Source organism: Callospermophilus lateralis, chromosome 4 (assembly GCF_048772815.1).
Source record: "Callospermophilus lateralis isolate mCalLat2 chromosome 4, mCalLat2.hap1, whole genome shotgun sequence".
NCBI lineage: Eukaryota > Metazoa > Chordata > Mammalia > Rodentia > Sciuridae > Callospermophilus > Callospermophilus lateralis.
Window position 1 is genome coordinate 12,805,027 of NC_135308.1, and position 71,563 is coordinate 12,876,589.

At 48.4% G+C, this 71,563-nt stretch overlaps 1 protein-coding gene across 3 annotated transcripts; it reads right to left on the reverse strand.

Annotated features, from left to right (window-relative positions):
- Positions 1–8,522: 8,522 nt before the first annotated feature.
- Slc25a37 (solute carrier family 25 member 37) lies at positions 8,523–46,531 on the reverse strand. 3 transcript variants are annotated; one of them, XM_076853575.1, is made up of 4 exons: positions 46,206–46,531; positions 16,362–16,590; positions 14,396–14,452; positions 8,523–12,064 (listed from the first exon to the last, which is right to left on the reverse strand). In XM_076853575.1, exons 1-4 carry the CDS (start codon positions 46,416–46,418, stop codon positions 11,544–11,546), a joined length of 1,020 nt encoding a protein of 339 aa, XP_076709690.1. In that variant the 5' UTR covers positions 46,419–46,531; the 3' UTR covers positions 8,523–11,543. The 3 variants fall into 3 exon arrangements, with proteins under 3 accessions (XP_076709690.1, XP_076709691.1, XP_076709692.1); XM_076853576.1 differs by lacking the exon at positions 46,206–46,531 and adding an exon at positions 37,125–37,277; XM_076853577.1 differs by lacking the exon at positions 46,206–46,531 and having other exon boundaries at positions 15,958–16,455.
- Between the last annotated feature and the right edge of the window lie 25,032 nt (positions 46,532–71,563).

The following is a 71,563-nucleotide window of genomic DNA, read 5'->3' on the forward strand; positions in this document are numbered from 1 at the left end:
CTCATCAAACTAAGAATACAAGGTAGGTTCTTTAACTTGATAAAGAAAATACTCAAAATAAAAATTACAGCTAACATCATGCATAATTTTGGAAAACCAAAAGCTTTCCTGATAAGATCAAGAGAAAGGCAAGCGCGTCCCCCTTTCTCTACTCCTTTTAGCATTGCACTGGAAGGACTCAGCTAATGCAACAAGATGAGAGAAGGAAACAAAAGCTACAGTGGGAAGAAAGACAAGACTGTTTTCATTTACAGAGGACATGTAAAAAAAAATCCATAGATTTTTGTCTATGTGAAAAAATCCAAAAGAACTGAAAAAACATACTCAAAAAGACCGTCCTGGAACTAATAGCAAGGTTGCAGGATATAAGGCTAACATACAGAACTCAATCATCTTTCTATAAACCAGCAAAGAACAAGTGGAATTTGAAATTAAATACATGAGGCAATTTACATTAATTACATTTAGTTCATCCAAAATAAAATATTTAAATAAATAAAATACTTAGGTATAAGTCTATCAAAATACATATAAGATCTTGAGAAAAACCACAAAACTCTGAGTAAATAAATCAAAAAAGAACTAAGGGAAAAATTTAATGGAAAAAAAATTAATAGAAAGCTATTCTATGTTCATGGATAAGAAGATCTAACATTGTCAAGATGTCAATTTATTTCCCACTTGAACTATAGAGTCAATGCAATCTCCCCCAAAATCCTAACAAATTATTTTGTTGATATGAACAAACTGACCCTTAAGTTTATTTGGAGTGAGAAAAGGTATAGAATATCCAACTCAATATTAAAGGGAAAAAATAAAGAGGACTGATATTACCTGACTCCAAGACTTACCATAAAGCAACAATAATCAGGACAGTGTGGTACTGGTAGAAGAAACAACAAATAGAATCAATGGAACAGAATAGAGGGTCCCACCATAGACCTATATAAATTAGTCAATTGATCATTGACACAGGAGCAAGGCAATACAATGGAAGAAAGATGATCTTTACAACAAATAATGGAACAACTGGACATACACACATACACACACACACAAAAAAAAAAAAAACCAAGAATCTAGCACAGACCTTACACCCTTTACAAAAATTAACCCAAAGTGGATCTAAGTCCTTAATGTAATATGCAAATTATAAAACAGTAAGAAAATAACATAGAAGAAAATCTAAATGACCTTGGGTTTGGAAATAACATTTTAAATGTGACACCAAAGATACGATCCAAGTAAAAAAAAAAAATAAGTTGGACTTCATTAAAGTTAGAATTTCTGCTGTGCAGAAGACATTGTCAAGAGATTGAACAGACAAAGCCACAAACGATTAAAACTCAACAAGATGAAAGTGAACAATTTTAAAATGGACTAGCACTTAAGAGACACCAAGAAGATCTACAGATGGCAATAGACACGTGGAAAAAATGCTTTGCCTCATATGTCCTCAGGGAAATGCCAATTAAAACAACAGTGAGATACCACTACACGCCTCTTAGAATGGCCGATGTCCAGAATGCTGACGACATCGAATGCTTGTGAGGCTGTGAGGCAACAAGAATTCTCATCCATTGCTGGTGGTGATGAAAATAAATGGTGCACACTTTGGAAGATATTTTTCCAGTTTTTTACAAAACTAAACATACTCTCACCATCAAATCCAGCAATTGCACTCCCCGGTATTTACCAAAGAAATTAAAAACTTGTATCTACACAAACAGCTGTACACAAATGTTTTCAGCAGCTTTATTTATAATCACTAGAACTCAGAAGCAACCAAGGTATACTTCAGTAGGCAAATGGAGAAACTGTGATTACATCCAGACCCGGGAATGTTACACAGCTCTAGAAAGGAATGAGTCATCAGGCTACAAAAAGACATAGAGGCATCATCAATGAAAGAAGCCAATCTGAAAAGGCTGTCTGCTGTAAGATTCCAATTATATAGTATTCTGGAAAGATAAAACTATGGAGAAAAAAAAATCATCAGTGGTTGCTAGGGGTTGAGGGTTTGGAGGAAGAATAGATGGAGCATAGAGAATTTTTAGGACAGTGTTAGATATTCTGTGCAATACTATGACAGTGGATACCCGCAATTAACAAGTGGAATTTGAAATTAAATACATGAGGCAAATTACATGAACCCTCAGAATGTACACCAAGAGCGAACACTAATGTAAACCATGCAATCTAGGTGACAATGATGTGTCGGTGTAGGTTCATTGATTGTAGTCAGTGTGCCAGTCTTTTGGGGAATTTTGATAATGGGGGAGGCTACGCACATATGGGGACAGGAGTTGATGGGAAATCTCTGTGCCTTCCTCTCAATTTTGCTATGAACAAAACTGCTCCAAAAGAGAAAAGTATATATATTGTAAAGTTTAGACGTGTGGATCTGTGTTAGCTTAGCATTGCTGTGACCAAAATATCTGACTTAACAACAGAAAAAAAGTCTCTTGGGGGCTGATGGTTTCAGAGGTCCCAGTCCATAGATGGCCAGCTCCACTGCTCTGGGCCTGAGGCAAGGCAGAAGATCATGGCAGGAGGGTGTGGTGGAGGGAAGCTGCTCTACTGAGGGCAGCCAGCAAGCAGGGGCTGGGGAGGAAGAGGCCACAGGGAAGATGCACCCTTCCAGGGCAGCCCCCAGTGGCGCACCTCCTCCAGCCACCCCCACCTCCCTCCCTCCCCACAGTTACCATTCAAACTAGACGGACTGACTGGGTGGTAACTAGATGAACCTGACCAGGTTACAGTTCTCTCAATCCAGTCATTTCACATTCCTGCACTAGCAGGAGATCTGGGAGGACACCTCATATCCGACCACAGTAAGGTTCTATGTTAAAAAGTTGCCATGGAGAAAAGAAATTGCGTCTTCCTTTAATAACAGACTATGTGAAAATGAGAGCATGACATTCCTCAAGCTGCACAAACCGAGCTTGGCCCGCCCTGCTCTGGCGCTGTTCTTGAGGGCCTTAAGTGCACAGGACAGCAATGGTTCCCATTCTGAATTCAGGCAGCAGCACAGGCAAATTAATGAATTATAATTGCACACAGGAGTGGAGCAATTAGGAACATATGAAAGAGGAGGCTCTGAAATACATCCACCACCTTCCTATGCCAAGTACATGGATTTTTCTATTTGTAGAATAGTCTGAGAAGGAGTGAAGCAAAATGATAATGTGTGATTCTTTATGGCAGGTAGGCTAAAAAGGCCTGCAGGACTTTCCTTCTAATCTCATATAGAAAGCATATAATCACACTGTGATTGCAGACTTAGGCGGGATCCAGCCTGCATTATCTGGACATTATCACAGCCTGTGGCAGCTGGAAGAGCTAATACCTGTCATCTGGCCCAACCCTTTCATTTTGTAGATAAGGAAACTGTAGCCCAGAGAGGTTAAATGATATACCCAAGGTCATTCAGGACCGCCCAGTCAGTGACCTCCAGGACTAGCTCCCAGGCCTCTGGACCTAGTGACCCATCCCATGTGCTCAGTGGTTAAAATGGGCCACAGCATATCAATTTCCTCATTTTATCAAAAAACGAAAAAGTCTTCCTGAATTGGAATTCACTAGCAGGTAACTGCATGGTTTTCAAAATTGGGTTTTAGAAACTTGCTGATCTTATAGAGGCAAGGTGGAAATTCAAGATAGTATCAATCAGCAAACATTGTGATCTAAATCAACCATCAAAATAATCTCTTCACAACAGGAAGTTGGATCAGCGAGGCATGACAGGAGGACCCAGGAACCCTCCGCCACAGGGTGCTGTGCACCCCCGTGCTTCACGAGAACACCAGGAGCCTAGGAATCCCGTGTTCTATTTAGTGTGAAGGAAGTTTTCCTACCAGCTCCAGGTCTGGTTCACTCTTCATCTGAAGATCATTCATTTCCTCCTGGCTGCTCTCCTATGAGACTGCCTCTCAGTACCAGTGATCATGACACCCTGATTGTGCCATTTATCCACATTTCATGATGCCATCGGCCTGGGGGGACCCAGACTGTTTGTCCTCAGACCCTTGGCCCTGCCTGAAGATGGCCAAATGATCACAAGGTTTTGTGGTTACAAACGCTGAACATAGATAAGATCGCTAGAACTGTTACATAATAAGAAGGACTACAGGAAATTTCTCACACTCAGGCACTACCAGTTTCCAGGCTGCTGCTGTTTTTCTTGGACCAAGACCATTGAAGCAGGAGCTCCGCCTGCAGTCCTTGGGTATTTCTGCTGTCACCAAGTGTTTGCAGAAAGCAACACCCTTGGAAACCTCAGGAAGCCCAGAGCTGTGGCAGAGGAGTGGTGGATAACCATAATCATTTTTATTAAAATTTGCACGATTTTATTTCAAACTTTACACAGGTACAGGCAGAGAAAGGGAGAGGATATGCCGCAATTTCTCAGCTGGTGACTCTAGACTCTGATCATGATTTTTGGGATAGGAATTTATCACCTGGAGCCCAAGCTAAAGGGATCCACCAAGGGAGTATTTTTCCCTCGCCAGCAAGCCGCTGTGATCTGCTTCCACACACCCACATACAGGTGAGAACACCCTGGCACCACTTTCTACTTCTTCATTAACGGTGTCTCCCCTCATGAGGGCCAGAGTGACAGGGACAGGGAACCCAGGTGTCCACATTCCTTTCTGCAGCTCTGGGCTTCACCAGGTTTCCGTGGCTGCTGAGCCTCTTCAATCTGGTGTCCTGACTACAGCAGAAAAACACAGGGTCTCCACGGCAACACCCAGGCTTCAACTGTCCTGGGTTGAAGACTGAATGTCATCAGTGTGGTCTCGATGGACACTTTTTCTTCTCACAGAGGAGTTTCCAATGACCGTGGACATAGGCTGAGCTGGCCCTGGTGTCCTCTCAGCTGCAGGGCTGATGGCTCTTCCCAGAGGTACCACTCACTATGGAAAGTGACACCTTGTGACCACCATAGGTAAATAAGGAAACAGTGAAGGAGCCATCTTTTTTTTTTTTTTTAATATTTTTTAGTTATACATGGGCACAATATCTTTATTTATTTTTTATGTGGTACTGAGGATCGAACCCAGGGTCTCACACTTGAGAGGCGAGTGCTCTACCGCTGAGCCACAACCCCAGCCCCTGAAGGAGCCATCGTAAAGGAGCCATGCCAACAGGAACCTGGAATTCCAGAGTATTCTATCCACGGCTCACAAGAGCGAGCTCAGGTGTTCCCCAGGGCAACGTTACCTTTGGGAGTCAAGGCTAGAGGAACAGGCAAGCTTGGACGTATTCTCAAATTTGGTAAATGCATGAAGTCCAGATTTTAAACATGAAATCTGGCTGAAGACACTGATGAAACTTCTTCCTTTCTGTGAAGTTCCAGGAGAGCTTGGGTGTTCTAGAAGTCGTTTAACTTCTTGATAGATACCAAGTTTATTTTCCAGCTGTCCACTTTCAAGCCTGATATGTGCCTTCATGAGGACTTGTCCACTTTCTGCCTTTGCGTGACTCCTAGAATCTCCTGTTACGTTAGGAGGGTGCAGGAGGAAGGCCACTGAACTTGATGATGGTGGGATTAAAAAGGGAATTAAAAAAAGAGAGAGAGAGAGAGAGAAAGAAAGCCAAGGAAAGGGGGAGAAAACACAAACCAGGGACAGAACACAGCATCCAGGAGAGACAACCTAGGACTTTTAAAAACAGCTCGAGTTTCTTTGACTTTCCACCCATGCCGATGGAACTGATACCACCGTCTCCATTAAGCCTCGGCCCCTGGCTTCCTTCACCATTCTCTGGCCTCTCTCTTCACTATTAGGTGGAAGCATTCCACAAGGTTCTTTCTCTCTCCTGGGACTCTCACCTGTGCTCTGGCTTTACCCATTACACTCCAGAGAGAACGGCTAACCCTTAGGTCAGCCCCTGACTTGACTTTTCTTCTGAGCACCAACATGACTTTCCTTTTAGGTACATGCACCTGCACATCCCACAGGGTTTCAGGAATTTTCTAAATACAATTAATGACTGTTGCTGTCATGCAGAGGGGGAGACGTTAGGCTGAGAAGGCTGAACCAAGTCGTCCCTTTCTTCACTGGGCAGACATTCTGGGTGGAAGGCAGCAAAACCGCAGAGAGGCCCCCACACAAGGGGAGGCTACAGAGAGCACATCTGGTGGGAGTCAGGAAGACGTGCCATCCTCAGGGTGGCCTTGAAGACAGGCCTTTGGTGGGCAGCCAGGGAAGATGGAGAGGAGGAAGGAGAGGGAGAAAGACATTCCAGTGAGAACAAAGGTCCAGAAGGAATGTGGCACCACCCACTCAGAAGACTCTGCACCTCTCCTGGTTTCTCTTCCCTTGTGCAGGAAGCTGGGCAGCACCGGGTGTAACAGAGCCTATTCTTAAACTCAGTAAGCAATCGGAGCCCTTGAAGGTTTTGAGCAAGTGGATAACATGGTAGGTCTCGGCCAGCAAGGAGAGGCACAGACTCTGGAACGTGGAGGACAAGTTTAAATCTGGGAGATCTCCTGCAGGCCATGGGGCACTTAGATGTGGTGCTTAGGAGAAGTGTGGGGGTGCTACGTGCCCACATCTGAAAACCATCTCCCCAGAGGTGGGCAGATTAGCACCTAGAGGTTGTGGAGAGACAGGGGCAAAACCTTTCCAAGCAGAGGAAGCAGCTGAAGCTAGCGGGGGACAGAGAAGGTAGTCACAAAGGCAAGGATTGGAAGAAGGGCAGGGAATTGGAAGCCAAGTGTGAAGCAGCCCTCCAGCCTTGAGAACGTGGGGCGGGGAGAGGAAGGAGACTGGTGCAGGGCATGAGATGGGCACCTGTCACCACCTGCTGGTCCTCCTACCAGGTCTTCCTCCCTCTCAAATGTGGATTCCAAGTCTACCCTCTCCTCTGTCCAGCCTCTCCCATTTGAACGGGTCTCCCTTGGTGTCTCCTAGTCATTCTTCAGGACAACCTCACCGTGACACCAAAGCAACCACCTCAGTCTCCCCTGGTGCTCCTCCCCCACTGGGCCCTGTGCACCTCCGCTGGGTGACTTTTTCCAATCATGGTATACTCTCATGAAAGACCCTGGATGACTCCCCATAATCGACGACTAAAAGGTCAGGCTTCTTATAAAGGCAGGCAAGGCTCTTACGCACTTGCAGCTTCCTGTGAAAGTATCTCCCGCAAAACTCTTAGGGCTGCAAACCAAGCTGTATTCCTCAAACTGCACTGATTACTCTTAAGCCACTCCCTATATTGAGCCTTAGACCAGAGACACTGCTTTCTTCCCCCATAAACAATAATCCTCCACCTTGGTTCCCTCCTACCGGTGTCTCTCCCTCTTCTACAACACTGCGGTTATTATATTCTTCCCAAGGTGCTACTACTATTAAGGCCACTCCTATGGGCCAGAGGGAGGGTGGCTAATCTACCAATGGCTCTGGGGACTCAAGACAGTAGGGAGAGCGCACCTTTATTCGTAGATTTTCTAAGGCTGGAATTGAGTTTGAAGACTCTGAAGAGGGCTCCAGAGAGGAGGTGGCAGGCCGGGAACTAAGAGGGCAGCAGGAAGCAGGCTCCCAGGCTGAAGATGAGCTGCCACATCTGCTTCCCAGCAGACCTTCACTGAACACCTGGGCACACCAAGCACTATGCTACGCGGTGTGGCTACTCTTAGAGAAGCAATGGCCTTGATTAGTGGGTGCGCACCTGTTTCTGTGGTGTAAATATCCTCACTGTTGTCAATTTCAAGTCACCCATGTGACATTACCCAACGTGAAGCTGGGAAGAAATGCACACCGTCAGCACCAAAGAGCTGAGGCAGGGGCAGCTCCAGCCCCCAGCTAATGGGGATAAAGGAGAGACCTGGAGGACAAGGGGACCTAAAGGAGCCTGGGCCAACAGGCAGGATGGTGCTGTTTGAACTTCACTGCCAACTTGCGGGGAAGGGGCCAAGAAGTGACTGTAAAGAAAATCCATGTAGGCGTCAGACAACCCCTCACCTCCTGCTTGACTAGCACCTCCACCAAGGGCTTCAGTGGCTATGCTGACAGGAGGTCTCTGACCTTGACTGTTGACTTTTTTCAAAGGGGCTCCCCAACTCCTACCTCTAGTTTATATTTTCCAGCTTAAACTGTGATCTTTGGGGAATATGGCCCCTGGTTACTCTCAGGGACTTCTCCAATCAGAGGGTCCTTACAATCTTTGCAGAGGGGTGCGTGAGAGAGGAAATGAGAAGCCATAGCATGCTCTAGGCAACACAGGCAGCTTGCCACACTCAGGCTCCCTCAAGGAAAGCCACCACCCTCCCAAGATGGGGAGTGAGGTGAGCAGGAAACTCCCAGCTGCTGCCCTGCTGGGACACCCCAAGTGCCCTGGTGCTGGCCAGTTGGGGCCCTGCTTCCAATCTGGGAAGAGGGCAGTTCCCATCCAACCTGGTGATGCCCGTCCTTCGTGAGTCAGATGGAACATGCACAAGCTCTGCCCACACCATCTCTCCTGGCCGCCCACCTCTGTCACCTCGCTATTCCCACCACAGAGCCCACAACACTTCCAGGATCAAGGCTTTATTTTCTGTAGTTCCAGTGATACAACTGTAGCAGCATATCGGCAACATTCCCACGCATGAGTGCACACTTCTCCAGTTCTTTGAAGAGTTGGGGGCAACTGTGAAGCAGAGACCATCTTGACTGCCAGAGACACTTAAGTAACACCTTGTCCCCTCTTATCACATACACATACACCATGCATCTTGCAAGTAGGAAGCAGTAGTACATTTCCATTTCATAGACACAACCATCCTTAAATAAAAAATAAAATCTCAAGGCATAACAATGTGTGGAGATGCAGCTTTAGGGGCCAATGGGGTGGGGGGTGGAGGTTAGACCGAGCCATCAAGCATCAGAAAACCAAGAAACAGAATAGCTAGATTCAATCCAAAAAAAAAAAAAAAAAAGTTCTGGATGGATGATTCTCCCATTTGGGAAAAAAAAAAAATGTTTTATTCTAAAACTCTGATGTACAAGTGATTGAACCTCCAATCATGGTCTGGGCAACAGCTAATGCACGGCACACACACACACACACACACACACACACACACACAGTTAAAGTATGAGTACTGCACACTTTGCCAGGCTGCGACGTCACTCCAAAGATGCTCGTGACCAAGAATATGCCGTGAGGAAGGTGGTCACTGGGAGGGGGCAGCATTCTCCTATTTCATACTTTTACTATGTCAATCACAGTCAGCACATGGGCTACAGTCTGCATGGGCAAAAATAATAACAACTTTCAAGCTTAGGGTAAGAGGGAAAAATTAATTGCTACAAAATTAACAAACACTTTTATCTGTTTAGTGCTTCAGGACTTGAAAAGGCATCTACTCACTCCATGACGACCTGGTGGGGCAGGTGGGATAGGAGACTAACCTCTGACAACCCCCATCCACCATTACAGTGAGGGGAGGGCCAGGACAAGAGCCTTGGACCACCAACCCACAGAGAGTCAAGTCCCAGTCCTGCCTCCCCACCTACATCCCCTAAACAAAGAGGCTCTCTGGGAAGTCAAGAGCTTCTGTTGTCAATGTATCACTGAGAACAAAATCCTATAGGAAGTACTTTGCAGCAAGGTGGTGTACTGAGTGGATGAAAGGGGTGGTCTCAAGCATTTGTTAAGGATTTGATTTAAATTCTACTTTAGGATCTACCATCTGATTTCCTCCTCCACCTGCAGCACTGAGCACTACTTCACACTAACCCAAGGCAGCCCCAGAGGAAGCCCACATGGAAGGTCACCAAAGTGGCTGTCTCTCCTCCTTGATCTGAAAAAGGAAGTCAATTCTTGTATTATACAACTTCTCATAGCTACTGGGACAAAACCTACACCCAGAGGCACTATGTGCATGGTCCCAAGGTGACGCTTCTCCAAGTGCAACCTGATTCCGACAGTCACGCCATCCAAAGGAGCCCAGGCAGAGCCTTCTCGGCGAGAGGCACCGCACTGGCTATTGGCAGAGCAGCAGGTGAAGACCTGGTCCACCAAAATGAAGACATACATGCTTCCTGCTCACTTGTAGTCAGGCTGAAGAGCGCTAAAGAGAACTGCGAGGCCATCCAAGTCTTCCCATGAGAGTGGTCTGGAAGCATGTGGATTGCTGTGGCCAGAGGAAAGAGGCTTGTATTTTCTCTTAGCAACAATCTGACTCCATTTCAGAAAACAAGGTAGCAGGGCCTGGTGTTCTCAGGTGCCAGGAACCAGTCCATGCTGAGAATGGATCTGGGAAAATCCTTTAGCTTGCGCGTGAGGGTCCAGGTCAGGGTTCAGCAGTAGGGTCCCTTATGGATGGCCGGTCTTGTCACTGTGCATTGAGAGGCTATGACAGGGGAATTGGTGGTTGGAACAGGGCAGGTGGGTGAACAAGGGCCAGAGATATGCTGCCTCTGTTTTTTTTTTAAACAGATTAGGAGGAGACTTGGTCAAAACACATATAGACCAAGTGACCTGATGTGCCTGAGAAAAATGGCTGACATAGAAATAAGTCTGGGATAAACGTAGGATTTGTCCCAATGACCTGCTCAACCTAGCCAAATGCTGGCTTGTCAAGGGCTTCTAAGTGCTGACCCAGGGAGGCAGAGCCACACCACTCACAAGGGAGGACCAGTCTCAGCAGGTTTAAGACTAGTCAACCTAATGCTACTGAAGCCACCAACCTGCAGTGTGAGCAGCCCACCGCCCCATATGTGTGCGTGTTTGTACACAGCGGGAGAAAACGTGCCAGGGCCTGGAATTTTTAGGAAAAACAAAGAAAAAGGCACATGAAGGTGACTGATTAGGTTTAAAAAAAAAAAAAACTGCAAGTAATATATCATTATTTTGATATTTTTTTAACGTACCTTTTTTCCCCCAGTAAAAGAGAAATTCAAAATATTAACTTAATATTTATTATTTTACATTCAAGTGAAACTTCTATCTGAGGGTGCTACACAGTTTCAGGCCGCACTCAGCCATTTATTACTTTGGTGCCTCTGAACTGAGCAGGATGGAAGAATTCAGCACTTTTTTTTTTTAAAAAAAACAACACAATCATCCCAGCTGCAACACTATTTATGGACACGCACAAGCACACACACAAATTCAAAAACTTCTACGTAGAAAAATAAAGGATAAACATTATCCACCTATTTTAGACTGTAATGGAACCTTTATATACATAAACTCTTCCTTTAATGTGACTGGTCACTGCGCTTCCTCTTCCCTGCTGTGTGATCTAAGGATCTACGGAGGAGACTGTCACAGTGAAGCAGAAAAGTTACATTCCTTTCGGGGCAGGAGGAGAAAGTCTTTTCTCGCTCCCCTTCCAAAAGTCCTTCCCAACCACTGCCTCCTGGGATGTCCCCAAGGATGTCCCCATGGACAGCCATCAGGTCAGTGGGTGTCCGGTCCTCCCCTACTTCTAAGGGCCTGCCGGGAGCACCCTGCAAGAAAGGACCTGGGTGTGAGGGCGAGGGGACTGAGGCAGGCAGGAGAAGCCTTCTGAGAACAAAAGATTCTGGAACCACTTCCCACAGCCTGTTCCTTTAGTACGGAGTTCGAGTCTCCAGCTGGCGCTTGGTGAGGAAGTACTTGAAGAACTCGTAGACGGACCAGGAGATGGCAGTGGAGGGGATCTGGTAGATGACGCGGGCCTGGATGCCTTTGAAGTAGCCTGCCAGCCCGTTGAGCTGGTACACCGTCCGGAAGGCATTGACCATGCCCGACAGCCGGCCGCTGACATTGGCCAGGGAGAGTGCCATGTTCTCCTGCGTGTTGAGGAGGGTCTTACAGACGTCCAGGGGGGTTGTGGCGGCCGCAGCCAGGGCCCCGGCCAGCCCTCCTGAGATGATGTGCGACTGTGGGTTGTAGTCCCGGCGAGGGTTGACCTGCTCCTGCAGGAACTCGTAGGTGATAAAGTGGATGGACTGGAAGGGAATGTTCATGGTCAGCTGCGTGGTATAACTTCGGTAGAAGGCCCCCAACCCCTCGGTCCTCCACACGGTCCGGATGCAGCTGAGGGCTGACTGGTGCTGCGAGTTGTACATCTGCAAGCGCTGTTTCACCACTGTGTTGAGGCAGGGCGGGCCAGACGGGCAGCAGTGGACAGGTGGTTGGTTTGGCCCCACCCCACGTCGGAGTGAAATGGGAAGCCAAGCCAATAAAGAGAAACAAGCATATTAGACTTACTGGCAATAAGTAGGAAGAACGAGCACTCACAGCCCAGCCCGAGAAGCCACAGAGGGTGAATCCTGGTGTATCACTTTATCTCCAGGACCCAGGGCCAGGAAGACTAGTTCCTTAAGTGTCTCCTGCCAGAATCTTGAGTAAGGTGGTCCCCAACCCAGGCAGCTGCTTTAGGCCAGATGAGCCAAGATGAGCTGCCAGGTCCTGGCTTCCAGTACCTTCTGCACCCACCACAGATCTAAAGCCTTCCCCAAGCTCACTCCAGGGTCATGGTGCACTTGGGACAACACTGGAATTACATCTGCCCAAGTTCAGTGACAATCTCCAGGGCAGACCCTGGCTTTATTAATACAAAATAATTAGTGGGTCACAGGCCAAGAGTGAACGAGGCCGTGCTCCCAGGACTTCAGAGTTTTAACAATGTCCTCCCACTGTCAAATGAACACACACGACTCGCTTCACTTTAAAAGAAATAAAGACCCGAAATCAACAGCAATGACGAGGGAAAGGGCAAGAGTTGAGCCTCACTTTTTTCTCCTTTAGAAAGGAAAAATCCTCCCTTAGTTAACACAGGCTGACTGGTTATTGGCCAGGTTCCTTCATGAATCGTCTTAAAATTTTTTTAAAAGGACGCATAAGACATACAGTTGGCCCTCCACACTATCTAGATTAACATCTGCAGACTCAACCAACTGCGTACCAAAACATTCAAGGAAAAAAACTGTACTGAACACGTACCAACTGTTTTCCTGTCATTATTCCCTAAACCATACAGTACTACAACGATCGACAGAGCGTCTACATTGTATTAAGTCTTATAAGTGATTCTAGAGATGATTTACATGTGGGAGGACACTCGCGAATACTCCACCATTTTATATAAAGGACTTCAGCATCTGTGGATTCTGGTGTCCAGCCAGCACCAGTGAACACCAAGGAGTGACTGTAGTAGTATTTATCTATTTGAAGATTTGGAGTGGCCTCTAAACTACTTCCTGCCAGCCCAAGAAGACCTCTTTCTTGACCTCAGAGGATCTGCCTTGAACAAATTACAGGATAAGCCACAAGGACAGGTAAATAGACTTAAGGATATTCCACCTCTGGAGAAAGTGTGTGAGAGATAAACTGGACAGAGGCCACCTTTCGAGCTCTCTGCTTTCCAAATACACGTGAGACCAGTGCCTGTCACTCAGCATGCCTCCTGCTTGCTCACCCAGGAGGGAACCAGCATCATTCCTCCCACACCTGTTGCCCTCAGCAGGGTTGAGAGACTCCTGCCCCACCTCCCACTGTGACCCAGCCTAGCCCTAGGTAGGAACAAGCCCCTGTCTGCTAAGACGTGAGAAGCAGCTGAGAGCAAATGAGAAATTCCTTCAAAGACAAAAAAACAAACTCATCACCTAAGACTCCAATTGCTAAACTTCTCTCTCAATTCTCCCTGCTGGCAAGGGATCATTCTCAGGTGTGCAGTAGGGGGGGGGAGATCCGTATGTCACTTGAGGCCACCACCAAGTAGGGAATGACCCAGCTGAAGACACAGCCAGTATCAGGCCCCAAACTTCCTCACTTTTTTGACTGCAGTTGGCTGAGGACATAGGGATATATAAAGAGCTAACAGAACTCACGTCTGCATGGCTGTTTACTTTAGAATACTCCAAAACCCAAATGAAAAAAAATAGAGCCCCAACAAAATGGCTGACTGCTAATTTTTGAAGCAGAAGCAACGGATACACAGAGATTCATAATACCATTCCCTCTACAGTCACCCATGCCTGAAATCTTCCATCATCAATTCAAATTCTTCAAAAAGCAAATTGGACAAAAGGCCTAATAGATGCCCCCCTAAAATTTGTCTAGGTTAACAGGAGCCAGGTGGGTGTGAGCATGCACCTTTGCACACACTGGTAGCCACACATGCATGTGTGGAGTCACTGGGGCACTTATTCCAATAGACGCTCAGTCCCTTCCAAGGGGCTGGCTTCAGTGGGCCTGAGGTAGGTCCCGAGAATCATCATTTCTAATACCTCCCGGGTGGCTGCGGGTCTGGGGACCACACCTCCAGTATTTCCACAGCAGGAAGACCACAGAGCTCCAACACTCCTGCTCCTTCTTGAAGTCTGATGTGCACTCTCTACACCCCCGTTCCCACCCACCTGTTCTCCTGCCCTCTGTACATCCCCTACGGTCCCTCTGTGGAACCATGGAACATTACCTTCTGCCGGATTCATTACCGCATCGTGGAGCAGGGTGGCCATACTCCCAGCTATCCCTGCAAAACAAACTCCAGAAAATTACACTCTGGCACCAAGTGTTCCCAGGAAGTCCCTGGAACCTAAGTCAGAGGACCCTGGCACGCTAAGGAGCGAAATTTGCTGACTCCACTCAGTGAGCACTGAGGCTTCACACCCTGAGCCAATACCAAGGTAACTGGCAATTTCCGATTACTTGGAAATGCTGAGTACAATGGGGAAGGGTGACATAGGCAGAGGTTCCCCCTTGTGAATCTTGCAGAAACCTCATTCCTTTTCTTGTCCTCAACCCTGGGAAAAGGCTAGACCTGCTCACGTTGTCGGTGTTCAGAAGCCACACCTCACAGTTTTCTCCACTGTCTGATTTTCAGTTTCTCTTGTCCCTCGCCTCCGTCTGCATTCTAGCTGACTGTACCCTCAAGCTAAGGTCATCAAAGGGGATAATATGTCTATGGTTGAGGGGGGAAGACAGCAGAAGAGAAATCACTGTGGAAAATTTTTTAGAGATGCCCAGGTATTTTTAGGCAAATGAGTAAGAGAAGAAGTTAGGAAGACTGGCATCTAACAGAGTTCCAGGGTCTCCTGAATGACCAACCCTACCTGAGGGTCTCCTCTGGTCAGGCTTCAAGAACCAGGAATTTCAAAAGTCTAGACTCATGCCTGGTATTTTGCTTTTGGCTTTGCATTTCTTCCCTCTGTGGGGTCACTGCCCAGTAATTAAAATTACCACTGGAAGCTGAGGGGCTGAGGGACGGACAGCAGGCTCCCTCCTCAGAAATGCACATAACAAGCCCCTTCCCCTGCGTACACACTTCTAATTATCCCCCAGAAAAGCAAAATGCGACCACAGCGTAAACCATGATGCTTTGGGGACAGCACAGGGCAGACGTGGGTCTTACCAAACCTCCCTCAAGGAGCTAAACCATTCCATAAGGCACCTAGGGTCAAAGGAGGGCCCAGTGTCCTGGGCTCAGGGGAGAACCAGGGCGTGGCTCTTAGTGACCTTCTCAACAAATGCAATGGAGGGTCAGTCATTTACAAGCCAAAGAAATGATTGCAAACCGACCAGTGCCCTTATTTCCAAGGCTTGCTGATGGGAGGAATGCATTTTGGGTCTCTAAGAACAAAAAGAAGGAGGGGAAAAAAACCACATTATTACTGGCCCTGTCTCACTCTCTACTGCTGAAAAATGAACTGTCAAAACAAGTACACTTTAAATTGATGTTCACAGTGCCCCTTCTACACCCAAGCAAAAAAAAACAATGGAAGGTGACACCACGCGACAGGAGCAGGAGTCTGTCGAGCGGCACAGTACCGCGTGCCCTGCATAAGAGCTGCCCGCCACCACGTCACCCCACCCCGCCTGTCTCCCTCGGATCAACCACGCAAAACCATCTCGCTCGCAGAGATGCGACTCGGACACACGGAAGGGTGGGGGCAGAAGTCCCCAAGTCTCCCGAAGCTCAGAGTGGGAAAGGCCCTCCGCAGGGGCACAAGTCCTTTGTCAGCCATAAAACTTCTTGACCTTTTAAAGCTTAGTTAGATCTTGGCGCTGTGGAGACCTGCAGTACCAGTTTTTAAACAGTCTCAAAGGAGCTGTCCACATAACATTTGTTTTTTTGGATCCAGCATTCAAAGGTTTTGTTTCTATTCGGGTTTTTTTTTTCCTAGGTCTGATCATTAATTGTTTTTGGAAAAAAAAAAAAAAGCCAAAAAGAGCCCACAACAACAAAAACCGAAACACACTGCCACCGGCTTCCCCCGGCTTCAGAGCGCGAAGGAGCGGACGGGACAGCGGCTCCCTAGAGTCCTGTGCTGCGCCAGCCGCTGGAGACGAAGGCTGCTGGGTCCCGGGAGGAAGGCCCGGAGGAAGGCCCCGGGGAGCATGTTCAGTAGAGAGCTAACTCCACACAAATGCTTTCAAAATACCATTGGCTAGGTGGCTGTTTCCTTGGTGGTTGAAAACATCATTTAAAGTCCTTTTCATGTTTTCATAGCAGGCAAAATACATGGCGTGGGCCGGCCCTGCGCCCGTCATCATCACATTGAGGCCCCGCAGGGGCCTCCAAAAGCCTTCCGTCTGCATGATTTTCTTGAGGGCTCCGTAAATACTTGTGTACTGGGCTTTGGGATCTGGATACAAACTCTGCATTCGGGTCTGTGGAGGAACAAGAAAACAAAAACGCGCATGTTAATAAGGAGGCTGAGAGAAGAGGACCGGGACCCAAAGCCACGGGAGAAAACTCTCTCCCTCCTAAAGTGCCCCCCGTGCCTCTCCCTGCCCCACAGCCACAGTCTTCATGGTGTCCAGTCATGGGGGCAAAGGACAAGGGAAGGGCGCGGAGTGTGGGGGAGGGAGAGCCTACCAAGCCCGCCACTGGCCGCCACTGGCCGGCTGCAGGACTGCTGACAAGTCCCTTCACCTCCCTGGACCTCCGACAGCCCATGAAAAACTCCTTTGTTGCGTGTGGCAGTGGAATAATGCGTGTGAAGGCCTTCATAAAATCGGAGCCCCAGATAAACAGAAGCTCAGCTGGCCCCCCATATTTGTGGGAACTGGTTCCAGGACCCATGGGATACTCCAAATCTGAGAATGTTCCAGTCCCTCTGTAAAAGGTATAGCATCCGTGTATAATGTAGGCACATCCTTCTGTAAAAATCAGCTCTAGATCACCTACGATACCTGACACACTACAAAGGCCGTGGACAAGGCTATGCTGTATTGGACCCTAGGGAAGAGTGACAGTGAGTCGGTATACTCCGCACAGACGAGGTTTTGACAGTTTTTGCCGAGCACCTCCGCAGCGCTGCTGGCATGGAGAGCGGTGGGCGGTGGGCTCCCATCCTGGGCTCCCACTCTGGCTTTGCCGTCTTCTGCACTCTCACATCTCTGAGATGTCCTGAAAACTTCGGATCAGGCCCTGCCTGGGTTTCTCCCAGAACCCCCTGGGTCTCACCCACCTCATCTCCTCTAAACACTCCTCTAAAAACGTCCTTTCATTTTCACAAGGTAACACACCTAAATATAAAAGGTCTTGTTCCTAATGTACCCCTGCGCACAGCCTTGCCCGTTGGAGGCCAAGACCTGGCTTTGGTTTTCCTGACAGCTGCTCAGGCGTCAAACGCACCCGAGCAGGTGGGAAGATCAACTTCCTGTTTCAACCTGGCTAGCCCAGGGTACCCAGGTCAAACATCAGTCTAGATGATTCTGTGAAGGTAGTTTTTAGATAAGATTCACATTTAAGCATTGACTTGGTTCAATTAAGGGCTGCTTTTGAGGCATTTTCTCTACTGGATGCCACTATCTTTATAAATTACTGAGCTCTTGTGGGTGGGCCTGATCCAATCAGTTAGAGGCCCTCAAGAAGGAAGAAATTCTGCTTCTGGACTATCTTTGGACATGGGCTGCAGCATTAGCTCTTCCCTAGGAGTCTGCTGCCCGCCCTCAAGATTTTGCACTTGCCAGCTCACACAGTGGTGTGAGCCAATTCCTCAAAATAAACTGGGGACGCGCACACACACACACACACACACCCTATTGTCTCTGCTTGTCTAGAGAGCCCCGACTAGCACAGAGGTAAGAGGTACTTGCCAAGTGGAAGACCCAAGTAGGCTCCACCCTGCCACACAGAGGGATTCTTGCCTCCTTTCCTCTTTCCCTCCCCACTCCCTCATCCTCCAGCCTAGAGGCGGGGCGCTCCAAGTTTTGGTAGGAGAATCCTTTAATCTCCAAACAGAACACCTAATATATAAAAAGGAGAAAGGGCTTCTCTGATTAAACACAGGGCAAAGAACTCTGGACCCCCAACAGCAGGGCTCCCTCCAGGTCCCCAAAACAGAGACCCCCGACACCCAGGGCCGGAGAAACAATGTGAACCGAGTGATCTACCTTTATGGTCATTTCCAGATTTTAGGTTTTGCCAGCTATTAAAAGCACAAAGAAAACAGGCAGGCTCTTGCCAACTTGTTGTTTTGCCAAGAAAGCACATAAAAATAATAACATAAGCAACGATCACCACCACCCTGCCACCATCACCACTTCCTCAAAGAAAGGGCATTTCTTAATGCTTAAAAAAAGGAAGATTTTCTCTGCTTATAAATCTGTTCTTTAAGTTGGGTCCAGCCTTATTAGAAGCTCAGCACTTGGCCGCCTATGGCAAGTGGAAGACCCAAGCAGGGGTAGACCTCCCCAGCCCAGCCCTGAAGGAGGGAGGCCTTAAGTTCAGGAACTCACGGGTTCTCTTATCCCAGGGGTTTAAGCGAGTCCTGGCCTAACCCACAAGCCACCTGACTCCCTTTTCCCCATTCATTCAACATAGTCCTGAGCCACAGTATCTGTTTCTTCAAGAGGATACAGAATGAGCAAAGGAGATCAAGAGAAAGAGAAGCAACGGAGTGCGCCAACCCAGAAGCTGCTAGGCCTCAGTCAGACACCTGGGCTCAGTGCTGGGTGGCTGCCGGCGACCCCTGAAGGGGAGGGAATGCAGAGTGCTCTCAGGGGGAAGTGGGGGTGTCTGTCCCTGGGAGTGCTGGTGCTCTAGCACTAATTTCTAAAGGATGCCTGAAATTGCTCCAGGTTTCAGGAAAGAGCCTAACGGGCCAGTGTGTGGTCAAGAGCCTGGGCTTTGGCATCAGAGAGCCAGGGTGAATTCAGATCCTGTGGCTCCTGGTGTGACCCTGGACATGTGGGCTAATCTCTCTTGGCCTGGGTCTCTTCACTGATGGGATGACCAATTGAGAGCATTAAATGAGACCTGTGTCTATTTCCATCCTTGTTAGTAATAAAGGACTCACAGAGGGGCCTCACAGAATCTAACACGGTCTGGAATATGGTCTTCCAGGGTACGAGTGTCTGTCTCATTCACAGATCCCCAGTGCCTGCTAAAATGGACTGATCCTGGGGCCCCAACAAATGTTTGCTGAAGAACGAAGGCACCTACCCTCCGGGGTGGAGGGCACTGTGTCTCAGCCTATCTCCCCCAGTAGGAACCACATTTCACAGACGGCACTCGCTTGCTGGTCACTGTTCATCTAGACCTTTCCTTATCGCTGTAAAGGAAAGATTTCACTGTATTTCTCAAGCCAGGGTATGACCTGCCGACTCAGGCAGAGCAGAGGCAGCAGCCCGTCCCTGGGGACTATCCTGGGACTGTGGACAAGCAGTGTCTCTGCCAGGCCCAGTCCAGGGCAGAGGTCCCCATGCCTTGGGGAAAGGCTGCTGCAGTGCCTCTTTTCAGGTAGGAAAGCCCTGGCTTCACTCGGAATTTGCCTCTGTTCCTACAAGGACAGATATCGGAGGGCTGGGAGTGGGCACAGGGGTGGGCGGGGCCAGAGGCGGTGTGGAGCCAACCTGAGGTACAGCACTCACAGTCCCGGGGTGTGGATGTCCCCGTCTGTCTTAATCCCTAGAGCACTAGGAAACATGAGTCCAGGCTGACAGTTGACAATTGCCATCCCTCCTCTACAGATGTGACATGGCCAGGAAGGTCTCCTCCACAAACCTGGCATTATACTGAGACTTACAAGGAAATCTGAGACGGATTCAGCACCTCCAGACCCTCTTTTTAAGTTACACAAATGCACTGAACCCAATCGCACCAACCTCAAACGAAAAAGGAAAGGCCTGGGCGTCTCTGCACTCGGGATTTCCCTGTCCTCAGGGTGCTCAAGAGCACTGATATTTAATGACACCTGCCTGGGACAGAGGCAAGTCGGCCGTGAGCAGGGCGCCCGCGGCCACAGCTTTGCAAAGAGTCTCCTTCCTCTTGAGCACCTTCGAGTCTCCACCTGCCTGCACCGAGCACCCGCCCAGGTCGGCACCTGGACAGAGGGAAGGATGGACAGTGGGAAAAACAACACAAGTGGGTGATAAGAGGGAAGAGAACAGCCCACCCGGGGGGCCAAAAAGGAGCATAGAAAAGAGCAGAGGGCGGAGCAAGGCACACCAGCAGCAGAAAAGAGCAAAGGCAAGCACGGAGGAAGTAGGCAGAGCAGCCCACTGGAGAGACGACAGTCAATTTGGACTTGTGGACCAGAGGAGAAAAAGCGAGGGAGGGAGCAGAAGGAACCCAAATGTCCACGAGGGGTGAAGGGTGGTCTACCCATACTGAGGAATATTACTCAGCCTTAAAAAGGAAGGAAATTCTGACATATGCCGTAACGTGTGAACCTGACATTGGGCTGAGTGAAATAAACCAGTCATGAAAAGACCAGTGCTTCCCAAGTCCACTGAGGGGATGTGGTGGAAGTCAGATTCAGAGACAGAGCAGAACGGGCTGTTAGAGGCTGGGGTGGAGGTATGGGAAGGTTCGTGTTTAATGGGTGCAGGGTTTGGGTTCTGCAAGATAAAGAGGTCTTTGGCTGAATGGTGGCAAGAGCTAAGTAACAACCTAAGTGTAGCCAATGCCACTGAACTATATGCTTAAAAATGGCTAAGACAGGGCTGGGCTTGGGGCTCAGCGGTAGAGCCTTCACCTAGCCATCGCCTAGGCATTGGGTTCGATCCTCAGCACCACATAAAAATAAATATATAAAATAAAGGTATTGTGTTCAACTACAACGAAAGAGAAATATTAAAAAAAGAGCTAAGACAACAAATTTTGTTATTTCACTTTAGTTTTTTAAAATACAAAAAAAAAAAAAAAAAAGGAGTGAGGATAAAGAGGAGGAAAATGGAAATTAATGGAGAGAGAGGAAACAGCACGCGCCCAGAGACAGACTCCCACCAACCACTTTTCCCATCTGGGCTGTCCCAGCCTAGCAGCAGGGCTCTCCTCCCCGCTCCCAGCTCTTTCCATCTGCAGAGATCCGCACTGCTTGGAAATTCGCAGTGCAATTACCGTGCTGAAGGCCGGTGGAGTCCTTCAAGAAAGAAACCTGTTTAACTAGGTTGAACAAAGCCCTTCCTAATCACGAGTCTGCTGGCCCGGCCGGCCTTTCTTCATTTAACCATCAGTCACACTTTGCTGAACACACTTGTGAAAGTGCAGCTGGAGCCAAGGGGCGAGGGGGCGAGCGGAACCCTGAGGCAGGAAGTGCAGCGATCAAGCAGGTGCCCAGCTGACTCTGGCAGTGCCAGGGAGCAGGCTGAAGCCTAGGAGCTGGGCCCAGGCAAAGGAGGTCCCCCCCGTCTCTGCCTGGGCACTGTCCCCCTTCTCCACACACTACCTGCCCAACTGCAGCCCACTCTCAGGGGTGGAAAGGAGAAGAAGGTACTGGCCCATAAATCGGGGGACCTGGTCTCTGGCTTGGCTCTGCCACTCGCTATGTGACCTGTGGAAGTTCTCAGCAGCCCCAGAACCATGACTCTACAGGAGGGCCTAGGTACAAACCCAACTCCACACCTGCGTTACCCAGGCTCTGGGCACCGCCAGCAAGGGACCGATGGGTCAGCCTCCACTCAGACTCTCCCCAAGATGACAGACAGGAAAGGCCTGCTCTCGCTGAGGAGAAGAGGGAGGAGGGAGGAGAGTGGAAAATGCATTTCTGTCCCAAGTGAGATCAAGGATCATATAACGGGAGGTATGAGGTCCCTGAAGAGGGACAACATGCAGCCCAGTCTCTGTCTCTTCAGATGGGAAACTGGGACGGCAAGAAGGAAAGCCACTTGTCAGGGTCCCATGGATGGGGAACCCAGGGTCCAGGCCTGGGCAAGCTGAGTCCAGCAGGGTGTCGTTAGCTGTCCCTGAAGATCCTGCCAAGGACACGGCCCAGGCCAGGCCCCACAGTACCCATCACCGGGCCGCTGACTCTCTGTGCCTGCTGTGGAGCAGCTGGTGACTCCCAACCCTCCCTTCTCAATTTCTCATGAATAAAACACCTCCGTGTTCAAAGCACATGCACTTTTAGGATCAGGGAAGATAATGTAGAATCCGCTCATGTGGAGCCAGGTACTCTGGGATGCAGGGCACAGAGGGGACGCACGGGCTCCCGGGTCTTGGTGTGAAGAAGAAGCACCCAGCAATGAGCACTTACAGCTCCTGCAAGGAGCCAGACCAAGCCATCTCTGCTCCTGGCCTCCTCCCAAAGACAGGAAGCAAGGCTTAGGCACCCAGGAAGCACCAGAGAACTGCCAAACAGTGGTAGCCTCTGCCGCCAAGGTCTTGCATCCTATCCTGCCTCATCCCAAGCAGCCCTGACACTTACGAAATCCAAGCCTGGGAAAGCGCCTGACTGCGGGCCGGAGCCCAGCCAGCTCTCCCACCTGCCCCCTCAGCCCAGCCACAGCGCTGCGTTCCACTGCACCTGGGAGCCCACCAAGGAGATGACCAGCCAAGGAGCCAGTCCTCCCCTGAAACACCATGCTGCAGATCACAGCGCAGGCCAGCGGGAAGAGAGACCTCTGGCACAGTGCGCGGTGGAGAGATTCCCTTCTGCAGCAACCTTCATCCAGGGTGTGGACAGCCCTGTCCCACCTTCTAGAATCCTTGAGAGGCCCACACTGCAAATGCAGAAGCCCAAGCCACATCAAGGAACACTGAACACAGTGAGCCCCTGGCACTCACCCATCAAAGCTACCCGCGCCCTGACTCAGAACCCACTCCCTGCTTACGCTCTGGGCAGAAGAGAGGCTCGTAATAGAGCTCTCAACGGTCACACCCTGGTCCTTTGAAATGCTGTGTAGAAGCTCACCACAATGAAGCACGGGGCACCATCCGGCAGCCTTCCACACGCTGCTCACCAAGAGAGAAGCTACGCAAAGGACCCTGAGGGGAACCGCAACACCCCAGCAGGCTCAGGCACATCTGAGTTCAGTCAGAAGGTCAAAATTCCAAATCATGCCTTTTAAAAAAATCTTCCAAAAGACAGACAGACACACACACACACACAGCCAAAAGGAAAACTAGGCCTTTTAAAATGTGGACAGTGGCTAGAGAAAATACCATCCCCAAATTAGTCCCCCCCCTGCAAAGAGCAGGTGGGTGGAAGGATGGCTACTTACTGGTGCTGTCGCCCGGAGGTGCACTGGAAGACGCTCCCCCACGCGCTCCGGAGATTTGCTACTGAGGACCTCCATATGTCATCATAGAGGCCAGCTCACTGGAAAGAGCCAGAAAGGGATTCAGGAAGGAAGGAAGACATGCTGCCCCGTCAGGCCACGCCGGGTCAATGTCCCTGCTCACCCACGGAAGCCACGGCCCTCACCTGTTGTCTCTGAAGTACGGGGCAAGGACCACAAAGGATCAGTGGCACCTGTCACTCATGCTCTCCAGACAAAATCCCTGCAACTTTCAGGGCCCCTGGGGCGTGTTTTGAGGGACACTGCTGTTTGGGGAGGCAAAAGGACTAAGTGAAGAGTTCCCATCATGTGTTTGGTAGAAAATAATAATTCCACATGACGATGATAGCCAGGTTCCTTGGGCTCCCACGGAGGAAGCCCCACAGCACCAACCCCACCTCCCCTGGACACTGGCCTCAGCGGTGGCCATGGTGTAGGGGTTCAGAGCCTAGATCATGCCCAAGAGAGAGGGTGGCCAGAAAAAGAGCCATGTAAACCGCCTCTATGAAGAGGGACGGTATGTGGACCTATAAGAAAACAAAGAGTTGTCACTATGGTCCCTTCTGTTCTCTTTGATTCTTTGGACTATTTTACTTTGGGGGGTGGGGGGTGGGGAGGCAAACATGGCCTGGAGGGGAAGAGAACAATTCTGGCTGTGGGGCGTGTGGACACTGGATGATTCTGGGCAACAGGGCCTGGGTGGCTGGGCGTGGTGCACAGGGGAAAGGCACACCAAGGTAAGGCAGCACCACCCAGGCTCAGGAGGCTGCCGGGGCATTCAATGGTCGCCACGTGTCTACTAGAAGAGAGGCAGGTTGGGGCCAGACTCCAGGAGGCCCCGAATTCCTTGCTGAGGAGTCTGGAATTTAGTGTTGGTCAGGTGTTTTCCACGGCTACATACAGCTCACGAGAGCGATGGGGCAGGAGCTACAAGACGCCGACAGTAAGCAAGACAGGCCTTCCAACACCTGGCAGGGGGTGGCCCAGGCAACAGAGGCCCTGCCAGAGGGGCCACTGGACGAGCCGGCCACTCTCTCCGAAGCTGCAGCCACTCACGAGGTCCTGGTAACATCACAGGCCACTTAGGCCTTGCTCTGTACAGAGGGCAACAGCTCAGCAGCCTCGCCTGTGGCTGGAAGGATGCCATTCCTACATTCCTGGCCCAGGAGCCAGACTGGCTCCTCCCCCACCTCTAGAGAATCTACAGCAGAAGCCAGAGGATGACAGAGCCCATACCCGGCCCAGGCCCGCCCACCCAGGATACTCTCAGAACATCCTGTCTATGGCCTGCCCCAAAGGGTTAAATGACCTCTGCCCTACAGGTGGGGTAAATTCCCAGGATTCCAAGTAAAAGGACTGGGATTTCATGGGTGAAATTGGTGACCTCACCAAAGGGAGAGTGGGCACTGGGCTGGAGGGAAACCTGAGCTGCAGGTTCACTCCTACCTACCTGCCCGGCTCTGGTAAGAAGAGCAGGGGGTTGGGTCACAGGTCCTGCAGCTGCACTAACAGATTATGTGCCCTCAGGCAGGTTGCTTGCTTTTCTGAGCCCTCAACGTCTCCACTTATAAAATAGTAGTAGTAATATTAGCAGCATTTTACAAATGGAAAAACTGAGGCACAGAGTTGCTAAGCAACTTGCTTCAAGGGCACAAAGTAGAGAAGCAGGACTGGAAGCCAGGTGACGTGGCTCTAGAGCCTTGCTCCAAACCACTAGGCTACCCGACCTCTTACAAAGGGATGGAGGCTGAGGGATCACATGTGATCTCTAACTCCCCTTCTGTCCCCAGTATGCTCTGCTCCTATGTTGCCACCTCCTATGTGTCCGGCCTGAGGAAGAGGGAGCTGCCCTGTGTCTGCCACCTAAACCCTCACTTGCTGACGTTCCTGCAGTCCAGGTTAGGGGGGTGGGGCTTCATCTAAGCTCAGTCGGCCAGCAGATGCTCAGAGGCAAAGTCAGCAGCTCACTCCCAGAGATCACAGGGCTCCACTCTGTCCCATAACCTCTGCCATCGGCTTGACCACTGGTCCCAAATGGGACTGAGAAATGGTTCAACACAAACCTATTCTACCCTCCTGAAAAAGAGTGTGAACCACTCGCCTGCCAAGGTCACAGGCAGGCAGGGCATCTGGAGGGAGGGAGCCTGGCACTCGTATTTCTCTCAGTGCATTTTCTGCTGCTATACCAGAAAGTCGACAAGCAGACACAACAGGAGCAGCCCATCTGAGTCATGCTCTGCAGGCTGGGAAGTACAAGGACGCGGTGCCAGCAGCTGGCAAGGCCTCTGTGCTGCATCCTAACATGACGGAAGGCAGAAGGGCAGCGAGCATGGGCAAGATGCAGAGGGCGGGGCCAAACTCCCACTTTCAACAGGACCCACTCCTGTGATAACCAACCCACTCCCACAATGATGGCACCGATCCTCATCACTCGTCACCTCTTAAAGATCCTGCCTCTCCATGCAACTGAATCTCAATGTGTTTAGGATGGGATATTCAAATCCTGGCAATATTCAAAGGGCTAAGACTGAAATGCGCAGTCAGGCTGCTTCCAAGAAGGAATTCAACTCACCGCTGGTAAAGTGGACCACTCAGGGCCTTCCGCTGACTCAGCCAGTCTTGTGGCTGTCACTGACTTACAAACATCCACTTACTAGTAAGGACAAGATGTCCGAGGAGAACTGGAGAAACGCCTCGCCCTTAAAACTGTTTTATTTTCTTGGCACATAGGTGGACTCACTGTGATGAACAGGAGCCTGTGTTGCAGCCCTGTAGGAGCACACCAACCCAGCCGGGGCAGGTGGCCCCAGTGACCCTGCCATCGTGTTGGGCACGGTGGTGCTCCCTGTGGGCTTGCACTTGCTTTCAGAGTTCTGAACCCCTTTGTTTCACTAATGAGAAAACAGCAATGTGACTGGCCCAGGGTCCCAAAGCCGGCTAGTCAGTGAGGGACCCTGCCCCTCTGTCAATCATCCAACCACACTTGGCTAAAACTTCCAAACACAGAATCTTTTACAATCTAGCTCAACCACCACACAGGGTCTGGTGTTAGGGAACTTGCATCCTGGCTGGGAAAACCAGATTAATAGAGAGATGCCACAGAGATGGGGGTGGGAGGAGGGGGATATTTCAGGGCCTATTTCAGGGCACTGGGCACACGGCTGGGGCGGCTGGAAGGCCTGAGGTTCGCCCATTCACTAATCCAATCACACGGGAACTGTGCAGTCATGGTTAGGCCACATGTCACGATTAAGACCTGAGGACACAGGATGGTCCCGGTCTTCAAGATCCTATGATGAAAAGCCTACTCTATTTTTTAGCTGCATAAACTTGGGTAAGTTACTTCATCTCTCTGAACTCGAGTTCCCTGACTACAGAAACCCCAATTCCATGTGTTCCCTGAGATGAAGAAACAAGAAAACACAAGCACGTACATTACCTTGTACGGTAGGTGCTCAATAAATGCTGATATTCACTGCAATTACCCTCGGAAAGGCTCCAGTGTGTTCCTTGCCTGGAAGAGGGAACCACTACCTCTCTCTGTTGACACACACAGCCCGGACTCTCACACTAAGAGGACTGTCACTGTGTGCCTGAGTGGGTATTTTTCTTTGTTTGCTGGTAATGCACAAAGGACCTCACTGCAGGTTTAGAATGAATCCTGTTTGATAACAGAATAGGATCAGGGCTCCAGAGGACAGACACCAGCCATAGGGCACTGTTTTGGGGATTCCAGGCCACAGTGTGAATTTCATAGGAATGAAACTCTGATCCAATCCCCTCTGATGAGCAAAGCTCACAGGGTGCGGTGACCTGAGTACAGGCCCGGCAAGGCCGAGGGCCAGCAGGACAGGCTCTGGAGCTGCGCATGTCTGAAGCCAGCTCCGGCTGCTTCCTTCTCCTCCTTCTCCAAGTGTAACCTTAGGCAAGGGACTTATCTTGGAGTGACTTATCTGTAGAGGGGCTCACAGTAGCGCCTACCTGCCAAGGTCTTGGTGAAGATTAAAGGCCCTAAGCCTGGGATCCGGTCTGCATCTGCCCGTTGCTTTTGTTTCTGGTTGTTTTGTTTTTGATAAATAGCAAATTCCTAGAAAGGGGCCATTTTTACTCATTCCTTCATGAGTAAGGAATCCCCTCACTGCTTATTGCTTAGCAAGAAGATGCCCTCAGAGCCTGTCCTGCGGGGGAGCGAGCCCACCATAAGCACTGCTCACCACACCAGCTCACACTACCATGGCCCAGGCGGCCACTCCACTCTGCTGTTTCACTTAACAAGAAGTAGTCCAAGGTCAGGAGGGGCCCACTGCTGCCCGAGGGACTCTGAGGCTCCTGCATTCACCCTTCCGTCATACTTTCTAAATGAATGGGCAGGCCTGCTTCAATCAATCCTGATTATGTAACAAAGGAAACTCGGTTAGCTAATGGGGAGGGCACTCACTGGTGTTGGTTTACACAGGCACAGAGAATCCCAAACAAAAGTGCTGTGGGCAGCTCGCTCACCTGACCTGGCTGCTTGGGGCCAGGGGCCATTCTGGGGACCTCTGACAAGTTCTAATCAGGCCAGGCTGACCCTGAGGACTGAGGTTCCCTGGCATTGCTATTGGGTCTGGTGCAGCCAAGTTCACCACCACGGACAAGGCCCTCACCACTGCTCAGGGCTCCCTGCCCTCTGAACCCTCGGGAAAGAGCCCCAGGGCAACAGCCAGGTGAGGGCTAAGGTCAGCTGGAGGACCTGGCACAGGGGAGCCCTCAGTGGGCTCGGGCCTCCCTGGCTCAGGGATGGGGTGCAGGGGGTGAGGGGCAGGCTCCCTGAATTCTGGAAGAGGTCCATCACAGTCCACAGGTGTTACACCACACATCTCACTCTATCAGACAGGGGTGATCCTCCAAAATGTGTGCCTAAACAGGGAGAACCATTCTGAGAGTCAAAGACTAAATTCCTGCCCACTTCAGCAACTAAATCCAAGGGGGACTCTGTGCCATCATCTCACCTCTCTGGGCACCCACCTCCCCCAGCACAAAGTCCGATGGGATGGGAGGTTTCTTGTATTTTATTCACCATCTATTGCAACTGCAAATACATGTTGAAAGAATAATAAATGGGGCTAATAGATTGTCTCTAAGGAGGTTCTTTCCTGTCTTGAACATGACTATGATTCTGGTGGAGCCTTTGAAAAACAAACGTGCCTGAGTGTGCATTTCATTTAGGGGAGTACGTCACTGTGAATCAGGCCTACTCAAGGCCTAAAAACACCTGTGTCAAGACACAAAACCTGGAAGCCTTGTGCACTGTCAGGAAAGGGGTGCAGCTGCTATGGAAAAACAGCAAGGCAATACTCAAAAAATTAAAAACAGAATGATCACAGGGTCCAGCAAGTCCATTTGTAGGTCCATACCCCAAAGAGCTGACAGCACAGTCTCAGAGATGTTTGCAACCCCACGTTCACAGCAGGATTATACCCAACAGCCAATAGGAAGAAGTGATCCAAGTATCCATCAAAGGATGAATAAAGGCAATGTGGTCTATCCATGCAATGGAATGCGATGCAGCCTTAAAAAACAACACACTACAACATGTACCAACCTCAAGAACCTGATGCAAAGTGAAATAAGCTGGTCCCCAAAGGACAAATATCATGTGGTTCCAATTTTATGAGGTATCTGGCTCCAAGAATCAAATTCAAAAAGTCAGAAAGGGGTATGGGGGCTGCTAGGGCCTGGGGGTGGTGAAAATAGGCACTTGGCTTTTAAGGGGTAGAGCTTTAACTGTGCAAGATGAAGAGACTTCTAAGATTGGTTGTATTAACAATGGAAGAATTTAACATTACCAAACTGTATACTTTAAAAAGGGAAGAGCATTAAATTTCACGACAATTTTTAAAAATCCTAAGTCTAATCTACAGCTCACTCCAGATATTCCTCAGGATCTGAAATCCCAGCACAACCAAACAGTCCCCTGGGGTTGTCTGCCTCAGGTGAAGGCCGCCAGGGGTCTCAAATGCACAGTGTAATCTATGGACACAGCAGCACTTAGCTGCAGAGCCTGTTATGGAAGGAAGCTTCTGGAAGGTCAGCCCAAGGGCTCTTGGGCAGAAGGCAAGTTTTAACGGAAGACAAAATGCTGAGGACACAGCTGATCCTCTTCCTTCCTGCACCCCACCCCCACCCAAGGGTGCAGCACTTCCCTCCCCAGCATATGTGGCCATGCCACCCAGAGAGGTACCATCCCAGGAACCAGCACACCAGTGCTCAGGCATAGGGGAGCCAACAAAAACCAGTCAGCTGTGTGTGTGAGAGACAATGGCAGCACGGCCAGTGGCTCTAGACACTGCCCTTGGCGTTGGCAGAGCAGCAGGGCCTGCAGCCGCATGAGCTGGGCGGGGTGCTGGGCCCTCAAAGCCCCATGCATGTCTCCAAGCCAGGCGTGGCTCTGCCAGCTTCCACAAGACCAGCTTCCACGCCCTTGACAGACACCACGCCTCTGAAGCCTGCCCATGACGAGCCTATCATCCACTGAAAACAGGATTTTACAAAGCAACCCCGTCGCCAGCTGTCTTGCTCATTCCTCTACTCATAATTCTATCCGGTGATGCGCCGGTGTGTCTGTCTCCCGTGAGAGCTGGGAGAGAACCAGGAAGGAAGGGCAGCACACTGCTCACCGCTGGCACCTTGGATCCCAGGACGCAGCTCGCTAAGACACCCACTCGATAAACCACACGAAAATCTCAAGACCAGGTACCTGTCGCCCACAGGCACCACAAAGCAGGACCTTCAGCCCCCCCCACACTCCCGCTGCCTGCTGCAGATCTGTGTCACCTCCGCGCAGAGCACACCGCGAACCATCTGGGGCCTGGCACACAGGGAAACGGCTGAGGATGTGACCACCATCAAATCTGCACCCCAGAGTTCAGGGAGTGCTCGAAGCCTAACCAGGGGTCCAGACGTTTCCAAAGCCAGATTTCCTACAGTCACTACCATCATGTTACGTGCGCGACACAGGCTGGCGTAGGGAGCGTCAGGGACAGTTACGGCTCACAGGGACAGGCATTCTTTCTTCACACGCCTTCTACCTTTCACACCAGACAAAGGTGACAGCGTATCAGAAACACCAGCAGGAGCACCCGGGAGACAGCATTCAGCCTCTGACCCACCTGCTAAATTTAAGCTAGACAACGTGTACAAATGACTTCCTATGATTTAGGGAGAGTCATTTTTAGGTTTTCCTGGATGCCAGAGCGAATGTCAGGAACCGTCCACTGTGAGTGGGATCTCAGGTTGACAAAAACTCTCTAATGGAAAGTAATTTAAAACAAAGCCACCTGACAGCAGGGTTCCCAAAGAGAAAGAGACAGGAACCCAGAAGCAGAAGTCTCAGCGGTAAAATGGTAGGCTCCTTCTGCCCCAAAAGACCCACCTACCACCTACATGTCAGGGTGCTGCTGGAGGCTGGAGGTGACGGCCTAGTGGAGCCCTGGCCCCGGGGGTGCTCAGAGTCTAGATGGGGAAGAAAAAGGAAACCAAATTCATACAAAGACAAAACTCCAAGCTCTGAACGGCATGAGGCAAAAGCAAAGGTGCAAGGGACCTACTTTACACCTGGAGGTCCTGGAAGGGACATCAAAGTGGACACCTAGTGGGCAGGCCACGAAGCACAGGAGAAAGAAAAGGGCTTGGGGCAGGAGGCAGCAGGTGGGGTGAGGACCAGGCCCTGAGAGGCCCCTGGGTACAGCACAAGGACATGGAGCCTTTCTGGCACCACAAGAGGACTCATTTCACCCTGACACTGTACGTATTTGGCTCTGACCTTGGCCTTGGATTTAGGAACAAAGAGAAGAAATGAGGTGAATGAAGCAGGAGATGGTTTCTTGCTGGGAAACCCCCAGGGAGGGCACACCCCCATGTGGGGAGACCTGCCAGGAACCTCTGCAGCTCCTCCACCCTGCTGCTCCCCCCAAATGCCCGGCCAACCCGTCTGTGCCCGTGTCTGTGCTGCTGGCAGCGCCAGATGACCTTTGGCCATGCCGGCTGACCCCTCAATGACTCAGCTTCCTGGTGGTGAACTTGTGAAAGGTCCCAGCAGGAAGGAGTCAGAGAGCTATAAACAGGGCTTTCCAGAAGCATCTGCCACATTCTCCCCTGGGTTCCAGGTCAGGGCTGTGGCCTCAATATTCAGCATTTCTGAAACTGCCTGAATGAAAGGTCTGCAGTCTCAAAAGTGTTGGTGGCGGTGGTTTCCAGTAGAATAAACTATCATTTCTAGGCAGGCAACTTGGAATTCAGGGATAAGCGGGGCCCCAAATGGGACACGGGCAGCTGGCTCCTCTCCCCATGTCTTGGTCCCCCACAGAATCCACGCAGATGTCTCCTTGGCTTCTTCGTCAATGCAGAAGTGCTTCTCTCTGTGAGTCCATACTTCATCCCCCAAGTTCAGACAGCACCCCAAAGGAATAAGGAGTGGAAATTTTACAACAGGAAACTTCCCAGGACACCACTGAGTTTGACTCAATCTTGCCATTTCACAGATGTGGACAATGAAGCTCAGGTAAGCCACCTGCTCTTCCCAGGGCCACTGGGTGGATGGGCCCTGATTATCTGAATCCAATCACAATGTTCCCTAAAAAGCAAAGGATCTGTGTGTGTATACAGAAAGGCCCACGCAGCCCACCTCCCCTCCTTTCCTTCCCTGATCTCCAGGGCCAGGCACAACCCAGCGCCGGCCAGCTCAGGGTGGAAAGAGGCTCCCGATGCTCTCTGGTCCCTTCAACTCTGGCTGCTCCAAGAGATCAGAAATCGGCTTCCGATTTGAAGCAGCTTCTGCTGAAAGCCCAGCTTTCAGGGACTGAGAGAGAATCTCAGAAACTTTCTCATGATGGGATCATCAGAAAAGACAAGGAGCCTTGAAAGGAAGCTCAAAACAGGAATGCCTACTCAAGGCCAGGCAAAGTGTCATCGTCACCTCTCAGCAGTCTGAGAGGGAAGGAGCTAGCTCCAATGGTGAAGGGAACCTGCCGCCCCTACAGCTGTGGCGATGTGTACCCCACAGTGACAAATGGCACCTTCACTTCTCTACCCGTTTCAGACTTTAGATTTGGGTGGAAGAAAAGAAGGAGCGAGGAGTCATTCCAACTTGCAAATGTGTTTTTTATTGTTATCACATCACAGCTACAATAAAAACTCAGATGTTCCTGATGCTCTGAGAGCCAGCTATAAATCTTCAATTATTTCAGAGAAGTGAGCTGAACACTCCCCCTTCCTGGGTACATGAAGACTCAGGTGTGGCCCGAGAAGTCAAGGTTCAAGAGAAAAAAATTTTGCTGTTGTAATAATACTTTCACCCCCTAAACATCTGGGAGTAAACCTCTGTGGAAGCTCAGAGTTTGCTGCAGCAAATGTTTCATGGCTCTACCAGAAACAGGCCTGGGCTCCATTCAAAAGGGTGTAGACACACAGTTCATGCACAAAAGAACATTTTGAGTACAGTCCCATTAAAAAGAGAGCTCCCCAGCCTCACCCACACTCTAGGCTTTGACCCTTTCCAGACTCTTCTCCTTCTCCAGGGCATTTTCTTTAGCTGCAGGTCCGCCAGGCCCAATCTTCACTTTCTCCTGCCAAACACTGCCAGCCCCTAGAGAAGGCCCCAGCCTGCCCTCCTTCAGAGCTCCCAGGGAACAGACTGCAGAACAGAGGCGTGCTGTCCTGTTCCTGGGGACTCCATGAAGACAGACATGCAGAAGTAGTGTCAGGGTCGGCAGGCTGTGCCCGTGTCCCTGGACTGGCCTCTTGGAGGAACATGACTGGGTCTCTAGAAGCGTTAGGTGCGGGAGCTTCTGTCTGATAGTGGCCATGTAGAGACAAGGGCAAAGTCCTCACACCCTGGTCTTCACAGAAGCCTCCACGCTCTGAGAAGAAGGCTGAAAGCAGAGAGAGAGGACAGGAGGATTTGTCCAGCTATACCACTAGCGTTCAAAAATGACAAAGAACCCACATACACTGAGCTCATGGTTCCAGATCAGTCTCTGTCCTTGGAAAGACACAGCTGTCACCTACACTGTCTCTCTCAAGTGTCTTTTCACCCTACAAGGTGTGACCTGGCTGGTAAAGGCCACTGGGGCAAACCCTGTCCTCCTTCCCTTCTTTGTCTCGGCCCTCCTCAGCTCTCAATCTCTGAGGGGGCTGGCTTCCTTGCGAGCCACCAGGCAGTCCTGAAAGGGGGTTCGCGACAAGGAGGAAAAGAGGAGCTGCCGCTGCAGATCCCTCCTGGAAACCCCAAGCCACGAGAGCTTCCTCAGGTGGCACCCCCAGAGCAGAGTGCCAGGGGTGCAGGCATCCCAAAGATGGTCAGGTGTCTCAGGACCCACTGTGACACTCGCAGAGAAGTCTAGACACAGACACTGAGACATTACTGTACTTGCCAGGCCTTTCTAACCCCTCCCCACAAGCGTCAGGATGGTGTGTCACCCTTAGAGGAATGATTCACTGACACAACTGTTCTCCCTGCCGGGGGATCCACGTGGTCATAACCCCCCAGCCCCGACTTTGTGATTAGCATGGTCATCTAGTGAGGGCCAGGGGAACAAGTTCCATCTCCACAAATGCCTCTCCACTCCTCTGAGGCAGGGGCATTGCGAGACTCCGCGCGGCAACACGGGCAAGCCAACAGACAACCACAGGACAGTGACTAGGGAAAGCAGCTCGGGACCTTCAGCTGCAAACACCCTCCACCCCCACACGTGCAGGGCTCGGGCAAAGGCTCTGACTCTGTGGAGCTGGTCATCTGGCCACCCAGCAACTTTAATCCAGGCTCCTGACAGTCTGGGGGCACCCACAATCCTCACTCCTGGGCTGGGGCAGAGAGCAGGGAAGCGGGCACCCCGCACCCAGGATGCAGCGGGAGTCAGAAGCTCACACTCCACCCAGTCAGCCAAGCTCCCACCCTCTACTGTACCTCCCAGCACCCGGCCCAGGAAGGTAGGGCACCTGCAAAACCTTCAACCTGGTCACGGGGGAAGAGGAGGGCCAGGTGAGTGGGAGGGGGGTGGGGGACACAAAGGCACCTACATCCCTACAGAGAAGCCGGCAAAGGAAACAAACAAGAGTGCAGGAAGGAAAGAGCCCAGGCACCCACAACACACAGCCCTCAAAGGGATAGAGATTCTCACAAAAATGAGTAAACCTGTTGGCTGGGGTTGTGGCTCAGTGGTACTGCGCTCACCTAGCCTGTGTGAAGCCCTGAGTTTGATTCTCAGCACCACATGAACGTAAATAAATAAAGGTATTTACAACTGAAAAAAATATTTTTAAAAAAAAGAGTGAATATGTAAAACAATGATCCCAGAAGCTCCGCCCCAGCCCAGGGCACACTTCTGCCCTTCCATCCCTGGCTTCCTCCTCCCCAGCACTCTTGGGTTGAGGAACCTCCTCTCCAGGTCCCCAGCTGAAAAGGCAGTGATGGGACAGAGGAGATGGGAGACCCTGGGTAAGGAGAAGCGCGGAGGCCTCACGGAGCCTCCAGTCCTGTGGGAGGCAGAATCTGGATTTTCCATTCCAATGAGTTAACCTACGCTTTACCAGCGTGATGACAATACCATGCCCCGCATGGCAGTGGCTTTTGCACTTTTTAAACTATTTTCCCTGCAACCTGGCGATATTCTTCCCCAAGATGCAGCAAGTGTACTTGAAAGGCAGGTGGGGGGCGGCGTCACTCTTCCTGATTTCTGATGAGAATCTGCAGCCCTATGCTGCCGTGTTCTTCCCAGTAGGCCATCTTCATGCTGTCATCTGGATAGGAATCCGCAGACAGCCCCCAGTAAAAATCTCCACATTCAGTGCAACTTCAGCTCCCTGCTGTAATAAGAAGGGACCAAGGAAATGCAATGTGTTCCCTAGAGAGAAGCCAGAGCCGAAAACATTCTGCAGCAACAACCATTCGTCATGGTCCCCTTGTCCTCCTTACTGGAGGATGTGACTGAAAAAGTCCTAATCACACATCACAGCCCTGCTGATGCTTTTAGGACGCCGTGATTTCCTGCTAGAGCTCCCTCCCAGAATGCAGCTAGGCCCACCGGCAAGCCCAGCCCTTACCACTCATCCCCAGGCCCAGCTTGAGTTCCGCCGGTCACTTAGTCTGCCCGAGCCCTGCACCTGCTCGCACCCACAGATGCCCTTCCTCACACCTCCACTCCAGCCACTGTGCCGCAGCAGGCCTGCGACCCGGGTGTGTTACTTTCCTGAAGCTCAGTTTCCTCATCTATGAAATAAGAAATAGCCCAAGCTTTTTCCTGTCTTCCAGGGAGAGCTTAGGGGATCAAATGACAGAGTGGAGATTAAAATGTTCCAAAAATACTGTGCCATGCAATCTCAGCAGCAATAGACAACGCACCCAGGCAGTCTGGGAATGACACTTTGGGAAATGACAGCAGGAGCCGATATTAACTAAGCATTTGCATGTTCCTGGAACTGCTCTCAACACTGGCCGCACCATCTCAACGAGTTCTCCCAGCAACACTCTGGGTATGAGTACCATTATCCCCATTTTACAGATGAGAGAGAGAAGGCACAGGAAGGTTCCAGCAAGTTGACCCCACCCCCAACCCCAGCAGTCTGGCCCTAGAGCCTGTGCTGTGAGCCTGAACAGCTCCGTTTGTTAAACACCTTGCCTCTGATACAACCTGTCATTCGTTTACGTGTTAAGATTTATAAAAGCCATTTGCAAACATGACATAATAACAAACTCAGCCATTTCCTAAGTTTCCCAACAGCCCTGTCACAAAAGTAAAGCAGAGTCAATTCACGTAGTTTCACGAGGAGAAAACCAGCCTGAGAAAGGATTTGCCCAAGATTTCCAAGCTGGCTAGTGGCAGGACCAGGATTTAACCATGTAGGGCCTGCCCCCTAGTGTGTTGAGAAGCCTCAACTCCAGCATAAGCCTCACAGGCACACAGCCCTTCATCCCCTGAGCACAGCAGCATCTCAAATGGACCCTCCTGGTCCTGCCACCCAGGGGGCCACAGCCATCCAGCCCAGCAAGCCACAGGGGCTGGCCTTCCACCACCAGCAGGCTCCCCAGGCTGCACAGCCAGCCTCCAGTCCCCGTCCTCCCGTCCCGTCCTCTGGTTTGAGTCTCTGCTGTCTGTGTGGGATGCATCCAGAGGCTCAGAGGAGGCAGAGGAAGTCCTCAGTGACAGGCTCAGGCCCTGGGCTCGACCCTCAGGGGCCAGACACTTCCTAAACCTGTTATGCAACTTGCTTCAACCAGGCCACGGCTGGGGTTTCTCCTTATTTCAACATGTTTTGTTTTCTCTACAGAGAAAAGCACGAATGTGAAACCGCAACACCTCTTGGTGACCAGACAACGGCCCTCTTGGCCTGTCTGGGGTGTTACCAGCAAGGTGGGGGACATCTTCTGAAGGCCCCCCACGTGAGCCAACCTGAGCTCCCAGAAGGACCAACAACCTCAGGAGGAAGAAGACGGGGTGCACTGGTGAGGATCACTGACTCCTCCGCAGAAGGAGCCCCACACTCCAAGAGGCACGGTGCCACGGCTCCAGGACCTGTCTTTCTAGCCCAGGTGAAAGCCAGCAGCCCTCCCCCTTCTGCCGTCTCACTTTCCATGGTTTCTTACCTGCAGTCAGACATGGTCTGAAAATAATAAATGGAAAATGCCAGAAATCATTCATGAATTTTACATAACTTACCACAGCACATTGTGACGACTGTCAACTCTTTATTATGAGTTGCTAACCTCCTGCTGCCCCTGAGGTGTACGTTAAGTGCCATCATAAGCGTGATGTACAGGAGAAAGCGCAGTGTGCGCAGGGTTCCTTAACGTTTGGGCTTTCGGGAACCTGCAGAGTGTTCTGGAATGTGCTGCCTGCGCATCAGAGGGCACCACTGTGCAGATCCACTCAGGCAGTTCTCTCAGTTCTCTCTCCTAGGGGAGCCAGCCCCGCGGCCTGAGCTCAGGGTCTAATTTTAGGGAGCTTGCTTGCTTTGGAAATGTGGGCCAGGAACTCTTATTTCAGTGACTAGCACAGGGCCTGGCAAAGAGGGGACTAAATAAATGAGGAGTGAAATGAGTGGCTGAATCAAGACATGGTCTCATCTCGGGTAGCTGCTGCTTTCCAGGTCCTGCTGGAGAAAAAAAGAAAGACAAACCAAAGAGCGGAGGTGGTCTTTTTTGTGGCCAAGATATATTATAGACTAAAAAGAATGCAAAATAACAAGATAAAAAGACAAAATAAAAACTAGCCCTTGGTCTGTTTGGTTTGGTTTAGTCTGCTGGTGTCTTGCGTCTCACTAAAACAGCCCCGCCTTCGCTCACTCAACCCCAGTGCCAGACACCAATGGAGGATGAACTGCAGAAGGAACTGCAATGGTGCACACTCCCCGGGCCCTTTCTGAGCACCTACTGTTTGCTGGGTACTCCTCCACCTGGAGGGGACATGCTGGTCATGTAAAGCAGTGGAAGATTATCAGGTGGAGAAAGCACCAGCCGTGAACAGCGGAGACCAGAAAGGCAGGCCGCTGCTCAGCCCGCTGCAGGCTCTGCTCCCAGCGGAGGATAAGCTGGGTCTCTCAGGCCAAAGAGCTGACCTTAGCTCTAGAGAAGGATCGCAGACTGATAATCAACACCGTGACCTCACACCTGCACACAGAGCTTTCTACAGTGGCAATGGTGCACACTGCAAACCTGGGCGGTGTGGTCTAACTAGATGCAGTACACAGACCTGTACAGAAGGCCGGACTGTCACTCCCATCAATTCAGACGGGGAAACTATAGCCCACCAGGAAGCTGGAGGGCTCTGAGACTACAGTGAACAGGACCAGCTATGAATGATCTGCAGAATGAACTGCAGTGGTGTATACTCCCCCTGCACTTACTGAGCACCTACTATTCGCTGGGTACTTTTTCTGGCAATGGGTATACAGAGAATAAAAGAGCAAAAGACCTCTGCCAGCTTGATGATTACATTCTAAGGAGGAGAAAGAGTCCATAAGCAATATAAATAATATAAATAAAATACAAACAACCTAAATAAGCAGACCACAGTGCAGGCTAGAAGGGAATAAATGCTATAGAGAAAAACAAGGCAGAGCAGACAAGGAAAAGTGCAGTGGGGGGCAGGGTGCTTACTTTCAATCTGAGTGATCAAGGAAAGCCCCCCCAAGGTAAAGGACAAATCTGAGTCCACCTAACCAAGGTGGGGGGCCGGGATTAAGAAACAAATGCAAGAAGTGTTGCAGACACACAGGGACCTTCTGTGCTCTGGGGCAAGCCCCAGGTGATGCCCAGGTGCTGAGGGAGGGCACAGTCCAGGGACAGCCTGAGGGAAAGGTTGAGATGTCCATCTGGCCCTGCTCCCTCTGGAGAAGACTGAGAGGCAGCCGAGGGGACACCTAGCAGAGCCACTGGAGCTTCACTCCCCAGAGAGCACGCACCCCAGATATGGATCTGGGAGTTATCAGGACCCAGGAGGAAACTGAGACGCAGACACTCAGGGAAGACAAGAGAATAGAGGACAGAACTGTGGGGACCCAGGAGGGACAACGGGAACAAAGGAAGGGCCAGACTCACAGAGGGAAACCCGCGAAGGGAGCAGACCCCATCCGAGGTGCCCTGGGGAGGGTCAGCAGTGGTGGGCCAGGAGACTCGTGGTTGGGCTTGGCAAGATCACTAGGGGCTTCCTTGTCCTCGAGGTTTGGAGGGGGACCAGCAGAGACCACGTGCCCGTTGTCCTTTCACAACGCTGGTTATTTTAAGGAGGAAACAAAGGAACACACAAGGGTACTTACAGGAGGAAGAGCTGGGGTGGCCTCTGGACATGGAGACCAGGTGAGAAGCTGGTGGTTTGCTGGGACAGGCTCAGACCTGTAGAAATACTTTTAAGAAACCAATGGAAGGGAGTGGCTAAGGACATTGGAACTGCATCACCCAAGAGAGGGGTGACAAGAATGACCACCACTGTCCCCACTTACTGACAACTTAGGTGCCAGGCTCTACAGCAAAAGCTTTATAGATTAAATGAAATCTTTTAGTTCTTTCAACAGCCCTATGAGGCAAGTGCTGGTGTTAATGTCCCCACTTTGCAGAGAAGGAGCCTGAGCTTGCAGGGGTTAATCCTGTGTCCCATGGGCAGAGCCACAGCTCCAATTAAGGTGTGTCAGGGTGGTTTGTACACATCACCCTGCCTCTGCTGATTCACCTTAGAGGAAGGAAGGACGCCTGTTCCCTTGTGATGGGGGCAGGAGACAAGACAGCTTGGAAGGGCAATGATGGGAAGATGAATTTGCTTGGGGCCCTGGTCTCTCTGGGAAACAGGAAGGGAGACATTCGCTGAGGCTGAAAACAGTGAGGGCTGGGAAAGCTGAGGAGCAAGACAGCCATAGGGGACAAAAGCAGCTGACCAAGCCATGTGGAAGGACAGACAGCAGAGCTCAGGGCCTCTGGCACACCAACAGAGAAAGAGTATGAGCTGTTCCTAAAGGGCTTGGCTGCCCAACTAACAGATGGGGTATTCAGGGTCAAGGTCAAGGCTAGCTGGCGTTGAAGAAGCAAAGGGCAGAGGAATTGAGGACCCAAGAGCAGCTGCAGCAAAGGACCATGGGGTCCAGACTATGAGGCGTCTAAATTGAAGATCCTAGAGCTGGGAAGGTTCTGGGTTAAGACAAGACCATATGGAGGCAAAGGCCATGGATAGGGACATCATCTGGTGGTGACCAAGAGGGACCCTCAGTCTGCAGTGGAGAAGGAATCTGTGCAGCAGGCGTCAAAGTCCTGGAGAGTGAGGGGACATAACTATGACCACCCTGTTGACAGGAAGAGGAGGAGGAGAAGGAAGAGCAGATCCCTGGAGAGCAAGCTGGGGAGGCAGGCTGCAGGCACGGGAGGCCTCCTGGAGAGGCTGCAACCCCACGGGCTGGCCTAGGAGTGGTGCAGGCCGAACCCTCCAGCCACCTAAAGAACAGTACCCTCTTTCCCCTTCCACAGGTAGGCCCAGAGAGGTCAAGAGACTTGCCCATGGTAAAACATGGGTGGGAACTAGGGCCCAGTCCCAGGCAGCTGGCACTAGGGTCCATGCTCCTAACCATTAAGAAGAGGAGCCAGTCTCCTTTCAGGATGGGAGGTGGAAGGAACATTCTGTGACTAGGGGAGGATATTCACAAGGGAAGAAGGAAAGGAGCAACAGAGAGTGGAGTCAGCAAGAGAAAGCAAGAACCCCCATTTTGCAGATAAGGAAATTAAAACTCCGAAGAGCTAAGTGACTTCTGCCCAGCCAGGTAAGCCAAACACTGAGACGTGAAACACAGCGCGGGAGGAATCTGGCTCAGTGGGAGACCTGGGGTGTGTGCAGTTCAAGGAGGAGGAAGTGACTGGACCCATCCCGCCTATGCAGTCAGCGGATCGCAGGCCAGGTGGGCAGGCTGTGGGCCAAGGAGGCCTCCTGAAGAGGACTGCAAACCCTGCAGCTGGCACTGACGCACATTAGAACAAAAACAAGAAAATTCTCCAAGAAGGAACTGAGTGTTATGGGAGCTAGGAAAACAGCCAGAAAGTTCTGGGTCCCAGAGAGACTGCAACGGGCTGCGAGACACACAGGTAAGTTCACTGGAGAGGTCAGAGAGGACAACTGTGCCAGAAACCATAAATCAGGACCAGTGGGACTGAAGCCCAGGGATGGGTCTCTGCTACAAATGGCAGATGGGACAAAAGCCCTCTTCAATGACATGGCCACAGGTAAAAAGAAAGGACCCAAATGAAAGTTAAAAAAGGTTTAGGAAATGCTCCCCTCCTGGTCAGGCACGGTGGCACACATCTGTAATCACAGCAGCAGGGGAGACTGAGGCAGGAGGAGCAATCATGAGTTCGATGTCAAACTCATCAATTTAGCAAGGTCCTCAGCAACTTAGCAAGATCCTGTCTCAAAATAAAAAATAATAATAGCTGGGGATATGGCTCAGTGGTTAAGTGTCCCTAGGTTCAAACCCCAGTACCAAAAACAAAAAAAAGAAATATACTCCTTCCTTCCATGCCACACAGGTCCCCAATCCCTAGGCACGTTATCTATGTAGTTAAGCAACATAGCCCATTAAATCTCTCCACTGAATGCCATTTCCTTTTCAAAAGCTGAGGCTTATGTATCAGTTAAGAGAATAAATTAAATTTAAATTAAAAAGAAAATGCTGAGGCCCCCTCCGTTGTTCACTTTAGTCCCGAACACCATCTTCCAACTGTCGTGCCCCACCCAGCCTGACCCACCCCCACATCTGGGCAGAAGAAATGGACACTTGGAGGCCAAGTGGCAACTCTGGGATGGGGTGCATATGTTGAAGATGGGCACTGCATGCACCTGGGAAGTCAGGAGAGAAGGGCTAGGTCTGAATTCAAAACTGCCTGTTTTTACTTCATGTCACCCTCCCAAGTCACCTTTTAGGAAAAGCACTTTCCAGTGAAGAAGGACAGAAAAGAAAGGAGGAGAGGAATTCAGAGGAGAGATCAAGGGAAGGGAAAGGGAGAAATCACTATAATTTTGTTCCAGGAACTAGAGCAATTTGGGATTTCACGCCCTCTTAAAGTTGAACGGTGCCCTCTGTATTGTACTTTGTTTGGAAAGCTCCGAGGTGGGTGGAAGAGGGCTCTGACAGCTGCTGGCACCCCAGGGATTCCTACCAGTCAGCCTGCTGCACTACGGAGGCCTCAAGCAGAGAACACACAAGTTGAGGAAGGCCCAGGCACCAGCCTCTCCCAGTGCTGCCCCAAGCTCGGCTCAGCAACCCCTGTGGACATCATGAGGTCACCGAGGAGTCCAATGTCTCTCGGCAGCCACCAGTACCAGAGCAAACGTTGTTAGCTCAGCAGTGCTCCCTCTACACCCTGCCTGGAGGGAGGGTCATCCTAGGAGAGTTCAAGGGCAGGGCCGCCCCAGGAGCTGAGCAGAAGAGCCGTGAAAGGGTCAGGGAAGTCCCCATTTCAAATCTTTCCTGTTTCCTTTTGCCCCTGCTTTCACCAGGCAGACTCCACATGGTCCACAGCGCTGTACCTAATGTGGTTGGAATTTCCTCCTCCACCCACCTGGCATGCTCCCCACAGACTTGAGCACTCCTGACCAGGCCAGGGGTTCTCACTTCCACCCCAAGTGCCACCATACCAACTGCCACTTTGGAACACCGGTTAGTGGCTCCTGGAGAACCTGCTGCTCAGTCCCAGCTGGAGAGTGAGTCACGACCACCCCTGAGCAAGTGACCCACAGAGACCTTGCACTCCCTGTCTTGGTATCCCTTTGCCGCCCACTATAATCCTGGGGGCAGCCAGAGGGCCCAGCAGCCTGGCCCTTGACAAATGAATGAGTACTCATGTCCTCCACCTGGTGTGAGGACTCAAGGGAGGAGAAGACACAGGAAGGGGCAGGAAAACTGCCTCAAGTCTTCTAAATAACCACAATTCCAGGCTGTTGACTGTGGGAGGGACAGAGACACTATGGAGCATGAGGCTCACATGCTTCTGACCATAGCCCCCAGCCAGGAGTGCAATTCACACTGCAGCCAGGGACACACACACAGCCCAAATGGAATTTCACCAAGCAGCATTTCTTACTGCATGCCATGCCTGCTCGTATTTGTGCTCTCACCAAACTGTCTTTTTTAAAAAATGCTGAGCCCACTACTGAACAACAGTTTGAAAAACATGGGCCATTAAAGTGACATTGGGAGGTGAGAGGGATCTCATGAAAAAGCAACTTTAATATCAAAACCTTAAGCATTAGTGAGGCTGCCTTTCTGCACCTAGGACAAAACCAAGCAGCTCAGCAGACTCTGGGTTCAACAGGACGAGGACTGGGTTCCACGACCCACACTTCCAAGAACAGAAAAATGGAAGAAAGCAGGCCTACTTAACACACTCATTTAACAATGACAAGATTAAAGGGGAAGCCAGGAGCAGTAGTGCACACCTATAATCCCAGCGGCTTGGGAGGCTGAGGCAGGAGGATAGTGAGTTCAAAGCCAGCCTCAGCAATGACAAGGTGCTAAGCAACTCATGAGACCCTGTCTCTAAATAAAATACAAAATAGGGCTGCGATGTAGCTCAGTGAGTGCCCCTAGGTTCAATCCCTGGTACCAAAAAAAAAATAAAATAAAAAATTAAAGGGGAAAAACAAGCCTTTCAAAACTCAAGGAAAAGTTTTCTTCCTTCCAAAATACAATTTGCACTGATTCTTTCAGTTTAATAATTTATTTTGAAATTTCAAAACATTAAAGGACAACGGGCGCTCTGTGTCCAGAGAAAGCAGTCATGAATCAAAGAGGCACAAACGCTGAACTTGTCCACAGCTCCCACTGCACCCGTGACAAAGCTACGGTACAGAATCATACCTAAGGCAAGAAACAGGTCGGAAGCTGGGCTGGCAGTCCAACATAGGTCTCTGACTCGATTACTCATGGTCTTCCATCCTCCAGAATATTTAAGAGAAACGCAGCTGAGTCTCCCAAGTGAAGCTTTTCCATCACTGAATCACAAATGTCCCTGCCACCTTGTGCTGGTCTGGTTAGACCCTGGCACTGAGCTGCCACCCTGCCTAAGATCATGCACTTTTGCTTGTGCCATTTACCTCTCTGTGCCTTTTGTCTCTGCAAAAAACTAATGAATAAAAGAATTCTTTCCACCCTTCCCAAGAAAGTTGCAGGGGAAAACAAGAGACTCTTTACAACCAACCCTGCGTGCTCAGGAACAGAAGAGCCCCAGAGTCACTATCTGGAGTCAAAGTCAGAAAGCCATAATGAGAAGATTTTATCACCTCACTAGCCAGAGACCTTACTTTATGACAAGCCCTATACAGCAAGAGACAGTGATGAGTCTGACAGAACAGCACCTACCACACACACCATGCTAAGCCATCCACTGGTGAAACTGCTGGGAAAGCAGCGCCAGAAACACAGGCAAGGTCTGAATCAAAACACTAAGGTCTCCAGACAGAAGAAGGAGCAGGGAGAACCAAACCCAGACCACATAAGTCAAACAGAGACAGATGCCTCCAGTGTCAAATGGAGCTCAAGCGCATGACTATTTCTAACCCTCAAAATATGCTAAAATGAAGCTCTGAACTGACTCAAGGCAAAAGGGATCACGGGCCAAAAAAGGTGGCAGGATTCCTTTGACAGAGTTTTTGTCTCCAAGACACCAGTGGGTCTGGAGCCTGCTCAGATTACATCTCCCCGCTCCTAATTTTCCCCAGACTCTGCCCAAGGTACTTGAAACTACAGTTTCAAATACTGGAAGTTTTACTTCATTTGAGGGGTTCTTTCCACACCAGTGCCAGCTGGCATCTATCCTAAATCTTTCCTGGAAGATCTTGGTAAATTTAACAGACAAGGTCTTCCCCCATCCCCTTGGTAACAGTGGCAGGAAAAAATTGTCCCTCCAATTCCCCACTGGGACACTGGAGGGACAGAAGGGTTGATGACTCAGATCACTCAGTGCACTGGATGTAGGCCTCTTACTTACTATGAGTGCAGGACCAGCCACTGACTGCCACCTTTGAGAAAACCCTGAGTTAGACCTCTGGTCTTCAAACTTGCTCCTGTAGGGCCAGCATCCACTTCAGGGCACAGGTGCTGGTGAGGGCGCTCTGCCTTGAAAGATACCTGCCCACTTGAGAAGGTTCCAAGTTCCCAAAGCACACTGGAGCTGCAACCAGAGGACTCGGTGGCTGTGAGTCAGGGAAAGCTAACCAGTTCATCTCTCTGTGCCTGCATTGCTTCATCTGTTAACTTCCAAAATTGCTTTACACATCAGACGAGCTATGCCTCTAAAAGTGTAATGTGTAAGAGTCAGCACTACTGTTACTCGCTGTACCTCTCTCCTGGCCATTCAGTTACCTGGACAGACAGCTCTCAGGAATAACAGGCAAATCCCACCTGTTGAAGTTGCCTTCTTACAAATAAATGCATATAAAACCACCCGGGGAAGTGACCAGGTCGAACTCGGCGCCCATGACATAATTCACAGTACAGGATGTATAGAACAAGTTCTTCCCCCACTCCTCATCTGCCCACCTGCCAGCAAGCAAAAGAAGGCAAATGTCACTGCAGGTCTCATTGCCTTCCAGTTGCTCAACTGCCAGAACTCTGGGGAAGAGGCACAGGGCGTCAATGAACCAGTACCCTCCCGCAAAGAGCTGCCACGAACCAACCAAGAGAACCCCTGCCACCCGCTGGTCCCCCAAACCAGCTGGGGCGCAACAGGCACACTCTGGGGCCAGCGGGCGCGCGGCCCGACTGGGGCCACGTTTCTTCTGCTACCGTGGTTGTGGTTAAAGCTTCCCAATCGTGAGCTCTTAGGATCGGAAACCGCGCACGTGAGGGCAGGCTCAGCCACCGCGCACCGCAGGCGTGGTAAGACAGTGCAGGGCTGCAGCACCCGCCTCCCTGGAGCCCCATCGCCGCCACCACCCAGGCCAGCGGCACTCGCCACTGGTCCTACCCGGCCTCAGCACCGCCACAGTGGGGCCGGGCACGCGGCGGGAGTGGCGGTGCCTGGCGCCGACTGCGGCTCCCTGGCGGGGTCGTGGGCGCCCCCGGTGCCTGGGTGAGCCGCAGAACGAGCGGCGGCGCGCTCCCCGGAGCTCGGGCTGCGCGTGCCCACTCTGGGAGAGACCCCAGCCCGGCCCCGGCCGACAGCGTGGTTTCGGGGCGCTGCCCCAGGCTGGTCATGCGCGGGATGCAAACGTGCGCGCGCGCTCCTCCTCTGCTCTCTGGGTCCCTAAAGTTTGCCGGCGCCTCACCTTCACCGAGTCCACCGGGTACATGACCGTATGCTCCAGGATCCCGGCCATCGCTCCGGCTGTCATGTGGGTGGATACGGAGGCGCTGGTCGGCAGGTTCTCATAGTCCTCCGACCCGGCGTCCTTGCAGCAGCCGCCGCCGCCATCTCGGCTGTCCCCATCCATCCTCCGCCCCACAGGCTGGCTGCCCACGCCGCCACTGCGTAACTCCATCCGCCAGCCCCGCGCGCCGCGGGAGGCTGCTGGAGGTGGGCAGGAAAGGGGAGGGGGCGGAAAACTTCACTTCTTAAAGTGGGAACCACCTCCCCGGCGCTGAGGCGGCTGACGCCATGGCGGGCTGGGGTGGAGCCAACGGGCCGGAGACACCAATCACTGGAAAAGAAGAGGCCGGCCACGGCCGAGCTATTGGTGCGCCGTGCAGTGGGCACCGCCTCCCTGTGTGACGTCACTGTCCAGTGCAAATTTCCAAGCAACCGGACGGGGGCGAGAGCAGGCGTTGGGGTGTCCCGGGAAGTTGTGCTGCCCAAGGGTCGGCTAGGGGCGGGTAGGAGAGTGGACCTTGAGGAGGCTCAACCAGGCCTCAGGGGAATATGCCCAGAGATGGAGGGAGATCAGCAACACAGAGTCTGGCGCGGCGGGAGTGGGGGGGGACCCGCCTCCAGAGCCGGTTTTGCAAACTGCGTTACTTAGCAAGCTTTGGCATTCCGAAGGCCAGACGCAGGATGGCGTGGAGTTGCTGGGAATGTCAGTTATGAAGCAGTTATGGTGGTTGGATGGGGAGTGGTATTGGGAGGGGGAGTTCTAGAATTGAAGACAGGTCTCCATATCAGTGGGTACACCAAGAGGGAACAAGTTTAAAAGTTCAAGGTCCCTTCCTAGTTGACTGTTGGAAAGAACCCCGTTTATTTGAAATTGTTTCTCTCACTGAATACATACAATGAAGAGCTGTGTATGTTACACCTCTTGTTCTCCTGAATAGGCCCAGTCTACCCTTCTCTGGATTGACTGAGACTTCGGTAACCTGAATGGAGCCCTTTGGGTTAGGCGTCACCCCCACATTTTCTTTGGATTAAGAAGGGCTTTAGACACCTGGTTTCACAGGAGGAGTGCCAACTGGCTGAGAGTAAAATCTTGCAATCTGGGTCTGCCTGCCTGTTTTAAGACTGGTTTCCTCACTCTTAAAAGTCATCTCACACTGTAGATAGGGCAAGGGGAAAAGGGAAGGGAGGGGGCATAGGGGTAGGAAAGACTCTGGAAAATGATGGTCATCATTATCTTAAGTTCATGTGTGAAGAAGACACAAAGGATATGACTCTACTTTGTGTACAACCAGATAGATGAAAAATTGTGCTCTATATGTGTGATATGAATTGTAATGTATTCTGTTGTCATCTATAACAAATTCAAATCTTAAATTTAAAAAGTCATCTCACTGGCTTCTTCTATAAAGGCTGCTTTATCTTAACTTAATATTGTCTTGCTCCATCTGGGAAAAAAGAAATCCATCTACATGTGCATGAGAACTACTGGGGTTGATCAGCTTCTGCAGCACCAGGGCCTCCTTGCCTTATCTAGACAAGGCTTCTGGTTAGGAAGGCTGGACATTGAGATATGCAAGGGTGGAGGAAACTCTGAAGATGCTGTTCCTGCCAAGGTCCAGGTCGTGGTGTCATAGGCAGCTCATAGGGATTTGATATACAGTGATGTGTGCATCAATAGAGATCAACAGGCATCGGGATCAAGGGCACAATTTTCCCATTTTGAGTAACTGCCCATAGTAAGTCCTATGATGAGTGCTAAGGCAGAATACCTTAGTGATGGGTAAGAACATGTTCACAGTGTCTAGTGATGGCTAAAGAAAAATGTCTGTGCTTTTGTCAAAGGTGATTTGTAAGAAGCTTTGATCAGAAATTATGGACACTCCTTTAAAAATGGCTGCCCTTTAACTAGTATGTTTGAATCCCTTGTCTTGCTTCTGGGAATGAGACATCAAAACCCTAATATTTATAAAGATCTTTATCAAAGCGTTATTTATAGTAGTAAATAATTAGAAGTAAACTATTTAATCAGGGGAGACTGGCTAGGCAAATTATGACATGAGTATTAATGAAATCTTAGGTAGCCATTAAATATGGTGGTTCTGTTCATGATAACATAGGAAATTATTTAATGTTTGAAAAAGCAAAACAAAATTCTATAGCCATTACATTCACAAAGATGTAAATATGCACAGGAAAAATGAAATGGTTATTGTGGTGGTGACAAAGTATTATAGGCAACTATTTTGATTCTACTTTCAGATTTTAAACAGAACTGGTATTATTTCTAATTTAAAAATTAAAAGAGTGAGTCATTCTATTAAAAATATATCTATACATATATCTCCTAATGAATGAGAAATCCTTCAAACTTTTCAACAGTGATACTGGTAGAAAGAATTCATCTTTTGGATGGTGAGGCAAATGGTGATCCTGATTGTCACAAACACACATATTTAAATTTTTTTCATTAAGTAAACATTAAGTCAGAACCAACTGAAAATTTTTGGATTATTTATTGTAAGTCTCAATTTCTCTCCCTCCCTCTCTCCCTGACCCTTACCCTTTCTCTTTTTTTTTTTCTTTCTCTCCTTCCCACACTCCATATCATATTTATCCCGTGTGTGTGTGTGTGTGTGTGTGTGTGTGTGTGTTTTTGTGTGTATATATAAAATAAATATGGGGTTGGGCACTCATCCTTCATCCAACACTGCTTGTACTGCAGTAGCCAGAACATTTAAAGCCACATTTCTCAGACCCCCTTAAAGCCAAGGGACTAGATGCAAGTTATTTTCTTCCAGTAGATGAATTAGTGACTGGAAGTTAGAATTCAGAAGGAAACTATTTTCCTGCTATTTTGATGTTTTCTGCTGCCCAGGAAGATCATAGACACTTGGGGTAGGAGCATTTGGGAAGGACAATGGCTTCTTTTACAAAGTCACAGTGTCTTCATCAGATTCATTGGTGTTAAGAGTGCTTGGTGACAGTGGGTGCCAGCAGTAATGGTAGCATCCTCTTTCCTGCACCATAACTCCAGTTAATGGCCTTCGATTCCTCCCCTTTGAGAGCTGGTCAGAGGAAGCTGTTCCCTTGGGAAACCAGCTTGACCTGTGGATCTGAGAGTTATCCCTGGAGTCTGACCCCACCCCTCCCGTCACTATTGTGCAGAGGAGCAGAACCTCATGATAATGGTGGAGCCACTCAGGAAACCCAGCCGCAGGTCTTGTTCCTGGACCTCTGGAGAAGGCCTGTCGGAAGGGCAGCATCCCAAACACTGTAACCCAGTGCTGTGGCCACAGGATCAGCAGGGAGGGAGCAGCTCTTTCTTTGAATAGCAAGAACCCAGGGACCAGGAGCACAAGAGTGGGTGCTTATTTGAGTCTTTCCTTTGGGGCAGGCCGAGAGACTCAGGAATGACTGACAAGTTTGGCCAGAGTCTTACACAAAGTTTCTGAAGGTTGAAGTTCTGATGACGACATCATACTGCCCTCCACCAATTGGAAGCAAAGTTCCACTTAGAAAGGGGAAGTGACTGAGCATGGAGAATGCAGAGCTCGCACCTCTAGACAGGACCCTTGCAAATCCCAGTTTCTCCATTTATTAGTTGTGTGACTCTGGCTTTTGAGCTGGCTTGCTTCCTCCTCTGTAGTCCAAGATCATGAATACTTTCCACATGCTGAATGAAATATAGAAAAAAATAGACCCAAAGTGAAAACTCTGGTGAAATGTATATAATTTGGGGGTGTTTGGAAGAAGAGGCTTTCTCCAAAAATCTTACTTTTCCACAATAATTACTCAAGCCCTAACATCTGCCAACTCCCTACCCCCATGCAATGCACAGATAAGATACATTTCCACCCTCCCCAGAACCTAGCCAATGCTGGGACCATGCACTCCTCCACCCTGTTCCAGAGAGAAGGTCCTTTGCTGGGAACTGAAGCTGGCATCATGTCTCCCAGGACACTGGACAGTGTGGACCCAAGGTGGTGGGCTATACTTCAGGTCTTTGTTTTTAGAATGGATGCTCATTCGCATGCTGGTTAATTTTAAGTCAAGTGTAAATATTGGGAGGGCCACAAAGCCTCTGGACATAGGGTCCCTGGCTCCTGTACATGTCTGGCCCGGTAATCCCAGATTCTTTGCTTTCCCTGTTTTTCTTTTTCTTTTCTTTATTTCTGTCTTCCCTTTTTTTAAAAAAATTACTTTTTATTTTTGTAGTACTGGGGATTGAACCCATGCTGAGATACATCCTTCAAGTATTCTTTTTATTTATTTATTTTTTTTTTTTGAGTCAGGGTCTCACTAAGTTGCTTACTTAGAGCCTCACTAAATGGCTGAGACTGGCTTTGAACTTGTCATCCTTCTACCTCAGCTCCCTGAGCCACGGGGATTACAGGCGTGCACCACCACACCTGGCCAGTACTCTTTCTTAGGGCTCCATCTGTGATTCATATCCAAGGATAAGTCTCTCAATGAGACAGAAGAAGAAATGAAGGTAAAAGCTAGTTGAACCCTATGATAAAGAGAGAAGAGGTAGGAGAGAGCCATCAGATAAAAAGAATGCAGAGCTGCCTCACTTTACCAGGCTTCTTTATACAAAATGTGACCAGTATGTGCAGACCCCAGGGGCAGAAGTTCATCAGTAGGTTGAGATAGAGGTGTTGACCTGCCCTACCCGCAAAGCCTTCCCCCTGTTGGTGATTCAGACTGCTCAAGTCCTCTAGGAATTGTGCCATGTGCCATCAGCTGAGCCCCCTGCAGTTATACAGGCCCCTTGCTCCTCTTCTGGGGACTCCTGCACTATCCTCCATGACCCAAAGTTACCAGCTCTCTCCGCACTCTGTGGAAGGGTCACTGTCTTTGCACTGCGGTGAACCTCTCACTCCAGAGCCTGCCTCCTAGCAGATGGCCCAAAGCCCAGAGTGGGCCAGAGGGAGTGACAGAGGAAGGCTGAGTCCAAAGAAGCAAAGCACTAGAGAGATACTGGCTGGAGTGTGCTCTATGTGTACATCAGTGTGAGTGGGCGGAAGGCCATTGGTTGTCTGCCCACCACAACAGCTGACATCTGTAATTTTTCCATCACTTCACCTATTTCCACAAATATACTCAGTGCCTCCATCGCCTAATAAAATCCCTCTTCCCTATCCACACCTTAAGCTCTGGCCTATTTTTCTCCTCCATCCTGAAGTCCCTGGGAGAGTCATCTCCCCACCTCTCCTTACAAACGCTCAGTCTTTAAGCATTTATAGGATGGTGTCTAACCCCTGTAATTTTCCACAGGCATCCTACAAAGGTCAACAATGACCTCAATGCCAAATCAGTGGGCAGCTCCCACCCTCCTCCTCTTGAATTCCTCCCTCATCTCGGCTTTTGCTTCCTGCCCTTCTGCCTCCTGCATCTCTCCATCCTTCCCACACTGTCCTTGGAACTTCTTTCCTCCCTTCCCTGTGCATCCCTCTCTCATTTCTCTCTAAGCTCGGTTCCACAGGTTCATATGCATCCACAACAGCACTATCTGGATATTCTACCAACCAAAACTAAGGTATTCACGTCCTGGTGCCGCCATAACAAAATACCATAAGCCAGATGGCTTAAAAAAACAGAAGTGTATTGTCTTGCAGTTCTGTAGGTTAGAAGTCCAGGGTCAAGGTATCAGCAGGGCCACACTCTGAGATCCGTTGTGGAAGATCTTTCTTGCGTTTTCCAGCTTCTGGTGGCTCCCAGCAGTTCTTGACATTCTTTAGCTTGTGGACACATCTCTCCAATCCCTGCCTGCCTGCCTATGTGCCATTCTCCCTGTGTGTCTGTCTGAATTTCTCCCCCCTTATAAGAACAACTGTCATATTGGCGTTAGGGCCTGCCAGTGTGAGCAAACCAGTATGGATCTCACTTGGACTTAATTATGTCCAAACAAGATGGCCTCACAGGTTCTGGGTGGGCATGAACTGGGGGGAATGCCGATAACTCAGCGCAGTGAGGTGGTGGCAAGGGCTCCTTGTGGCCTGAGTTCCGTTCCTATCTTTCTTGCCCTCGTCCTTTTATCTGTGAAATGATGATCTGGGTTTAGATTCAGTGATGGCAGGACCCCCTCCAGCTCAGTCTTTCTGATCTAAATTTGTAAGTTTCTTTCACAATCACCAACTCTTCCCAACACCATTTTCTCCTTGAATTTTACTTCCTTTTTACCAACCATCTGGTAGGCTTGGTTCCTCCTGACTGTCTTTTTCTGCCTTGCAGATTTTATTAGCCATGTGCCATTGCAGCCTCTGCAATAGCCTCACTTAGATCTTCACATCTTAACTATGGATCTTCACGTCTAAAAAGTGAAACCCATTTTGAGAGGGATAAGTGGCATTGTCCATACTTATTTCAGGACAGAAGGCATAAGCTGAACTGTCCTAACAAAGTCAGGACATAGGCCCCTAATTCTAGCGAGCCCTTGCTTGGCCTTCCCCAAACCATCTCCTCTTCAATGGGAAGATTTCCAGGTCGAAATGGAGCTTAAAATTCATTTCCCAGCCCAGATGGCGCCTATCATGTAGTCTGACCCCTTAGAAGGGGGACAAGCCCTGGTGCTCTTCCCGGCCTCTCAACGGCTCTCATGACCTTACACTCTATATTACAGTGCAGGTACCTATGCCTTAACAGCTCCCTTTACAAACCAAGTTTCTTAAGGACACATGCTGAATAAGTGTTATTAAATGGCTAGGATCTTCTTCAGAAAAGAGCTCCTTATTCCTGTATAATAGCACTAAAATATCGCAGACATTCATAATTTCCAGGAAATTTAAAAAAACATGTTATAACTCAGAATCTGGAAGTTCTGAGCCCAGTTTGTGGAGAAGCAAGGAAAAAAAGTGATCTTTTCTTGTATTACAAAGTCTATATCACAAATACTAATTTGGATGCTAAGTTTTTAGGATAACATGAATTACAAAGCAGGGGACCTGGAAGAGACTTTAAAAATGATATCATCTCTGAGTCCCATCTTACAGGGCAGCAAGAAATTCAAAGTAAAATAATTTGTTCATGGACATCAACATGATTGGTGACAGAACTGAGATAAAAGCCCAGGTGTGACATCCAAACTTTTACTCTCTCACCTTTGACATAAACTCTGAGGCTGATAAGACTCCTCTATTGCCGTCATTAGTCATAGTCCATATGCCTCTGTGAAAATCAATAGTCATCAGTCCCCCCACTCTGGCCAAGTTCAGTTGGTGCTGCGTGTCAGCACATGGCCACACTGGCCAGGTTCTCCTGGTGGCTTTACACAGAGCTTCCATGTCATTGTTGAGAGAGCACCATCCCCCGGGAAGCTTGGGTACCCTATTTTCAGGGCCTCAAGCAGACCATTGAGAGAAGAGATGCTCTTTGGGAGAATGGAGATGATATAGCACAGAAATCAGAAACGTGACTTGGAGACAGAATTGAGTAAATAAATACCTGCTGCTTCCCAGAGTTGCCCTTGTGAGAAAGCAGCTGGCTGGAGGTTTGGAACCCCGGCCATTGTGATTTGCCATGTGAGTTTCACGTTTCCATGTGAGTTTCATGTTTGTTTTCTCTGCCCAGAGCATCCAGTTATGAGTGGCATGTCTCTCAGTCAAGGCTGGGCCCCTGTCTCAACAGTTACTGGAGGACAGTTGTGAATGTATAAGGGAAAGATGAGCAAAGATGCCTTGAGTTACCAAATGACAGAGTTGGGGCTCAGTTGGCACCAGCAAGTGAAGGAGAAAGTTTAGCCAAGGACAAATGCTGGGTTGACCGTCTCCAAAGTCCCTTCAGAAATGCAGGATGGTAGGGATGAGCCTGTCTCAGAGCACAGCCACTTTCTCTTCTCTGGGCTTCCAGACTGAACCTTGGTCTGCTGTGCAGGAGGATGGAGGACCAACACTTGAGACTTCCCATAGGACTGTGCTGAATAGAATGGATGGTAACTTTTCCTTAAATAAAAGCTCCAATCACACACCAGCTGTGAAGTTCTAATTCTGCTCTGTTAATTTCCAGAGTCCCACTTGACATAATAAACCCATCCTTCTCAATTTAGCTGGTATGTGCTAATTCACAAAATTTGTCTAGATAACAGAATTAGCAGATTTTAGTGGAATTGGTACTATGGTAGCAGGTTTTCCTAAGAAATCTACCCACCCAGGAAGTTTTATCAAAAATCAGGGTGTTGGTGAACATAATCAGGAGAAACAATTTTGATCTGGTTTGGAAAATTGACACTGATACAAGCAATTGGAAAGATTCTCTATCAGTGTTTCCTAGAGCTGAACAAACACATGACCCATGGCCCCACAATTCTAGTCCTACCGTACACCCAGCCAAAGTGCATACTTTGTGGGCCAAAAGACATACACAAAAAATGCTCACGGCAGCACAATTTACAATTGTCCCAAGCTGGAAATAACCCAAATGTCCATCCATAGCAGAATGGATCAATAAATTGTAGTATTCATACAGTGGAATGCTACATAGCAATAAGAATGAATGACACCCCACTGTGGACAAAAACATCAGGGACTCTCACCAACACAATGTTGACCGAGGAAGCTGGTCATGAAATAGTAGGCAATTCTTTAAAAATAAAGTTCAAAAACAGACAAAGCAAATGGGGAGTGTTGGAAATCAGGATAGTAATTACCATTGTGGTAGTAGGGAGGCAAAAGGATCCCATTTGTGTTGTTTCTTACCTGGAAACTGTTTGCACAGGTGTGTGCATTGTGTTAGAAGTTCATTGAGCCAGGCACCTTTGATTTCTACATTTTTATAGCATATATTATATAAGCCAATATATAGCCATGAACCTAGAAATATCTTTATATTTTGGAGGAAAAAATATAATTAATATCTCTTGAATTGACTGAGGAAGGAGAACATGGTAAGAACCTCTGAAGTCAACACCCCTAACTGCCCCCCTTTCTACCTAGTTATAGGTCCTTAGTAAAATCACTTATCATCTGAGCCTAGTTTCTCAATTATAAAATGGGCACAGGAATTCCCACACTGAGGTATTGAAAAAAGAAGTTACATAAGCTACCTGATGCATACTAGCATATTATATGTCTATGTTCATATGTATGTATACCCAAAAAAGTCAATTTCCTCTGTCAATATTCCTCAGCTCTTACTGTAAGCGTGAACATTTTTCATAGCATGGTATGTTCACCTAAAATTTGTCTCTTAATCAGCAATTAGTTCTGTATTTGAAGTGTTCTTTTTTCCAAAAATCAAAATGTTTTTGATAAATGTAAGTTGGGGCATGAATGTGCCTTGCAAAATTTAATAGGCTTGATTTAAATATATAGTCCAATTTGAATTCTCACCATCTGGTCACATCCATAAAAGTCACTTCAATGCAATAGCAGTGTCTCAGAGTTGATTCTGTTGGTGTGAGGAAACCAGGCTTTGCTCAAGAGTCCCAGGCACCTGTCCATCATGAGCACAGGACATTCCAGCCCATTTAGAAAGGTGTGGGTGGGTGGGGGGTGGGAAGGAAGCAGAGATGCACAGCGCCTTCTTTCAGCCTGGATGGATGTCCTCTGACCTTCCCTCAGTCGTCTGTTCCAGGACAGCAGTATATTCACTAGTCTCTCTACTCCCAGAAGTTGGTGACTGGATCATAACTAAATAATGACAACTTGGATCACTCTTTGACAACTTCCAAACTTTTCATGTATCTTATCTCATTCATTGCTCCTTAGGGCTGTTATTAAGGAGTAAGAAGGAGAAATCAGGCCCCATAATACTATCTGATGATTGGAGCAATGTGTGGTTGTTCCCAAGAGGGTTGATTAATGGTGACACTATCAGCAGGAAGCAAAGTATGACAAAGGTCTCTGTCCTTGATCAGGTTCAATTAAACTTTTTTTTTAAATCAACTGTTGGATAAAGTTGTAGCATACAGACTTACCAACCTCTTAGAAGAACACAGTACCAGCAGGACTTGCTTCTTAGAACGCTAAAATCAAGATGATTATTATTTATTTATTATTTATGGGGGAGGTTACTGGGGATTAGACTCAGGGGTACTTAACCACTGAGCCACATCCCTAGCTCTTTTCATATTTTATGTAGAGACAGGGTCTCACTGAGTTGCTTAGCTGGCTTTGACATGATCCTCTTGTCTCAGCCTCCTGAGCTGCTAGAATTACAGGCATGCACCACTGTACCCAGCTAAGATTATTTTGAAACCTATAAAAATAAGAGATTTTCCCCCACATCCTAAACATGAGGGATGCACTGTCCAGCGGGAAGCACCCTGTACTGGAGGGACTTCCTGTAATGCTGCTAATGCCTGCAAGCTTGTACAAGGTCCAGCTCCCAGAATACTTTTCCTGGCTCTCTTCACCTGGTTAGCTGCTATTCATCATCCCAGGCCCCATTTAGATGCAACCTCCTCTGGGAAGCCATTCTGACCTTGCAGGTTTGCTTCTGGTACTCAAGGAAAAGCCCTTGAGTCATCCCTAAGTCTCTTCAGTAGCACAGAATATCCCATCCAGGAGAAGCAAGCAGGCTTGTCCTTCAAAACATTACCTCCCAAAAGACAATATGGTTGCCCCTTTTATTGATGTATAATTGGATTTGGCTATCTATTATGCATGACTGTTTATTGTCCAGTCCCCCTCCCATAATAAAATATATGTTTCTCAGGAAAAAGATCTTTGTTTTGTCACTGATATGTCCCAGAATCTTTATATGGTTGGAAACTAAGAAGGATTTATTTTTAATAAATGAATGAGTGAATAAATTAGAGTGAGACGCTGCACTTTTGTGCTCCCGTATCACAAATACACACTGTAGTGCAATTAACTGAGGTTTATTTCTCCATGAAAACATGTCTTTTAATTACACATTTGCCCACAAATAAATCCTTGTTGTCAAGCAGTGGTTTGCTTTCTGACCATTTCACTAGACTGAAAACCACACACAGGCCGCAGCTGGTCAGCCTGGCCGACTGCTGCATCCCTAGCACCCGGGGAAGGGCCCAGGTCAGAGAAATGACACATTTATTGACTACCAAACACTCTCCCTACATTTTACATGCATCAGTTCATTCAGCCCTCATAGCAACCCCATGAGGTAGATACTGTAATGTTCCTTATTTTATAGGTAAGGAACCCAAGGCCCTAAGAAACAAGAAATGTGCACCCTGACACATAGTAAAGTGCAGATCATATACCGTGACCTAGGAAGCTGGGTCCAGAAGTCAAGTTCCAAACTCCTACACTGAATTGCCTCTCCTTCAGAAGGCACCCAATAAAAATTGTTCAGTGAGTGAATCAATGAAATATGGAAACCAAAAAGGGAATGCTTTGTTAAACTGTTTTATCAAAGTCGAGATAAGAGAGGCTGTAATCCCAGAGCAGGGTTCAGGTCAGCTCAGTTTAGTGTGATTGCATTCCAAAAAGGGATTGGTCAACGGAAACGAGTCTAAAGACCTAAACCACATGGCAAATGGTCTGGAAATTATGAAATAGTCAGTGAAACTTCTGAGCCTTTGAAGAGTGGTGTGGCAATTTAAACGCTGTCTTCAAACCTCGTGATTCCTCTGGGAACTGGACTGATGATGCTATGGAGCTCTGAGTACAGAGCTGAGGGGTGGGTGTAGTCACAGGAAGATGGATTTCAGGGGAACTAATAGTTAGAAACATTCAGAACCCAAGGCTCCATCGAAAGATGAATGGATAAGCTAAGTGTGATATATACATCGAATGGAGTGTCATCTGGCCTTAAAAAATGGTGGTGGTGGGGGGAAGGGTCTGGGTTTGTGGCTCAGGGTAGAGCTCTTGCCTAGCACGGGTGAGGCCCTGGGGTCGATCCTGAGCACCACATAAAAATAAATAAATAAAAAATAAAGGTATTGTGTCCAACTACATCTAAAAAATAAAAAAAAAATATTTAAAAGGTGGGGGGGGGGATTATGACACATGCTACAACACAGAAGCACCCGGGTAGATTTTATGCTAAATGAATAAAGGCAATCATAAAACACAAATATTGTACAATTCCACTTATATGAGGTACCTAAAGGCATCCAGTTCATACAGAGAGAAAGGACTGTGGTCAAAAAGGACTGGGAGCAGGGGCAGAGGGGAGTTATTATTTAGTGGATACAGAGTTTTAATTTGGGTTGGAGAAAATGTTTGGGAAATTTTGACGATGGTTGCACAACAATGTGAATGTACTTAGTGTCATTGAATTATACACTTAAATGGTTAAAATAGTACATTTTATGTTATTTTACTGCAATAAAAATTTTAATTTTAAAAGTTGAAAATTTGAATGACCATTTATCAAACAAGCAAGGAGCTGCCTCTAAGAAGTTTCTCCCAACTGGCAGCAAATAAAAGAGGCTGGGGAAAATGTGGGACATTTTGGAATTTAGGTGGAAATTGGCCTGGATAAATTGGCCTTAAGATCCTTGCAGTTCTTTTCGTTTGTCTCTTTTCCACACTTACTGAGCGCTCACTATGTCAGTAGCTGTCAAGCATGGGAAGTCTCGCCAACTGGCCACCATTCACAGACAGCACCTCCACCACCCGCCTTTACAGACAAAGCTCACAGGTCTTGGAGAGTCCGCTCAAGGCCTCCAACTTAAAGGAAGAAGAACAGGACTCCAGAGAGCACCCTGTGCTTTCTCTGCTGCCACATATGGGATCTCACAGGCTGCCAAGTTCTGTTTCCAAATCAGAGCCTCCTCAGCCAGGCCAGATAGTGAGAGAGCAATTTCACCAGTGAGGACACCTAGAAGGTTCCATAACTTACAAAGGTCATGTACAGCCAGGGTAGGACCCAGGTCTTCCCACACTGGCTGGGCTCCTTGGTGACTCCTCTCTGCATCCGACTCCTTCTCCCTCTGCTCTGGGCCTTAAATGTCCTGCATGTGGGCATCCTCTGTCCTCAGAAAGCACACACCCAGCTTCTAAGGACATCACTATGACCAGGATGCCTCATGAGAGATATAAAGCTCCGACCAACATTGGTCATACCATTCCTGACCTTTTAGGGTCACGTTTCCTAGTTAACAAGAATGGTACCTTGTTATTTTCTTCTTGGTTTCCCATGTCAAAGCTTCCATGCTCTCTCATTTAGAAGGTGGCTGTAAATGATGGTTTGACAGCGACAGCTTTTTCATGAAACTAATGCCCATTTTAATTTTATAAGCATTGGGCTTTGTATTTGATATGATCGATAAAGGCACTGAAGTCACATGTGCCATTTCAAACATTCTAGTAGCCACATTAAAGATGCAAAAAGAAAAGTGAAATAAGGCAGGGATAATCATGTATTTTATTTGCCCCAATATATCCAAAGTTATTATTGATGGGATGTTTTGCATTCTTTATCCCTGTCTTTGAAATGGGTGTGTATTTCATCCTGAATGTCAACATTCACAGTCCAGACTTGTCACATTGCCACAGCTACACGGTGACTACCATACTAAACAATGCCACAGACTTTTTTTTCAAGGAGTCTGAGAAAGCACGAAAGTGAAAGAAGGTGGTGTTCTGAAGGAAGCTGGAGCTGGGGGAGTTGTAGCACGGACCCAGGCAAGTTTGGAAGCCCATGCTGGTTGGTTTCTTTTTCTATAATTTGCACTTATTTCCTCCCTCTCCCCCTGCTCTCCTGTCTTATCCAGTTGCCATCACTTGATACTGGAACCAAAGAGCCGGGACTCTCATCACCTGCAAGTCCCTCCCAAGCAGCCGCTGCTCCCCTGCAAGGCTCAGAGCAAACCATCCTCCCTCTGACTTCAGTTTCCTTCTTTGTGAAATGAGGTCTTCAGGAATTCAGCCTAGTAAGCACCAAATGCCATTCTGGGCGCTGCCACTCCCTTCAGATCCTCATGTTTGGTGTTCCCCTTGACTTCTGCTGATATTTTCTCTGCTGCCACATATGGGATCTCGTAGGCTGCCAAGTTCTGTTTCCAAATCAGAGCCTCCTCAGCCAGGCTAGACAGTGACAGAGCAAGGGAGAGGGAATGATTCCTAACAGGATGGGCTGGACCTGTGCCCACAGCATGATCCCCTTGGGGGTTTTCTTGGGACATGGCCTTCAAAGCTGACGTGGGGATGTTCTAATAATGCTCCCTGAGCTCTTCCAACCTTGCACAGTGGAAGAGAGTTTCGGGAGGGCGGGGATCAGCAGAATGGGATCCCTAAATTGATCTTCCTTTCCAGAAGTGTGATTTGAATTTGCTCTTTTGGTCCTTGGGGACTGCAGGACAGTGCCCCTGTCTGCAATAGGGTAATTAATCCAGTTTCCCCTGCATGCTGACTGTGAAGGCTGCACACAGTGCAGGCACCTGCAGGGCCCAGGAGGGTGCCCAGTCCTGTGAAATCTGACTGCTAATGCTACAAGAGGCCATACTTCAACCAGAGGGGGGAGGAATAGGTTAGAAACAAAGGGTTGTGAAGCATGGAATTAAAAGGAGAATTGCAGATGGAGACTCTGCCTGTTCCTGCAGAGCTGGGAAAAGAGGCCGCCCCAGCAAGGCCTTGACGGTCCATCCTCTGACAGCTCCCTGGAGCTCGTGGGCCTCTCGCTGGACAGTTGCATGAAACCCTGTTACTTATCTTGATGCCATGAAATGGTAGATTCATCTTGTTTCCTGGTTCCAGCTCACCACATGGCCTCTGGGTCACCCTTTGGTTTCCACAAGGATCATCCTTCAGAAGAGGAATGGGAGTTGGCTATGGAGCCCAGTCATTTATTTCTCACTGTATATTTACGGCTAGCTTGACCTTCTAATTTGACATATGAATCTTGTGAGTTTGATAAACACAAACCAGACCCTGGAAAGTCAAAGTCCTCTTGGGACACCCACAAAAGCAGGTTTATGAAATCAGAAGTAACTGGACTGTGTGTAACCAGTCACCCAGGTACCACCTAGCAAGAAGGGCCACACCTGAAGGCCACACCTACAGAGGGGCCTTTTCATTGATAAATGATGTTTGATCATCTTCCAAGTGATAGGCCTGGGCCTGAGTTTCGGGGAGAATAGGCCACTGCTGCTTTGGTATCTCTTTTGTTTTCAACAATAGCATTCAGAGAAATTGAAATAGCAGGCCTTTCTGACCCCCTTTTCAGGCTAAAAGACTACCTTTACAAAACAAAAATAGACGTGAGCTGAAGGACACTTCTGTAGTCTGACAAGACAAGAGATGTCTTGAGCGAGTGGTTTCTGCTATAGGCAGAAACTGACTTTGATGAATGCTGTCTGAATTGGGAACTGTAGCCGGGCCATCTGCAGACAGATGAGGAAATGCTGAGAGGCAGGTGGGAATATCAGGTGTACTGGAGCCCCAGAGTCAAATCCTCCCAAGGCTACAGCTATTGTGAAAGAACAGGAACCCAGCTGGACCCACGTTTTTTTTTTTTTTTTCAGCTTAATTCTGCCTAGAAGTATCCAGCCCCGCTGAGCTAGTTTGGAACATGTCTGCCATACGTTCACAAGTCGTACAGTTAACCACCCAAGAGGCTCCTCCAGGGCGAGTCGTCCACATTTATCTCCCATGGGCTTGCCAAGTCCTTTCTGGTTGATTAGGGGGAGGGTGGGTTCAACCTCCTATCGGAAACCATCTGCTCCCAAGCCCCAGACTCGTGTATGAAGCAAGATGTCAGAAAGGTGGTGGGTATGGTAGGATAAGCTAGGAGGGGCTCATAGCAGGAACACACCCATCCTAGAACCAGAGGAAGAAAAACTTAAAAAGGGGTAACAAGGGGAAGTTTGTTTTTGGAATGTGCTTTGATTGTCCAGACATTCAACCTATGACTCTAGCTTAAGGATATTTAGCTCATCATCAGGTACTGTAGCTAACTGCAGGCATGGCATTGCTCAGTGGCAACCAGTGGAATCTGTTCTTGTTATTTCTCTAGAGACATGTTATCCATGGCAGCTACTCTGCCTAGATCATTTAGAACTGAAATAAAGCAGGGTTGCCAGAGCTCTGTGCCAATGGCAAAACCTTTGGCCTTGGAGAGGCCACCGTGTAAGAGATGCACATATATAGATCCCCTGGTATATATATAGATCCCCTGGTACATATATAGATCCCCCTGGTATATAAAACTGGATGCACATATATAGATCCCCTGGTACCACTCCCAGAGATTCTGATTCTTTAGGTCTGGGGTAAGATCCAGGAATTTGCTTTTAGACATCACCATACCATCACCACCATCCCCCTGCACTCCTGTGACACATGCCAGGTGATTCTCAAAGACAGTATCAGAGGACCCCATTTTGAGAAAGTCTGTGGAGGAGGTACTGGGCTTACGAGCTGAAGGCCTGAACTGGCTATAGCTGTGTGATCTTGGACAGGTGCCTCCATTTCTCTGGGACCTCCATCTCTGTGTCTGTAAAATAAGAGAATTGACCCTTAAGGCCTTTTCCAGGGCCAATATTCCAGAAATCAGACACATTCACAACACTGTCGCAGAGCTGTGGGTGTTTCCAATCTCCTATTGAGCTACACTCTAAAGAGGATCAGTTGAGCCAATTTACTCATTTGGGATTAGGCCTTTGAGGAGAGTTAATGCTGTGCTAACCCAACACAACCCCCGCCCTGCCAGATAACTCTAAGTCCTTCCAGGGGCATTATTTATTTTCACCATCGTAAGGCTAGACTTCAAGCAGGAAAAGGGGCAGCACTTCCTATTTATTGTGGGGACATTGAGGTGCAGAAAGATGGAAAAGCTCAGACCCGGGAAGCCCATCCCTCTGACTGCCATGCTTTGTCCTAGAGTCTCCTTCCCCACCACTGCTTCAGCCAAAACCCCGGCTCCAGAGCCATCATCTGCCAGGGATCATCATCTGCCCCACTCCACCTCTTCTCTAGCCTTCTGTTAGGAGTTCTTGTGGCACGAGCTCGTCATAGGAGTAACTGCACGGGGCCTGTGCTCTAAGGGTGAGACCCCTCCTGAGAGGAATTTGGAACTTCTGTCTTTTGTGTTTCCATTTGATCTGGTCACCACCACCCCAGCTACCTGATGGCACCAAATGAGGCCTCTGGACTCAGGGGCTCAGAATCAGCCATGAATCAGCTCCCCCTTGAGTGACTGCCTGGTTATTAGGGGATGAAGAAGGGTGAAGGACCGTGACATGTAAATTTTAAAAGTCCTTATTTCTGAACTTCGCTGCTTAGTTTTACACTCTCCCTTCCCTTCTTCCTGCTTTGCAAATAATACACCTAAGACTGTGGCCCAGGCCCTGAGCAAATCCTGGGCTGCTCTGGCAGCTGACGTCTACACCGACTTACTGTGGCTACTAATGGTTGCATGCTGCATCTTGAGAAACTCCTGCCAAACTGACCAGTCTCAGAGCAGTCCTGCCTGCCTCCAGTTAGGAATACTCACACCTTCCATCTGTTGGCAGCTCCGCATGTAGCCAGAGCTCTGTGCCAATGGCAAAACCTTTGGCCTTGGAGAGGCCACCGTGTAAGAGAAGCAAAGCCATGCTTTACTACCTTCGCCACCTCCCAGAACAGCTTCAAAGACCACCAGAAACCACAAAGCAGTCAATGAAAGAAAAAGGTTGTGAAAGCCAAAAATAGATGCCTTGTTCTTTTTATATTAGGGCATCCTCTGGTACAAGCCTCCCTACTGGTTATTTCACAAATGATTTCCAAAAGTTAACTTTTAAACCCCTGGTGGAGTAAAAGGAAGGAGGGGAGGTAGGCAGGTACTGACCACAGCCTTTAGAAATGGCAAAGTGTGGGTCTTCTGCGTTCTGGTTAAGGAGGAGGGAAAGAAGACAAAATATTCTAGAAATATTTCTACTCGAAAGCAATGTAAAAAACAAATAAGAGATTAAAGGACAAACACTCCACCATTCGAGAAGATTCATTTCCGGAAAGTAGTACCCTGAGCTGCAGTTAAATATTTATTATAAGTCCATAAATCTGAATCTTTGGAGTGTGCTGGTTAATAGACCAGGGGTGAGCAAGGTGGAACATTTACCTAGCAGGCCTGATCAACACTGGCTAAATGAATCTTGGGACCGTTTTTCCTGCAATTCCACACACTGGGGACTTATCTAATTTTGCAATAAAACCTGCCACCCTTCCCAAACACAGTGCTGTAAACCTAAGCAATAGGGTGGGGCAGTAGTATAGTTAAGGTCACCTCAAACTCACTTTTTGAGAATCTTTGAAACTTCTGGCACTCCTTCAAAAACCCTATTTTTAAAATTATTATTATAAATGTGACAGGCATTGTGGAAATTGCAGGAAATGCTAGTAAGAAAAAAGAACACAGTAAAAATCACTGATAGTTTCATTTCCACACAGCTGTAAACATGCATCCTTTCAATCTTTTATATTTCAAGTCATTTTTAATTGAGTGAGAGATCCCAAAATACCTATTGTTTACTTCTAGAATCCCAAGCCCTCCTCTCATCCTGTGACCATTCACTCTGGGGTGTTGGGGTGTTTCCTGCCAGAATTACATATGTATAGAATGCATATAATTTTACATATAAATAAATAATGATATATAATGTCTTTTGTGTGTTAAGTGGTATTCCATTATATAGAGGAGCCATATTTTACTCAACCTCTCTCCTTTGAGTAGACACAGGATGGTTAGAATATTTTTCCACCACAAACAATGGAGTAATAAATATCTTATATATGTTTTCCTGTGTTTCTCTACTCTAAATTGCTACAAGAGGATATTGTAGGTGAGAGGTAGGCCCAAATCACAGTCACCATTTTAAGTATGCAACCAAAGCATGTAAACTGCCATTTTCCGCAATCCAAACACCTTTCACCTCCCAGATCTTTCTACATGACCAGTACAGTGAGTATAAATGGTGTCTCCTCCTTGCCTTGGTACTTGCCTGATAAAAATGTATTTGAGCATATTCTTTTATTATTATTATTATTATTGAGTACCAGGAACCCACAGGATTGCCTCTCCTTGTTGAACATATTCTTGTATGTTTGTAACATATGTATTTCCCCATTTGTGAATTACCTCTTCATATCCTTAGTTCATTTTTCTAAAGGGTATTTTTTTTGTATCTGTTATACTCATTTTTTTGTTGCATACATTGCAAATATTTCTCCCAATCTTCAGCTTGTCTTTAATACTATTTGGGATATTTTCTTAAATAGCTCTGTGGTTGCCAACGTAGATGACACTCATTGACTAACTTAAATTTTTCAGCCTTTACTGAGTGAGTTTTGCTTTCTATGATTTATTTAAGATCTCCCCCTGGGATCATAATGATATTTTCTTAGACTTTTCCTGATCATTTACATTTTTTTTATGTTGAAGGGTTAGATTTTTTATTCATCTGGAATGTAATGTACAGCAGAGACTTGGTTTTATTTATTTTATCCACAAATAGCTGATTCTATCGATGCTGTGTATTAAAGAGTATTATCCCCCACTGATTTGAAATGTGGTCTTTATTATGCAGCAGAAAGAAAGGGGAGAGGAGGGAGAAAGGAGTGGGGAATGGGCAAGATTAAATGGTGACTATACCAGAACTGTCCCACCCATTAGATGGACCAAAACCTGCATCTCATCCCACAGCTGGACTGCTGGTACTAGGACATTGCATTTCTCCTTGGTTGATCCACTGTAATTCGTGTGCTTGGCTCTGTTTCCTACTGAGATCATCCCCTTTTTCTCCTGCTCAATGAGAGCTTCGTATGTATTATTGAGTACCAGGAACGCACAGGATTGATGCTCCTTGTTGAACACACTCTTGTATGTATTGGGCCACTCTTGTTCATGAGACTAGCTAATACTTTGCTTTTTGCTTTGCCTTGCCTGTATTGTGTTTCTGATGCAGACATTTTTTAGTTTAATGTGTTGATGCTTTTCATTTCATTTAGATTCTGTCCTTGATGGTGATTCTCAAGAAACTCTTTTCTCCAAAGGTTACATAAATGTTCACCCATACTTTTTCCCCATACTGCCATGGTTTCATTTCTAAAATTTATTATTGTCTGAACGATCACCATTTCATGGATAAGCCATCTTTTTTTTTTTTTTTTTTGCTGACTTTGAATGGGACTTTATATGCTGAATTGAGTCTGCTTCTGTACTTTCTTCTTTTTAAATTAATGTACATTCTTTGGCCATCATCACGTTAATAATTATAATTATGTCATGTGTCATCTCTAGTATCAGGGTAAGTTTTCATTACTTTTTTATTATTTCTTTTTATATTTTTTAGTTTTTGTTTCAGCATCATCTCAGATTCATTCTAGCAGTTCTACTTGCTTTGTCTTTACTTATCCTATTATGAGCATTTCACACATCATTAATTTCTCTTTTTTACACCCAAACATGGTCAACTAAACTCGATCAGATAACGACGGTTGGAGAAGAGAGAAAAAGTGCATGGAAACACATACCAGTCTAGGTTCAGATGTCACAGGATTTTTTTCTCTAACAACCTCACAAACAGGCAGACACCAAACTCCTCCAGTAGGCTCCAACTCTCTCACCCAAAGTCACAGGACAACCCTGGGAGTGAAAGGGGAAGGAGGCAGAGAGAGGAATGATGGGATGAGATGACATGGGGGAGAGATAAAAGAAAGACAGCGGGATATGAAATTAAGAGGAACACAAAACCATATGAAATCTAAATACTGAAAGCAATCTAGACGGAATATCCACAGATCCCATATGTCCACTTTAATTCACTTTTCACTTTTGTAAACAAACAAAAAGTCTAAATGTTTTAAAAGAGACACTGAAAAGTTTCGTCTCCTTGTCTAATTTGTGGCATCTAGAACTTGCATCTCAGAGAATCCAGAGTGGCCTAGTCCTGGCGTTTATCTCCTCCTGCCTCAGGGGTTCCCGGTGGCCCTTGTCTGGAGTGACTGTCTGGTCTCCTGTGGCCATTCCCTGAGGAATTATTGACTCACTATCTTCTGAATTCTTTGTGTTTAAATTTACCTTCCAAGAAGTGTGTCGTTAGGTGATTTTGATTTGTGAACATCAGAGAGGGCACTTGCACAAATCAAGATACACAGGGAAATCACAGGGTGGTAGAATATTTTTTAATTTATTTTTTATTCTAATTTGTTATATATGACAGCAGAATGCATTATAATTCATATTACACATAGAGAGCACAAGTTTTCACATCTCTGGTTGTAAACAAAGTATATTCACTCCATTTGTGTCTTCATACATGTACTTAGGGTAATGATGTCCATCTCATTCCACCGTTTTTTCTACCCCTATGCCCCCTCCCTTCCCTCCCACTCCTTTCTCCTATCTAGAGTTCTTATAATCTTCCCATGCTGTCCCTCCCAACCGCACTATGAATGAGTCTCCTTATATCAGAGGAAACATCCAGCATTTGTTTTTGGGATTGGCTAACTTCACTTAGCATTATCTTCTTCAACTCCATCCACTTACCTGTAAATGCCATGGTTTTATTCTCTTTTATGCTGAGTAATATTCCATTGTGTATATATATTTCTTTATCCATTCATCTACTAAAGGGCATCTAGGTTAGCTCCACAATTTAGCTATTGTGAAGTGTGCTGCTATAAACATTAATGTGGCTGTGTCCCTGTAGTATGCTGTTTTTAAGTTCTTTGGGTATAGACCAAGGAGAGGGATAGCTGGGTCAAATGGTGGTTCCATTCCCAGCTTTCCAAGGAATCTCCATACTGCTTTCCATATTGGCTGCACCAGTTTACAGTCCCACCAGCAATGTATGAGTGTGCCTTTTCCCCCACATCCTCACCAACACTTATTGTTGTTTGTGTTCTTAATAGCTGCCATTCTGAATGGAGTGAGATGAAATCTTAGAGTAGTTTTGATTTCCATTTCTCTAATTGCTAGGGTTGTGGAATCTTAAAGGATCACCATTATTTATGCGGTCCATTGTTGACAGAAATGCTATGCAGCACTTGACTGTAAGTCTGAATGTTAGAAAACTCTTGATATCACTGTCAAAATCTATCTCACAGTATTTTTCTCCTTCAGCCCTGGATCTGCCTTCTAGAACTAAGCTAGACCTTCACTGATTTGAAGGTTACTCTTGTATTGCCCTTTTGTTATAGTTTTCATGAGTTGATGGTTCCTGATTCCTTGAACTATTCCTTTTAGGACATAGTTTCTAGACCTCTCAGTAGCCTGGGCCTTCTCCCCCAGAAATCTTGCAAAACAGCTGATATTTCTTTAAAACAGTGAAAACCCAGACATTAACCTATTCTATAGAGTCTATCTGGGCTGCTTGGTAAAGTAAGAGGGTCTCATTCCTTATTTTGCATGTTTTAAATGGATGCATCTAGGGTTCTGGTTCTGTTTTAGAATAACAGACTCAGGCTCTAGCTCCCATTTGTCTCTGTGGTTGACAAAATTGCTTAGGGCCTGTTCACACCAGCTAGAGAATGAAGTTTGCCAGGAGATGATCGACTCTTGGCTTGCTTTGATCTAGAAACCACAGGGGAGAGTTCTTCAAAGTCAAGTATAGGGAAAGGGTGCCCCTTCCACATAGCAACGAAGAATCCAGATTGGAGAACTGCGGGTGCTGAAGAAGTCTCCGTGCCAGGGAAGGAGGGGGCCTGCCCATCAATGCAGAGCCTGGAGCTGTGTCAGTGCGCGGTTGTTAGGGCCTTGTTCCAGGTCTAAGTCTCTGCAGACAAATCATGATGACGGTGGTGCCTTCTCAGTCTTGTGTCCTGTTTCTCAGGGTTTGACGGGAGCAGTGAGGGCTAAATTGCTTACATCTCTGTCCTGTGCATCCTGGATCAGGCTAAATGGCAATGAATACTCAGAACCCCAGTTACTCCATGTCTAGTACCCTGGGTCCTAGAGAGCCTTAGCCAGGTCCCTCCCCGCAGCTTCCCTCCAAGGCACAAATAGTTTAACTCCGGGAGGATTTGTTCCTGTTCATGTCACCCTCGCATCTCCATGGGCACCAGGACAGCTGCTCCCATGTGTGTGGGAGGCTGTGGTGAGTCCACAGCTAGAACCATGGCCCTGGTGTGGACCAGAGCATCAAAGGCAGACCAAGAAACTGGGGGCCTCCATAGCCTCGTCTGAGCAGTTTTCTCTTGCTGCTTCCAGACCAGAAAGATTAGTGAAATGAACAAATCAGCCCAGATTGAAACCCAGAAGGGAGTCTGTGCACACAGCGACACATCCCAGTTTTCCATTATCCTAAATCCTGCATACATTATAATGAGTTAAGCCAGGAGCCAAATACTGACTTTAAAGGGAGGGGGGAAGCAGGACGAGGGAGGGAAGGGTGGACCCCTCACTCAGCTTCCATTGGTAAGAGGATCATGTGACCCTTAGTGCTAGCACCTTCTGTAACACTTAGAAGTTTCTTCAACTAGCTCTTTGTCATGGGCCCAGTGCACTCACTTTTGGGGAGGGGGGACTTATTTTCTATTTTTCTCTTGGAATATTGAAAAAGGAAACTTTTACAATACATTACATATGTCCTCTTACACTGCTATTCTTGCTGACAAATTCAGTCGCAGACAAAATTACAACACAGCCTGGTTTAGCTTAACATTTAACATCCAATAAGACAGAGAGGAGAGGTGCTTTCTCTCTAGTTGGCTCAGCCCTGGTCTCCCTTTGCAAAAGGTGCCTCTGAGCACAAGGCCATGGGCATAAAAATATATGGGACCGGGGAGGCAGTGTCCTGCATCCTGCCCATGACACACACTTCCCCAAGCCCTGAGACCCCCTGGGTGCAAAGCATGTGATGGGAAAAGAGCCCCCTCTGTACCCCTTCTCAGTCTTCCTCTCCGGGAACTCCCCTGTGCCTGGGCAGAGTGGGGAACCACACGCAGCCCCACCCTTTCCCTCCTCCCCCACCCTGGGTCTGGGACAGCTGGGCCACTCTTTCCTTATCGTCTTTTAATTTTTCATGTGTACATCTTAGCTCCTCAAACTCCGCTGTTTCCCTCAGAGTTTGTCCTCGGGCTCAAGACCAAAAATAACATTCTTGAATGAATGACCAAACCCAAGTCCCCCTGCACAAGTCCATTAGGTGGAGCTGGGCTCTCAACTATTTCCCCAGGCTAATTGGAACTAGCAAAGCTTTTGAGAAAGTGACTGTAGAGTTAGATTTGTCTTTATGTTCTATTCTAGACCTTTATATTCTGGGTTAGAATATCCACAAAAAGGCCATTCATAAAATCTCCAAAGACTCGAGATGTACTCACCCCCTCCTTTTTTTATTTTTACATTTTAGTGAGAAAACTTTCAAGCAAATACAAGACAAGAGAGAGCCTCTACCGCCTAGCTTTGGCAAAGTCAGCTCAGGGCTGATCTTGTTCCACTTGTTCTCTATCCATTCATTGCTGCTCCCCCTGCAAGAATTATTTTGCAGCAAACAAAACACATCATGTTGTTTTATCCCCCCAACTGCAGGGTGTCTCTGAAAGATAATGCCTCTTGTTTTAAATAACCACCTGCATGCTTTTATCAAGGTGCTCTGATCTTGACGCTGTGCCTCAAGGCTGCTGAACCCTGGCCAGCCTCCTATTCTGTCACCATTCCAGGGGCCTCCATTCCCACCCCTCCCCTATTCCCAGGACCCTGTTCCCAGGGGCACTGGCCTCTTAGGAGAGCTGCTGCTCTGGAGCTGGATGGGGTAGAATCTGAGCTGCACTGTTTCCTGGCACTTGAGAGGGGTGCTTGACCCTGCCATGCCTCCCTTTCCTCATCTAAAAGTTAATTAATAGTGCGTGCCTCATTGGGTGTTTGTAAGGGTTAACTGTGTCAAAATAATATGAAGTCATGATACAATCACACAATGAAATAATATCCAGCACTAAAAAGAAATAAGCTCTTATGCCACGAAAAGACATGGAGGAAACTTCAGTGCTCATCATTAAATGGAAGAAGCCCATCTGAAAAGTCTACAAGATGTTACTCCAATTATATGACATTCTGGAATAAAAAGAGGATAAAAAGACCAGTGGCTACCAGAGGCTAAAGGGAAGAAGGGATGAATAGATGGAGCAGAGGCAGGTTTTAAGGTAGCGAAACTACTCTGTGTGATGCTATCATTACCCACTGTTCAAACCCACAGAATGCACAATGCCAAGAGTGACATATAATGGGAACTGTGGACTATGGGTGAGGCTGTGTCCATGTAGGTTCGTCTGTTCTAAGAAATGCACTGCTCTGGCAGGGGGGTACTTATGGGGGAGGCTGTGCACATGTGGGGTAGGAAGTTTTGGGAACTCTCTGTCCCTTCTGCTCAATTTTGCCATTAACCTAAACCTGCCGTCAAAAATAGTCTCTTACAAAAACAGCATAGTATTGGCACCAAAACAGACTGTCAGACCCATGGTACAGAATAGAGGACAC

What these genes read in the sequence shown, in the direction of transcription:
- Slc25a37 (XM_076853575.1), bottom strand. Translation starts at nt 46,418, where the DNA reads ATGGAGTTACGCAGTGGCGGCGTGGGCAGCCAGCCTGTGGGGCGGAGG. An exon ending in ACCCGGTGGACTCGGTGAAG is followed by an intron (nt 16,591 to 46,205) that starts GTGAGGCGCCGG and finishes GTTCCTCCACAG; the next exon opens with ACCCGAATGCAGAGTTTGTA. An exon ending in AAACAGCCACCTAGCCAATG is followed by an intron (nt 14,453 to 16,361) that starts GTATTTTGAAAG and finishes TTTGTTTTGCAG; the next exon opens with GGATAGCTGGGAGTATGGCC.